Genomic DNA, 60,948 nt, shown 5'->3' on the forward strand with positions numbered 1-60,948 from the left:
AGGTTATTAGAACAAAGTGTTCTTGTGTTTAGTGAGGCCTTGAGTAGAGGCCAAAAGTCCATCTGCTATCTTCATACTTAACATATAAATATCTGTACATTGACCGATATCCATTTAATTATGAATTAATATATTTACATATATACATGTCTATAGCTATACCTCTATAAATACATTTTGCCTCCTACTTCTTTCCCCTATTTCCTTTCACCTTCCTCCTGTCCCACTGTCATGCTCACCCTCCATTTGGCTCTCAGGAATTCCTCTCAGATCACTGCACTTGATCAAACCCCACCAGGCATTATATGCCCTCTTCGCCATCAATTTTACATTTCATGTTGTTCCTTTATCCCTGAGTTTGTTGACTCCCTGCTCCCCCTCCCCACAACCATGTGTCCCTGGGACCGGCGGTCCATTGTTTTCTACTCAGGATTGTTTGTCCTGCCTATCTTATATAGATGGACAGATAGGGAAAGAAAAGGATTAAAAAAAAAAAAAGATAGTTCCAGGTCTGTCTGCTGACCTTTATGAGTGCTTTCCATTCAGGTCTGATGAGGTGCCAAGCCCTGTGCCCCCAGTCAGAAGTCTATTTTCAGGATTCCTCGGGGACTTGGTTTCTTTGCCTCCCTTGCTGCTCTGTTGCACTCCCTTCGGCCGGGCACACTTTCCACACGGTGTCTCCAGTGCTGTCCTCCGAGGTCCCATGGGTCAGTGAGGGAATGTTGTGTCTTGTGGTGGGGCCTGTCTTATGGTCCTTTTTGTGTATTGGCTGCTTCCAGCAGGGATGTCATCCCCAGGGCTTGGTGGGCCATGATGAAGTCCTCTCTCTTTCTCTCTCTTTCCCTCTTAGTTTGCACCAGTGTGGTCTGTACAGACCCACCACTCTCTCCAGGCTACATCATCAGTTCTGTCCTCTGTATTACATTCTTTTGGAGATGGGGTCAACATAGCTTGGCTTGGGCCCAGCCCTGTCATACTCTCTGTGAGGTCACTACTCCATGCTGATATGGTGCCCTCAAGGTGTGGCGCTCCAGGATGGGGTCTGGTCCCTTTCTCCAGAAAGGGCAGTTTTAAAAATTCAACATGGATTCTAGACTCATGTCAAGACTCTACTATTATTTTTTTGAGACATGATTCCTCTACTTAATTTTTTAAACAATTTTTATTGGGAATCTGTATTCAACAGTTAAAGCTACGTATGAACCCCCACAACAACTTACCCTAGCCCCCTTAACTGGTTTCTCTTCTCTCTCTTCTACATGCCTATCTTCCCCTTCACTGTCAGCTATTGGTTCATTTCCCCCTCCCTCCCCTCCTTAGTAACTCCCCTGTTCCCTTTCATTTGAAAGACTTTATCTTGTTTGTTTGGGGTTGTTTTCTTTATAAAAGTCTTCTCAAATATGATTCGTCCTTGTGTGCTTGACTAATTTCCCTCAGCATAATCTTCTCTGGGTCCATCCATGCCACCATGATGACGTGCTTTGGGGTTTCATCATTGTTTTTTAGCAATGCATAGTACTCCATTGTGTGTGTGTACCAAGGTTTCTTTATCCATTCTACCGATGGACATTTAGGTTGTTTCCATCTTCTTGCTATTGTGAATAGTCCTGCAGTGAACACGAGCACACACATATCTGTTTACACTATGGCTCTGACTTCTCTAGAGTATACGCCCGGCAGAGGGCTTGACTGCTGAGTCACATGGAGTATCTATCCCCAGTTGCTTGAGGCAGCACCATATCACTTTCCATAGTACATGTTTGTAGTCTCACAGGCAGTGTAGGAGGGGTCTCATCTCTCCACATCCTCTGCTGCATTGTGGTTTTCTATTTTTGTTTTTCAATTTTGGCTGTCATTGTCATTGTTGTTTTGATGTGCATCTCTTAGATGGCTAGAGAACGTGAGCATGTTTGACCATTTGGTTGTCATCTTTAGTGGACTGTCTGTTCATGTCCTTTGCTCATTTTTGAATTGGTTTATCCATCTTTCTTTTTAATGAGGTGTTGCCGTTTGCTAGAGATTTTAGTCTTAAGATTAGTCTCTTGTCCATTTTCCACCCCCACTTCATGTATTCCTTTTTCAGTCTTTGATGAAATCTTTTGGTACTTCTTTTTAGTGCCTACTGAATGACCCGCCTTAGGAGCCCCAGTTGTAGTGGTTCTGCGTTGTGCTGTGACCGGCAGGGTCGGCAGTTCGAAACCCCCAGCAGCTCTGTAGGAGAAAGACTGGACTTTCTACTCCTATAAACAGTTACAGCCTTGGAAAGGTCGCTGTGAGTCAGCATGGACATGATGGCAGTGAGTTTGGTTTGGGGGTTTAAATAACCTACACAGTCATCTATTTTGTCAATAAAACAATACCATTCACAACAACTACACAAAAGATTAAATATATAAGAATAAACCTAGCCCGAGAAACAAAAGACTTGTACAAGAAAACTAAGCACCATACTACAAGAAACCAAAGAGACCCATAATAAATGAAAGAATAATCCCTGTTAATACATAGGAAGTCCTTAATATTTACTGAATATTGTAAAACTGCCAATACTCTCCAAAGAAATTTGTAAGTGCAACACAATTCTGATCCAGAGTCCAACTTCATTTTTTAAAGAAATGGAAAAATGAATTACTAACTTTACATGGAGAGGGAGGAGGCCCAGCATAAGCAAAGAACTAAAAAATACCAGGCCTCTGACTTCCTAACCTCAACACGTATTACACAGCCACAGTAGTGAAAACAGCCTGCTATTAATATAATGATAGATACCTAGACAAAGGACACAGAGTAGAGGATCTAGAAATAAAATCTATCCACCTATGGATCACAGGTCTTTGTAAAATGGCCAAAAGCATTCAATGGGAAAAAGCTAGTGTCTTCAACAAATGGTGCTGGCGAAATTCAGTCTCCATCTGCAGAAGAATGAAACAGGATCCATTGCTCACCCCACAGACAAAAGCAAACTCAAGACGCCTAAAACACCGAGATGTAAATCCTAGTGCTACAAACACTATCAATGAGAAAATAGGGACAAACTTAAGCACCCTGTTGTAGGGCATATTATCAAATATAATTTGATAATTGTATTTCCCTGTCAAATATAATTAAGGAAACGTACATAGTAAGAGACAAACTAGATGACAGGTCCTCATGTCAAGACTTTCAAATGGAGTTAATGGTCCACTTTCAGACTGCTCTACTTACACATGTGAGGTAGTTAGTTTATTGTGCCAACCTGGCCGATAAACACATGTGGGGTTAATTGAAGGGTGGAGAGATAAATGGCTCAGTGAGCCTCGCCTTTCTAGTTCTCAGGTCTCTTGCTTTCTGATGGTCAGACCAGGGTGCAGCTGCCTTAGCCAGTTCCCTGCTTTAGCTGGCAAGGCTCACTTTCTGCAAGACATCCTCAAGGAGAAGCCAGATAGACCTACCCCGATGCAGCCCTGGGTGCTGGAGCAGCCATGTGGAGAGACCCCTGCCAGTGCTGAGATGTTTACACATTCACTGACTTAGCTTTCCTCCGGCAGTCGGCATCATAGTGTGTGTTTTATGAGATGGAGGAGGACTTTGTGCATTGTTGTCAGACATATGGACCAATGTTGGACTTGTGAGCTTGGGCAGCACTGGGTTGGAATGTTTTCTTGATGCGCACTTAACCTTTATGTAAAACTCTCTCTTATACATGAGTTTCTGTGGAACTGTTTCTGTAAAGTACCCAGATTAGCACAACATGCCAAATGATGCTGCTTTTAAGCTGCCCACAAACACATACCCCTAAGTATAATGCTTATTTTATCAGAAATTTTGTTAAACAGTATTGTTTCCATTTGCTTTGGTTGGCACCAAGCAACAGGGAAAATAACGGAAACTAAGAAGAAATTATTGGAAAATTGGGAGCAGCTCATGGAATTAAAGGAAAAACTGAGAAACCATAGTGGAGTTCTTCCTTTCTAGAGCTTGTGACCAAGTAAGAGGTGTGTAATTTATAAAGATGGAGATTAAAAAATTACCCTAATTACGTATATAAGCTGACTGAACTCAGGGGGACACTTGCACAATGCCTGGATTCCCCTTTGAAAGGTAAGCTCTTTTCTATATGACAGAGAGCAATCAGGAAACACTCCTTCTTAAGCAGTCAAGAAGACCAAGGGACTGACCTAGACAAGTTATACTTCTACTGATGGCAAGGATCAAGTGCCTCCCTCCTGTCGAGGGAGGAGTCAGAGATGCAAAGAGCTCCAGAGTTCATGGAAGGTCCTCTACATGGAAGCCTGAGGCCAAGGAATGAAAGTCCGTCATATTCAATTGTAAGACTTGTGCGATGCCTAGCACGTCCTGCCCTAGGTGTGCACCTGTATGCCTCTAAGGCTAGGCTCACACAGGTCCTCACCCTGAGGAGCCTTTCTGCACCCCTGCCGCCTTAGGAGAGTGCTGACTTTGATGACTCAGGTGCTGCCCCTGCACCCGCCACCAAAGAGGGGTCTCTTAGCATCAGAACTGTGGTTTCAAATGCTCTTAAAAAATATGCAGACTTGAGAGTTAAAAAGAAAAGGTGGAAAGATAAGCAGTCCAGATGCAAGAGCATGAGGAAAAATCCAGAGGAGGTGAACGTATACTGAGAAAGCATTAACGGAGCAGGTAGAAGAATGGGGATATTCTAAAAATGTCGGAACAATGTTTAAAATTAAAGAGAAAACTTCAGTGCTTTGAGATTCTTTTTAACCTTGATTTTTGAACTGTGTTCTTTTGCCCACGACACACTGGCCTGTGTCAGTGTGTTGTATTGTGGTAGCTTGTGTGTTGCTGAAATGCTGATAGCGACGTTACCAGCAGGGGCACCCTAGGTAAACGGATTTCAGGAGAGTTTCTCGTCTAAGAGCGGACTGTGAATAAGGAATAGGTTATCCCCTTCTGAGGGACCAGGCTCAGAAAACTTATGAGTGTCAGCGAAACATTGTCAGGTATAGAGCTGGAAGATGAGCCCCGCCCTTGCCCCGCCCCTGGGTGGAAGGCACTCAAAATGCAACAGAGAAGAGCTGCATCCTCAAAGTGGAGTTGACCATAATGATGTGGATGGAGTGAAGATTTCAAGACTTGAGCTGATGGAGCACTACTTTTAATGTGCTGTAAATATCCACTAATCATACTGTAGAATGTACGAACCTAGGAAAGTTGGAAGTCATAAAAAATGAAATGGAATGCATAAAGATCCATCTCCTAGGCATTTGTGAGCTGAACTGGACTGGATTGGCTATTTTGAATCAGACAATGATACGGTGTCTATGGCAGGAGTAACAAATTCAAGAGAACGACATCATATTCATTCAGGATCTATCTTGAAGTGCTGTGCTGTTTGTGATAGGATAATACCTATATGCTAACAAGGAAGTCTGATTAAAAGAAATTTATTAAAATGTATGCACCAACCTCTCAAGCTAATGATGAAGACATTAAAAAATTCTACCAAGTTCTTCAGGCTGAAATTGATCAAATATACAATCGAGATGCATTGATAATTATTGATGATTGGAAATTGGAAGTTGGAAAGAAAGAAGAAGAGACCAGATTTGGAAATTTTGGCTGAGGTGATAGAAATAAATTTGGAGATCACATGACTTCTTCACTGCAAATAGCTTTTTTCAGCAATATAAACAGTGACTGTGCACATGGACACTGCTAGATGGAATACACAGGAATCAAATTCACTACATCTGCTGGAAGAGACCATAGAGAAGCTTAATATTTGTAGCTAAAAAGAAGCTGACTGTGAAACAGGTCATCAATTGCTCATATGTACATTGAAATTGAAGAAAATTAAAATAAGTCCACCAGAACCAAAGTTCAACTTTGAGCATATCCCACCTTAATTTTGAGAACATCTCAAGATCAGCTTTGACACATTGAACACTAATGACAGAAGGCCTGCTGAAATATAGGATGACATCAAGAACAACATAAATCAAAGTGGGTACCAGAGATTCTGGATGTTGCACTTGAATATAGAGTAGTAAAGCAATTGGAAGAAATGATGAAGTAAAAGCTGAATAAAAAATTTCAAAGGACATATATAGGAAACAAAGTATTATAATGGAAAGGGAAAGGACCTGGAGTTAAGAACATTCCCAGCATATCTCAGGTTGAAGGAACGGAAGGAAAAAACAATCAAGCCTCAAGTTGCTGTATTGAAAGAGTCCATCTTTGGCAAAATATTGAATGAAGCAAGAAACACTAAAAGCAGACAAAAGGTAAACACAGAGTCACTGTGCCCAAAATAACTGATTGCTATTCAAACATTTCAAGATGTAGTATATGATCAAGGACCTGTGATCCTAAAGGACGACATTCAAGCTGCACTGAAAGCACTGGCCAAAAACAAGGCTCCAGGAATTGATGGAATGCCACTTGAAATGTTTCAAAAAAGCTGATGAAGCATTGAAAGCCCTCACTTCTCCATGCCAAGAACTTTGGAAGTCAGTTACCTGGGCAACTAACTGCAAGAGATCCACATTTCTTTCCATTCCAAAGAAAGGTGACCCAACAGAATGCTCAAGTTGTAGAATAAGATCATTAATATCATATGCAAGTAAAATTTCACTGCAGGTCATCGACAGTGATTGCTGTAGTATATCAACAGGGAGCGGCCAGAGATGCAACCTGAATTCAGAAGAGGACGTGGCAAGAGGACTACCATTGCTGATGTCACATGGGTCTGGGCTGAAACAGAAAGATATTTGTTTCATTGGCTGCACAAAGGCATCTGACTGTATGCATCATAGCAAACTATGGATAACACTGAGGAAAATTGGAATTCTAGAACACTTTGTCATATGCACTACATGCACATCTGGTACATGGACCGAGAGGCAGTTGTGCAAACAGAACAAGGGAATACTGAGTGGATTCAATTCGGGAAAGGTGTACATTAGAGTTTTTTCCCCTTTACCCAACTTATTTTACGTACATGCTTAGCAAATAATTTCCAAGAACCTGGGTTGTATAAGAACGATCATGACATCAAGATTGGAAAAAGGCTTATTAATGTGATATGCAGATGACACAACTTTGCTCTCTGAAAGCAAGGAAGATTGAAACACCGGCTGATGAAGATCAAAGATGTCAGCCTTCAGTATGGATCATAGCTCAAGGTAAAAAAAAAACCCACATCCTCACAGCTGGTCCCAAAGGCAACATCATAAGAAATGGAGACAAGATTGACATTGTGAAGTATTCCATTTTGCTTGGATCCACGGTCAATGCTCATGGAAGCGGTAGTCAATGGGGCAATCTCCTGCACAAGACTACATTAAGGTGTTGAAGAGCAAGGAGGCCACTTTGAAGACTAAGGTGTGCCTGACCCAAGCCATGGCATTTTCAATTGCCTCATATGCAGGTGACAATTGGACAATGAATCATCAAGACTGAAGAAGAACCGATGCACTTGAATTGTGGTGTTGTTAAATAATATTAAAAGTAATGTGAACTGCCAGAAGAACAATCAAATCTGTCTTGGAAAAAGTGCAGTCAGAATGTTCGCCAGAAGCAAGGATGGCGAGACTTCATCTGCAGTATGTTGGACCACTTAAAACATGGTCTAAGGGTCATGTACTGGAGGTTCTATCAGATTCTATTAAACCAATAAGTATGTGATCTTTTATGATTGTGAATTTCGTTCAACATTTTTCTCCTACTTTGTCGAAGACATTGTAATATATGACCTTGATCAGAGCACTTTGTCATGGTAACCAGGCACCGGCTGGTTCTTCTCATGTTAGGGGAGGCTGTGGTTAGTGTGGGGTCCACTGGACCTTCCTACTGAGTGTCTAAGTCTTTGATTTGCCTCACTCTGCTCTGCTCCTGATGGGAAGAGACGAATAGTTTTATCTTACAGGACTACTCCCGAGGTTTTAAGGCTCCAGTCTCTGCTCTCCAAAGGAGGATGTAGAACATAGTCTTTGTAGACTATGTTATGCCAAGTGACCTTGATGCTGCTTAGACTCTGGTCCTAAGTTCCCAAGCACAATGACTCATTCCTTCAAGGTGTTTATGGCTAAGAAGTTTTTATATCTTTGCCCATGTATGCTCTTATCCATGTGCAAATGCATACGTAAATGTATTTGTACATCTGTATCTGCCAAACATAGATATGTTTATGTGTGTGTGTGTGTAATGTATGTAAATATATGTATTCCTGGGTATTCTCTCACAGCCTTAGTTTAGGCTAAGAAAAGGTTGGAAGATTTTTTTCAGTGACTTAAAAGTTGTAGCCCATAAAGGTGATTGTGATGAAGAATTTGTTTCGGATTGGGAAAGGTTGTTTCCATTGTTTCAAAAAGAGGGAAAATTCAGAGAAATTAAAAGGCAAGTAGGAATTGTCCCAAAGTGAAAAAGTAACTAAATAAAAGATGCAAAAGATCACATACTATATAATTCCTTTTACATGCAAATGCAAAAAGAACTCAAGCCCTAAGGTGGTTGCCAGGGGCTGTGGGCGGAGGGAATGGGGACAGACTTCAGGAGCACAGGCTCCTGTGTGAAAGTGCTTTGGAAGCAGGCAGAGGGGTGGTTGCAGATTGTTAATGCACAGACTGCAGTCAGATTGGACACTTTTAAATAGTTTATTTTATGTGACTTTTACCTCAATTAGAAAAAGAAATCATTGCTGGCGGGGCACAATTTAAAGTAACACATGTGGTGTTTTTCGTTTTTAAACAATACTTTGAACTCAGCAACTGCCTCCTTGACAGAATTTCCAGTTACAAATCCAATCAGATTAGAACCGTCCAATAAAATTTAAACTGTTTTTAATCCATTTGAATTCAGTTCACATTTTTCCTAACTTAGAATAGGAAACATCAGAATTCAAATCCCCTTTTTACTCACAAACCCACTAAACTTTCTTTATGTGTCTTTATTGATCTGAATACAGACACCTATATGGAAGTAATGTTTCACTGATGCACTTATTCTGTGTTTAGATGTTTGCACGTATTTTATGGATATGGACGTGAAGAAATTAGTTTCAGTTTGTGAAACTCATGTTTTGATTTGTTGAAAGGTCTTCGTATGGAATCGGTAGATCGTATATCCTTTAGCATCCAGGCTGTATATGATTCACCTCGGGGTGGTGGGGGGGTGGAAACATGCAACGGAAGTGCTCAGGTCGCCAGTAAATGCAATTGGAAGAGTATTTAAAGCACAGTTTCCCCACTTTGGGTGACCATCGGAACTACTGACGGGTAGTAAGAGGGAGGTTTCCTAGTGGCTTGCCTGCTGGGATAGTGACTCAAACTGGTGAAACCAGAAGCTCAAGTCATCATGGGAGGAGAGACCAAGTGTTAAAGCCATCATAGAGGAACACCTATATCCTTCCTACATAGTGGCTTTGAGGAACAGCGAGTATGGAAAGTCATAAAAATTGCATGAGGTGATCAAATGTTGTGAAAGGCTATTCACATGCGTCTAGAAGAGAGTTGAAATGACTGAACAAAATGTAAGTTGCTCGCTTGGGTCTCCTCACTCAACCTAGTCCCCCTGTAACACTATTTTGGGTATTTAAGGAACATACAACTCAAAGTGGGGAGAGTTAGCGGATTTCTGTGCTATGGTTCAAATTCAAGGTCCAGTCACATCTATGAGAGCTGGAACTTGATGGATTGATGCTTTTGCTGGTCTTGCCACGTTTCCAGCTTTGAAAGGTCCAGTCTTAGCACTTTTCTATGAAAAAATTAACCTGTTTTCCTTCTTTGACAGGTTTCTGTCTTATGAAGGTTCTAGGTCTTGCAGGCTTTTCTGTATTCGTCTAGCTAGCTCCCTGGGGAATTCTCAATGGCAGGTATTTGTGCTGAAGGATAAAAATCCAAAAACCAAAATAAAGTGGCAGGGGAATGACGGGGGACAGGCAGGGAGTTAATAGCGATGAGTACAAGACTCAAGAAAGTGTTTTCCAAACTAATTGTGGTGATGATTGTACAACTTAAAAAAAATCATTTTGTTGGGGGCTCATACAACTCTTACCACAATCCATCCATCCATCCATTGTGTCAAGCACATTTGTACATATGTTGCCAACATCATTCTCAAAACATTTGCTTTCTACTTGAGCCCTTGGTATCAGCTCCTCATGTTTCCCCTCCCTCCCCACACTCCCCTCCCCATGAATCCTTGATAATTTATAAATTATTATTATTTTGTCATATCTTACACCATCCGACATCTCCCTTTACCCACGTCTCTGATGTCCGTCTCCCAGGGAGGAGGTTATATGTAGATCCTTATAATCTGTTCCCTCTTTCTCCCTCACCTTCCCTCTACCCTCCTGATATCGCCACTCTCACTGCTGGTTCTGAGGGGATCATCTGTCCTGGACTCCTTTTGTTTCCAGTTCCTATCTGTGCCAGTGTACATCCTCTGGTTCAGCCCGATTTGTAAGGTAGAATTGGGATCATGGTAGTGGGGGGAGGAAGTATTCAAGAACTAGAGGAATATTGTATATTTCATCATTACTACACTGCACCCTGACTGGCTCATCTCCTACCCGCAGTCCTTCTGCAAGGGGATGTCCAATATCCAACGGATGGGCCTGGGTTCCCATTCTGCACTTCCCCTCATTCACAATGCTAGGATTTTTTTTTGGGGGGGGTGTCTTTGATGCCTGATGCCTGATACCTGACGCCTTGTGATCTCACAGGCTGGTGTGCTTCTTCCATGTGGGCTTTGTTGTTTCTCAGTTAGATGGCCCCTTGTTTATCTTCCAGCCTATAGGGCCCCAGATTCTATTAACAGCCACGCACCATCAGCTTTCTTCACTGCATTTGCTTATGCACCTGCTTTGTCTTCAGCGATTATGTCGGGGTAGGCTGGTGTGCTTCTGTTTCTTAGCTAGATGGCCGCCTGTTTATCTTCAAGCCTTTAAGACCCCAGGTGCTAGATTTTTTGATAACTGGGCACCATCAGCTTTCTTCACCACTTTTGCTTATGCACCCACTTTGTCCTCAATGATCAAACCAGGACTGGCTGGTGTGCTTCTTCCATGTGGTTTTTTGTTGTTTCTCAGCTAGATGATCACTTGTTCATCTTCAGGCCTTTAAGACTTCAATGCTACATCGTTTGGTAGCTGGGCACCATCAGCTTTCTTCATCACATTTGCTTGTGCACCTATTGTCTTCAGTGATTGTGCCAGGAAGGTGAGCATCTCAGACTGCTGAATTGTTAGAACAAAGTGTTCTTGTGTTGAGGGAGTACTTGAGCAGGGGCCCACTGTCCATCTGTTTCCTTAGTACTAAACCTATAAATATATGTACATAGATCTATTTCCCCCTTGTCATTTATAAATATATTTATATCTGCTTATGCCTGTATTTAAATCTCTATGACTACCCTTTGCCTCCTAGTTCTTTCCTCTATTTCTTTGTGATTGTACAACTTTTCTTAATGTGACTAAAGTATTGAATTGCGTGATATGTGAACTATATGCCAATAAAACTGTTGGAAAAACCAAACCAAACCCAAACAGCCAAACTCATTGTCAATGAGTGGATGCCAATCCATCCTGATCCTATAGGACAGAGTAGAACTGCCCCTGTGGATTGCCAAGGCTGTAAATCTTTATGGAAGAAGACATCTTCATCTGTCTCCAAGTGGCTGGTGGGTTCCAACTGCTGACTTTCCAGTTGGCAGCCCCACCTGTGACCCTCGACATAAAGTCTTCATATAACAGAGCAGGGCTCAAGTGCAGGGTGAAGTAAGTAAAATCCTTAGGGTTTCGTTCTTATTAAAATAACACCAAAAAAAGCAAAGAGCCAAATTCCAGCAGGAATGATGCCACACAGCAGTGATTCTCAACAAAATGTTTTAAAGTTAGAAATCTTTGTTCAAAGTTAGACTGTAACTGTAAACGGTGAGAACAACAAATTAAATGACTCCGGATGGGTTGGTGTAGGAGGCATGAGTGGGTGAGATTAGCGGCGGCATCTTCCCCCTTGGCTCAAAGGAGGCAAGGAGGCACTCCCAGAAGTCTGCTTTCCTGATTCTGTTAACAACACCATGATCCTTCCTCCTCTCGGGGCTCAAAGCCTGTGAGGGAACCCCAACTGGCCCCACCGTGTCTCTTTGGTTGTGTTCTGGAAATAAAGCCCGTGACACTCTAAACTAAGTTCTTATTCCAAGACATCAAGCCCTGCCTTGAATTTTTGACTCCCAACCCTCCTAGCCCCTGGTTAACGGTGCAAATAGTTAATGAACTCTGCTCACTGGAAGGCTGGAGGTTCAAGTCCACCTGGGGTCTTGGAGAGAAAAAGACCTAGCAATCTACTTCTGGAAAAAAAAAAACAACCATTGATGTCCTTGGGTGGTACCGTTCACTTTTATTACGTGGGGTTGCCGTGGACCTGCGTCTCCGGGATCACAGCTGGTTTTGCTTGGTGAGTAGAGATGGCCAAACAGTAGCCCCCTACTCTCACTCTCTCCAAATTAGCTTCTAAATGTCTTCTCTTCAAGTAATCTCTTAGAAGGTCCAATCCTACAAATCGGCAGATATTTTTAGTTCTTCGATACTCTTTCTGAAGCCTCTGTCCAAGCCCTACTCTCTAGTCTCTTGGCTTTTTCCTTGTATTGGCTCCCTGTGCCCCAGTGCTTGGAGGAGTCCAATGAGAGCGATGGAACTTTGTCCCCCACAGGAGACAGGCACACCAGAAATGAAGTAAACTTGATAAATGATACCCCCACCTCCTCTTTTTTTATTCTAAAGGGGAAGGGTAGTTATCTTTTTGGTGAAAAGACAATTCCTTGGAAACATAATGGGCTTCAGTCCCAACTCCATGTCTTTGGTATGTAAATAAAATCTCTCCAGGAGCCAGAGAGGCCCTAATCTCTTAGTTTTGACAGCCTAAAAATGTCTCCAAGTTCCTGGGCCACATTCTTTCTTGAGCTAGAAACACCTAGGGAGATGAACACTTTTGCCAGCACCTTTGGAGTTAACCTCAGCCTCCTTGGTGCTGTCAGGGAGATGAGAGAAGTTTTATGATCCCTGGGGGTTCATAAATGCCTGCAGACTATAGACAAATGCCTGCAGACTATAGACAAATGACTGCAGATTCCATGATCATGGTATGCACAGAATCTCAAAAAAGCGAGGGTCTTTACAGGAAAACGGAGACATCCAGAGACATTTGCTCTCTCCACACTGCCACTTTGGGAGAAAGAGGAAGTGTCAGGTGCCATTGTAGAACTGCTTTCTATATGGATCTCTCCAATCAGTCTTATGCCTTGATGGAGCTCTCTGTGTTGTGACTACGCCACCCCCCCCCCCCACACACCAGAAAAGCCTTAACTCATAAAAGCCCACCATTAAGTGTTTCAGAAAACAAAGGAGCAGCTCCCATTTCAAATGCTCACAAAACTCAGATGCCTGCCACCCACCCACCCACTGCCTTCTAGTCTATTTGGACTCCTCATAACTGCCCTGCAGGACTGAGTAGACAGACGCTTTAAGGTTTCTGAGACTATAAATCTTTATGGAGCACACAACCTGATCCTGCTACGGTAGAGCACCTGGTGGGTTGAACCCACCACCCTGTGGTTAGCACTCAGTGCTTTATTCACTGTGCCTGGGTAAGCTGAGCTAAAAAGAACACTTGTAATTGGTTCCTTAGTAAATTGGCAGTGCATTCAACGTGCCCTGACTCGAGTTCAGAGTGTGTTGCTTACAGGGTCTGCAAGAACAACATTCATCCCGACAGGGTGGTAGAGGTTGGGACGGCTATCTACATCCTTCTTTCCTTTAACCATCTGAGAGAAGGACACAGGAGGAAGATAAGTTTCACTGATACAGAATCAGTTTTATCAACGGACCAGACACGTTCCAATGTTCCTCGTGATGATAGGACTTCAGGCACCATGTGTTGGGTTAAGCCCAAGTGAAGCTTTAAACAAAAGAAACCAAGAAAACACCCAACAACCCCACTGCTATCGAGTCAGTTCCAAGGCCGCACAGAGGGTTTCGGAGGCTGTGCGTCTTTCCAGGAGCAAACAGCCTCTCCCTGCTCCCATGAGCAGTGATGGGTATAAACCTGGTATTAGCAGCCGAATGCCCGCTTACCAGCATCTTATAGACTTAGGCTCATCTGAGGAGCCACTTTGGTTTCAGAACAAATCCTAAGTATACTTAGCCAGTCGTCTTAGGGGGGGTCCAGGTCTACCTCTTACAAGGCCCAGAGAGACAGGTGAACTGCACTCCTTTTTCCTTTCAGAAGACTCCAGTTAGCCATCAGCCTTGCCCCACTGCATCCATCAAATTAGACACTTCTTTACTGGGGGAAAGTAGCCCCGATGAAGTAGTGGTTACATGTTGTCGGCTACCTGCAAAGTCAGCAGTTCCAAACCACCAGTTGCTCTGCGGGAGAAAGGTGGGGCTTTCTGTTTCCATAAAGTGTTACAGTGTCACAAACCTACAGAGGTAGTTCTCCTCTGTCCTACAGATTTGGTCACTATGCATCAGCATTGACACAACGCAGAGAGACTCCGGGGGTGGGGGCAGGGGTGTGTGTGTGTGGGGAAGGTATGGCTTGTGGAGAGAGAGAAGCTACAGAAATGATTTCAATGTTCAAGAATGTGGAGCAGAAACGAAGTTCACTTATTTCTGTGCAACTTGGTTTGGGATGAGGAGCAGGCAGGCATCGAAGAAGAACTGAATCCCCTCTCTAATCATCTGCAGCCTTTGGCTGTCTTAATTTGAGCCTAGGGGTGAGGCTGTAAGCCATGGTGGGGTACCAGTAGCATGTCAGAGGAGGCCTGCTGCCATCTCCTGGAAGCTTCTTTCCTAATTGTCTCTAGCATGCGTCTCTTGTGCCTCAGTACTATGTAGCAGTTATGCCCCAAACTGCACTGTAGCAGAACCTCTCTTCTATTTCTTATCTCAAAAATTGCCCAGTCATGTCCAATATAATTTGGACAGGATTTACAAAGACCCCCATTTTTATTCTTCGGCATCTTGCTTTTCAAGCCCATTCTTGGGGTCATTGGGGCACTGATTCACAAATTGCATCGGCTAGACCGCATCAGCTCTACTTTCTTAGACATGGTGTCCCACTGTATTTTCAATTATTAAATGATGCTAATTTATTGATTTATCACAGTAGTGTTAGATTCGAGCCGCCGATCAGTGGTCAGTAGTTTGACCTCCCCAATCATACGGTACCCTTGAAAAGATGTAAAGATTTGGAGACCCAAAGGGATGTTCTTCTCTGTCCTGTAGGGTGGCTATGAGTTAGAATCGACGAGATGGCAGCGGGGGTTTCTCAATGGCATGGGAGGCTGGGCAGCAGACACGGAGACTCCGAAGCCAGAACCCAGCTCGAGATGAGAGGGGAAGAAAGAGAAAATGGGAAGGCACACCTATGGGAGGGGCAAGGGCAATTCAGAGTGTCAAAACTGTCAGGCGGTATAGCAGTTGTCCTCAATATTTTTCAGACCGAACTTTTCCTTCTTCAAATTGTGCATTCAGCACTTCGGAACACACAGTGGAGAATTCCTGTTAAATATTTCTGAGGTGAGGCTGACACCGAGCTGCTTTCTAAGAAAAATGCTAACTTTTCAAGAGTTTCTTTGGAGAAGCGGTGCCATTTTATATCAAGAAGGGAACATTTTGCCTTATGCTTTTCAATAGTTGTATTGACATTGAGTTCACATAGCATGCAGTTCACGTGCATTAAGATTTGCAGTGACCACCACAGCTCCCCGTTGCCTTACCACCTTCCCTTACCATGTCCCTCATGATTCCATTAACCCACTGACTGTCTCTACACAAATAACAACAATAACAGAGCAAAACAGAGGGAAACCTCACTTGAAAAGAAAGCAGAAAATATTGAAAAAACTAGAACAAATTTCAAATGAGTCAAAGGGCGATCCGATGCTAACGCCTTACATTTGAACCTGACTGCATCTGCGATCATCCGCTTTCCAGTGCGCTGCCTGAGAGCAGGCCTCTTCTCCCCCGTGCTCTGTACTCACAGGGGGTTCACTGCAGGCTGAATGCAAATGCTTTCCCTTCACTTTTTTTTTTTTTTTGGAAACTGAAACAACTTTAAAATGAGTTACAGGGAATATTTTAATTTTAATGAAAGAGTTTGAATCTGACAGACCTATTTTGGGCTTTGGAACATTGGCATCTCTATTTGTCGTCAGTTAGTCACGATTCATAGTCACCCTATGGGACAGAGCAGACCTTCTGTGGGTTTCAGAAACTGTGAATTTTTATGGGAGCCAACCATCTTATCTTTCTTTTGGAGAGTGGTGTGTGGGCTCGAAGAGCTGACCTTGTGGTTAGCAACCAAATTCATAACCTACTACACCCTCAGGGCTCCTTATTTAGAGTATAAGAACTCTGATTTCTGGCACTTTCTAAGAGAGCAAATTGGAATGACCTGCTATTCAGTTCTTAATAAGAGTGAAACGATCACTGGGGGAAATTCCAATTCTTGTAATTCACACTGTTCAAATATATCTTTGTATCAAAGGTCATCAAGTGCAGTATAACTTGCCCTACATATTTAGGACAACACAACTACTTTAAATAAAATTAGTGTGCAGTCCCTCTATCTCAGGCTAGCTAAGGTTACATTAAAATACTCTGATTTTTTGATGGGCGGGCAGAGTGAAGCGTGGTATATGGCTTGTGCTCTATCTCAAAAGTGAGAGCGGATTGGGGGAAACTGGTGCCATTTTGGAATCAGCAAGTCACATATACCCAGGAACAAGGTCACCATTTGAGGCACCAAACTGTGCGTTGGCCTGTGTTGTCGATTAATCCTAATGTTATAGGCCAACCACATAAAGATATACAGTCAACCTCATAAAGATTACAGTCAACCACATAAAAATGCCTCAATTTTAATATGAACTTCCCTCCAGGACTAAATTTCCAGAAAGGAATTTCGACAAGCAAATAAGAAAAAGCAAAATGTAATTTCAAATAAAAGTTCAAAACTATTCCCTTCCTATTTTTTTACATAACAGGAACGTCTTTTTCCTTAAGGACATTGTGAGTGCTTGTCCGATCTCTGTTCTGCCCTTCTCCTGATGTCTAGCAGTCAGAGGGGCGGGTGGAACCAATCATTTCCAGCGAAGAGATCTGACTGGTTTAACGGGGCTCAAGAAGCCCCCTTCCTTGCTACCAGGACAGAGATGAGAGATCAACTTTGGGATAACAAAGAGACTCCTTTGATTGTGATTAAAAATAATTAATTAATTCCATTTAAACTCACTTCAGCAAGAAAGAAATGAAGTGGGTCAAAGATAATATGTTTAAACTACCAACTAGCACCTGCACTAGTACTACAGCACTTGACCACATTCTGGGGATCACAACTCTATCCTGATCCATGGAGGTAGAGAAATCAACTCCACTTCCTCATGGGGAGGTGGCAAAAATCACATTCCAGAAGAACGTAAAGTATTGATGATATGTCCATGGTCAACTCTGGAAATACTAAGTGGCATAACCACCACCCAACACCTATCTGGAATATGACATGATGACAGCTAAATCTGAGTTGTCTTCATCCACTGGAAATGAAGGTTCTGTCTAGCACACATCAGGTTGCATCGACTGAGGCTGTCTGCAGGATTCCTGGTAAAGTCTTTTCTCTTCTCACCCCTAGTAAGGAAGCTGCACCTCATCTTTCAAACGAGGATACCAGAATTTCAAATCATCGTAGGTGCAGGGAGGAAGGCATCTACAGTGTCCACTCGCAGGGCCATTAGACGCACCACATTCTAGCTGCCAGCTTGTAGGTCTGGCTTGAGTTTCATTAGGAAATAATTCCAGGACAGGCAGTGGCGTCAAACAAACAGAACAGCTCACCTCCAGAAATGGGGTCATGTCAGGTTAAGCACTTAATTCAAATGCTAAATTCTATCTGCACACTCTAGAATATTACTTCACATTCCAAGGTGTCTTCTCCCCGTTTCAAGGAAAGCAAACACTCAGACGCATTTCACCTGTTGCCTTAGTGATAGAGCGTTTTCAAGAGATGCTTGTAGCCCTTTCAGGGCTTAATGGAACCACCAAGGTATGCTTTGATGTGGGACCCAGTCCAGTCATTTGCGAAGTAATTACCCAAAGAGCCTTCAAAACAGTTGTCATCCAAATGGAATAAAAGATAATGGATTTTTTTCCCACAGACTTTTTGTAATCCCCTTGGATATTGACTCAGGGTGGTGGTGGTAGTTGGTACGTGGTTTGTTTCCAACTTATTGTGATCCAGGAGACTAGAATTGTGCTCCGTGGGGCTTTAGGGATCTTTTGGAAGCACATTGGCAGGCTTTTCCTCTGCTGTGCCTCCGTGTGGGTTGGAACTGTGAACCTTGTGGCAAGTGGTGGAATGCTTAAGTATTGATGCCACCCGAGGACTTCCATGGTTAAAGTGCAGTTTTGCTATTCTACCTGCCCAGAGTCTTGCTGCTGTTTAAGTGCCTAAAAGCATGGCACACCGATTGATCGTGTTCTCTAGTTGGTGTGATCTTCAATACAAATCATTCTTGAATGTCCCACACATCACACAGTCATGAGGACCCAACCATTCTCAGCAACTTGTACAACTCTTTCTGGGTCTTGATGATAAGTTTGACTATAGACACTATTTTTTTTCTGAATGTATCTAGCCTATTTTTTTAATCAACCAGCTATGTTCTCTGGGTTGATATAACATTTTATAATTTTTGAATTAGAGCCTCTTGGCGTTTATCACTACTTCTTGGCCTTTTGCAGGGTCCAAGAAGCCTAGGTTGATAGGCATGTGACTTGCTCAGTCACACAGGAATCTGTCTTAGAAGGAATCTGGGCTTGGTTTAATGCTCTGCTTTTGCCATCTGATATCATCCATACTATTTGACCCATGTTACTATTGATAAGGGTATGATTCATCTGAATGAAATCTAAGAATAGCCATAGTTGATATCCACTGATAGTTGGAGATATTGATTGCAGCCAAACTCCACAACAATATATATTCACAAACTCCAAAACAATATATCTCTGGAGGCTATTATATTCTGTTGATTCATTCCACAAACAATTACGGAGTACTCTCTGACAACTAGAGACACATACCTTCACAGAGAAACTTGCTGGAGACCAGAGTTGTGAATGGTGGGGAGGGTGTTGGTAGGTGAGTTTCCAGAGAGGTAGGCAAAAGCCTGGCCAGGGATGGGAATTCAGATAGCTTTCTCTGTATCTATTTTGGTGTTTGAGTTTGTTGAGAGTGGGGTACAGTTGGACTTCCAACTGCAAGGTTGGAAGTTCAAAACCACTAGCTGCTCTGTGGGAGCAAGATGAGGCATTCTGTTATTGGAAAGGTTTACAGTATAAGTGGAAAGGGCAGTTGTTGGACCTTGGGTGGGACCCCTGGCTTAGTGGGTGTCCAATGACAGGTGACCCTGAATCACCATGTATTTGGTGCCTCAATGCTCCCCTTGCATTAATATGACAGGTTTGAGTCTGAGAGGCAAGGGTCTGCTCTTGTACGAGATGATGCAGGAAATTTCCCCCTAGCATCTATCAACATTCTCAATGTAAGCAAAGCTCAGTCTATTAAGAAATCGATCAGTACAAAGCAACATCTCATGGATATTAGCTCTCAGTTGGACTATACTAGCATTCCTCATATCAATAGTACCTTAAATTCTGTCATTGGAAAAATTATTGATGCTATCAATGCAATCACCTTATCCCCTAAGAGGATGATTGGCAATGTTTTTCTTTAATTGGGAGGGTGGCATTTATTTTTTTTTAAATGTTGATCTTTTGGGTTCTGGTTTTGTTTATTCTTTTTGTCATAATATGACTGCCAATGTGTTAGTCTGGGTAGACTAGAGAAACAAATTCATGGACATTAATGTGTAACAGAAGGAGCTTTATATAAAAGAGCAAGTCTATTGAGAAACATCCCAGCCCAGTCCAGATCAAGTCCATAGTCCAATGTGAGCCCATATGTCCAATACTAGTCCGTAAATTCCTCTTTAGACTCACGCAGCCATGCAATGATGCTGAATGCAGGAAGATCATCTAAGGTGACCAGACAGTCCTGATTTTTAAGAATTTGTCCCGTGTCCCGCGGTGTTTTAAAAAAAGTCCCAATTTTTGGAAAGAATGCACGACAAGCTCGGGAATGGCGGGAGAATGGGAAGAGAATAGACGGTTTTCGGCTATCATGTAGCTATTTCGCCAGGTTATGAGTTTTATATTATTTTTGTGAATTTTATAATGTTAAACTTTAATAATAACAAATAATTGTTGAGAACTGATTATCGAGAACTACTTATCAAAGTTCTCATTGTTGTTCAGTTGTTAGAATTCGACCACCATTGTTTGGACTTAATGAACAATGGCATTTTTTGGCATTGGCAACGACGAAAACATCTTGTAACTGTCTCTCAGACGATGCACATCCTACTGTGTGCTAGTGCTAGTTAAACAAGCGATGTCACCAAATCAGCTATTCAGATAATGTAGGTAAGTAATTTATTTATTGCATAAATACATACGTTTTCTTGAATTTAGCAGACAGTACTTGTATTATTTATATTTTATAATGGCGGCAAAAAGTCTAGCACCAGCCTTGAAAGTAACACGACTTACGTTACGGCAAATTCAGAGAAAAAATAATACAAGTTAGTATTGTTATTATTTAGAAAGAAATATAGGATTCAAATAAAATAATTTAAAATATATATAGTTGCTTTATATAAATCAAATTAATTTAATTTATAAACTAACAATAAAATATGTTCATGTAATTATGTACCTACTTGCTGTGTTTTTAAGCAATATGTATATAATAATTTATAATATAATTTTAAATTATTTTTTTAGATTTTTAACATAATGAGTAAGAAAAGAGGATGCAAAGTCAACGATGATCTAAGAAGTGAATTTCCTTTTATTAAAAACCAAAAGCATTACATGGTAAAATGTGAGAAATGTAATGGTGAATTTTCTATTTCGCACGGTGGGAAGAATGATATTTCAAAGCACTTGGAGACACAGAAACATAAAAGATCGTTAAATACTGCTGCGTCTTCCTCCAAAATACAGGAATTTTTCAGAAAACAACTTATGGAGATGAAGAAAAGAAAAATTAGCATTAGCAAAAGGACTTATGTCTTTTCATGCTATTAATCACAATTATTCCTTCAGGTCTATGGACTGTACACCACAAGTCATCAGAAAGTCAATCAACCAAAAATTTGCCTGTGCTAGAACAAAATCCGAGGCAATTGTGTGTAGGTGCTTTCCTCATATGCATTTTCAGAATTAAACAAAAATGTAGAAAAAAATTAATTTTATACCCACATATTCTGATGCATCTAATCATAAGGATATAAAGTTATTTCCAACCATTCTTAGATTTTTTGATTTGGAAACTAATAAAAAGTAGAATTTTAGATTTCATTTCTGTGCCCGGTGAAATTTCTGAAATAGTTTTCAGTTCCATTATTAATATTTTAGAAAAAAAACCAATTTAAAACATAAAATGATTGCATATTGTGCAGACAACATGAACGCAAATTTTGGAGGAAAAATGAGAAGAGGTACAAATAATATTTTGTATAAATTAAACAAAAACCTTAATCAAAACATTATTGGTGTTGGTTGTGCAGCACACATAATCCATAACGCCATTCAAACAGCTGCTGATTTGTTGCCTGTAGATGTGAAAAATGTTTTTATTAAAATATATTCTTATTCCTATATATACACTGTGCATGTTGAAATGCTTAAAGAATTTTGTGAAACTGCGGAAGTCAAATATCAGAAAATACTTGTATACAGTAAAACGCGCTGGTTAGTTCTTTTGCGGGCTGTCGACAGAATTTTGAAAATATATGATCCTTTGAAGTCCTACTTTCGATCACAGGATAAATGTCCTAGAATTTTAGAAGAGTTTCTTTGAAAAAAAATCTTCAAAAATTTGCCTAGAGTTTGTACACAATCAGGCAGCTCTTTTTCAAAATGCTATAAAACTTATTGAAGGTGACAAAATTTAGGTAATCGAAGTAGCAAATGAAGTTAATAATTTAAAATTTCAGTGTCAAGAGCGGTTAGAAAATAATTTTCTTCCGTTAACTATCCGTAATAGTATAAGCCAGCTAGAAGAACAAAGTGCAATAAATCGTGCAAATATCAGGAATCACGTTAAAAAGCTCTATAGTAACTGCATAGATTATTTAGAAGAGTGGACCGTACATTACAATGATATTAAACATTTTCATTGGGTTACATTAAAACAAGAACTTAATTGGAATGATGTGCAAAAATCATTCAATCATATTACTCAAAATTTCCCATATAGTAATATTTCTGAAAATGATCTTTTTAATGAGGTATCATTATTAAAAATATATATATTGATAAGGAAAAAGTTAACTCTTGGGCATCAGCAAGAATCACAATAGAGAACAAATGGTTAGAAATATTTCATCATTTTGAAACAAACCATGTTCCATACAATAATGCACTAAAAATTGTGGAATAAGCAGTACCTTTACCAGGAATTAATGCTGCGACTGAACGTGTTTTTTCTATGGTAAATAAAGTGTGGACATCAGAAAAATCGCAATTAAGTGTTGAGACTTTGAAAGTCATTTTATGTGTGAAATATAATTTAACAAATTCTTGTGAAAATCTCATGACCTTTTAAACAATGACAGCAATCTACTAAAAAAATTTCACTCAAATGAGAAATATGCCAAAGAATAAAATAATACAATACATATTTTAATGTATTATATTTGTAAATTGTACTTATGTTGAAATTTAAAAAATATTACAATACTATTTTTGCGTTCTATGAAACTTTTTGTTGCTCCACATAGACCAAAATTTTAATCAAGAACCAACCCCTCCCCGCCCCGTCAATGGTGTCCTGCTTTACCAATGTTAAAATCTGGCCACCTTATCATAGGCCAGTGGGTGGAAAGTCTTGTAGATCCACTGGTGGTGGTGGAAGCATCTCAGTGCTGGCAGGGGTTTCCACCTGGCTCCTTCAGCTCCAGGGCTCTGGCTGTCATCAGTGTGGCTGTATGTGGCTTGTCAGCAGGAATATCAAGCAGAGAGGGTGTGTTATCTGGCCTCCAGGGAGCTATTTATCTCTGTGGCGCCCCCAAATGAGGTCATCAAGTTGTGACCGGATTGAAACGCTAGACTCCACCCCTTCATTCTTAGTAGTCTCAAGTTGGCACCAGACTACGTAACTACCCAGTCATTCATAACCCAGGAACAACCAGATGGATTCTGAGCTCCCCTGTAATTCTAGCCTGCCCTGAATTCAAGAGCAGTTAGTTCCTAAAACGTACCCCTGTTCTCACCTTTACTAAGAGATCCCTGGAGATAAGGGTGCTCCCACAAGTGTGGTGAGAAAGCAAATCATGCCAGGCTAACAACTGGAATAGTGCCTGGGGTCTCAAAGGCTTGTATTCAAACAAACAGCCATCTAAGTGAGGTGTGAACTAAGTACACACTGAACAAGCACACTACCAGCCTGTGTGATCCAAAGATGACAATAACAAAATCCAAATATGATGAAGATGAAGCATCAGAGCTTCAACTGTGAACGCCCACTCTGCAGAAGGCTATGGAGGATGGGGGGATCCCAAAGCCATCTGCAGGGGGTCTGGTTGGTTTAGTCACAGACGAGAGACTCGACAGCTTTTCTATCAGATGGAGGTTATGGTAAACTTGATCATGGTGGATCTAACCATGGTATAATAGGATACTCGGTCGGTTGACCTCTCTCCTGATCCAGCCTGGATTTGCTCTATGCTGAAATCTTTCTCCATTATTTCACGACAGACATTTCTTCTTTGCCTCGTTAAATGTTGATTTTTCTTTCTCTTTATTTTTCTTTATATTTTTATTATTTTCTTCTTTCTGTTCCATTTTGTTTTTGTTTGTTATTGTTTCAGTCAGATGTTGCAGCTTAGGAAGTACTGGAGTGGACGCACAGAGAGAATAACTGACACACTGGCTTATTGGGAAAGGGAGAAGGGGAATCAGGGAGCAATAGTGGATACAGGAGCAGGGAGCGGGCATTAGAACGGATTGTGAAAATAACTGTGTATATATATATATATATATATATATATATATATATATATATATATATATATATATATATATATACAGTTAATTTTTAGTAGTGGTTTAACTATGGAGTGTATGATTTGTGAATATTATATCAAGGACAGTAAGACATAAAAAAGATTTATAGTCTCAGAAACTCACAGGGTCAGTTGGGCTATAGATTTGCTGTGAGTCAGAATCAACTGGATGTGGTAGTGAGTTTGGTTTGTTGAGGATAAAAGGATAGAGCAGAAGTTATTTTCCTTCCCTCCCCCAGAGAAAGTTTCTAATTTATGGAAAAAATGTTTACCGTTTAGGGATGATAAAGGACATGGGGAACAGCACTATCACTGCGTTACCCAAAACCAAATGCACTGCCTTCACACAATTGCAACTCATAATGACCAGGTTTTTAAAATCTTTCCTGCACTGCAGCAGATAGCCTTATTCCTCCCCCCCATGGTGGTTGTTGGGTTTGAACCACTGACCTTAGCAGTCCAACAGCTCCAGCAGGGCTCCTTTTTACTGCATTTCTGACGTGCATTAGTCACCTTCTTAGACTCAGTGCACAGTTTTTGGCTGTCCTACTGGATACTCATGAAGGTGATGAACCTGCTGTAATCAAATTCTGACTTTCTTTTCTCTATATAAAACAGACAGTTTTTACAAGGATTAATAAATACAGAAGCTCTTGGACTGTAACACAGAAGGAGTATGTTTTGTTCAAAACTTTACAGAGTGTTAGACACAATTTGGAAAATCTCAACTACCTTGTCTCAACTACTATGATCCTTTCTTACCTATACAATTCATCTACTTGTCAGTAATAAAACAAACGGAAGCACATGCCCTACACCTGTATGTACAGGGATCCCACGATAGATGCTAGTATCTGATCTCTTCACCTGTATTTTGTAATTAAGCATTGTATTGGTTATAAACGACCTGATTTCCTCTTTATATTAAATTTGTCACGTGGTCACGTATATGGATTTTAAAAAACTATGTTTAAGGAGATGCCGTTACTATTTCAGCTCAGGCTAGTTACAATTAGATCTCAGGATATTTTTTTCCTAAAGCAGGTCTGATACAATTGAGAACACAGAATTATGGTTCATTGCTAAGATTGGCATCAACCCATGGATAAAGTCCAAAGCTTGAAAAGGCCTTTTAATTTCTCTATAATTCTATTATATATAATACATTATATATATTATATATATAATACATTATATTATATATATATATAATACACACACATAAATTTATATTTGGGGGGGGGCACAAAAAGCGCTGGCTAAGCGTTCCTAGTCATTCTCCGGACTCCGTGCTATCGACTGGGCCCCTGCAGGCGCCCGGGACGGTCACGGTCGGGGTGCAGACCGGAACCTGGGCGCGGGGACACCCGTTTCCGGCGGGCCCGTTTGAGCGCCGGACAGTCTTCCGGCCGGAGGACCATGAGAGGGCCGGAGCCAGGGCTCGCGCCTGCGATGGAGTGGGACGTGCTGGACACTCTGGAGGCGCTGGGGTGAGTGTCCCGGGCGCGTCTCCCCCTCCCACCAACGGAGGTCCGCTCTCCGCGTGGTCGCGGCCGCCTGCTCCCTGCGGCGCTCGCCGGGGCCCGGTCGGCGCAGGACGGGCCTGCTTCCGGCGCCGACGGGGTTAAGCGGGAGGCGGGCGAGCAAACGGCCTGGGGGGTGGAGCGGGACCGGAGAGTTGGGGCGCGTGCCCCCCTCTGCTCCACTCCCTGCCGGGAGCTGCAGCCGGGTTCCCGGATCGGCGCCGAGCGGCGGGGCTCCGGCCCGGCTAGTTCCCCGAGACGGGGCTGCGGGCCTGGCCGCGGCGGTTACCCCCCGACGGGGACTACCTGTGGCTGTTTGGGGGCCTGGGAACGATGATTTCCTGCTTCCTAGACCCGCCGAAGGGTCTCAGTTCAGTCCTGAGCCATGCCTTCCAGCCTTCCACCCGTTCGTTAAGGGCAGCGGTACTCGGAGTTACTCAATTCATCGATGCATGTTTATGCATCGGAAAAATTTATGCATATTTATGCAGGGAACAAAGCCACTTTCAGATGACCATAGTTTACGTAATGGTGGGGGCTACCGAGAGCCCAATGGAAGTGATAATGCCGAGTGCTAAGTGCGGAGGGGCTGAGGAGAACCAGTGCAGGCAAAGGGACCAATGGATGCCTCGCAGGCTCCCGCTCAGCCTCATCCTGTTTTTCTTTACAGCCCTTGCTCTATCCCCAAATTATCTTGCCTTTTTTAATTTCTCGAACCCTCGTTCCCCTCCCGTCCCCGGCCTCCTGCACCCATCTCCTCTAAAGTAAGCCCTAGGCCAACGGGTCCCCTGCTAGTGCCGCTATTTCCAGCACCACCTAGAGCGGAGTCTGGCTGAATAGTGGTTGAATAAATGAAAAGTCCAGAGGAGAGCGTGCGCGGAGGGAAACGCAGGGCCAAAGCTGACCAAGTTTAAACATTCACGGAAATGGAGAGCTTGGGGGAATGTCGACAGGATGGTGTTGCTTGACTGGGGGATGCTGTACTGTCTCCGCGTTATAGTGAAGCTTGAAAAGATCCCATCTCTTTATATTTACCCCCCTGAGACTGCACTTGCTCCGCTATCAACTGCCCTGTTAGTCCATACTACTTTGAATGATCCAGTGTTAGAGTCTTGCGTCCAGTAAGCACACACGAAGTTCATCGCCTTTGTGTCAATTTTGACTCACTTATCAAGTGAAAGAACTGTGCTTTCATTTCTTTAGGGGATAGTTTGTACTTCCGAGATGGCTGGGGATTTTCATCTTACTTTGTTAAGGACGTAACCAAAAGGGAAGGTTAAAATACTTAGTACAAGAGGGGCTTACAAAGTTCATGGAAAAATGGGATTAAGAGAGAAGGTAATTTTCCCGTGAACAATTTGAAGCTCTCATTGAGTTTTGGACTCAGTTTGAGCTCTCAAGGACAGTAGAACCCCAGACCTTGACACGAATCCATTCCAGAAGGAGATGTGATGCACTCGCGTTCTGGATCAGTTTTTCCCATAAGAAATAACTGAAAACTGATTAATTTGTTCTCAAAAACCAAGTTTTTACCCTAACATTGCCTTTTTTTACAAAACATTACACAGAGGTTTCAAAGTAAATAAGTTCAGAGTTCAATAATATAATATAAATAAAAAACAACATTTAAAAAGTTTTTTTTTTAACAATTACAGTGTGGATCTGTGGACACGGATGTAGAGAGGAGGTATGGAGAGTCACTGTTTGGAAGGAGAATCCCCTTCCATCAAATTAACTGGTATCTGCCTTTCAGTTTTTTCACTAGGACCTGGCTGGCTTTCTCTTAAAAAAAAAAAAAAAAATCTGTCTAATGTGGTCTGCTGTTGGCAGTTTCCTTACCTGTTTTCTAAAAGGATTTACTAAATTATCATCAACAATACTGATCAGTTCCTGATTTATTATGATTCTTTTAAAAAAACTCTTAGGACCCATGTTTTTTATTTAAAAACAGTATTAGAAGCCACAAAAGCTAAGAAAATTACTATATAGCGAACACAGCCGCAGAAGATATATAAACAATGCGTACTAACCTAATGCCGAGCAACTGAAACACAAACTGCTTTTGTTTACAAAAATCAGACGTGCGGGTCAGATTCTGATGTTTTGCTCAAGCTCCGATGCAAATTTCTTGACCTTTCACGTGGAAATCCGATGATGTACTGATGCGGTTGAGCGCTGGGGTTCTGCTGTCCTCCAGATAAGAATGGTGGGAGTTGGCAATACTTTATGGAATAAGGAATGAGAGAACCTTTTCCTTCCTTTTTTTTCTTTGAGTATGGAAAGTGAAAAACTTTTGACAATTTAGACACAAGTTTGAATTCTCTTGTAATGATAATGATTTCGTAATGATAAAAGGAGTAGTTGTTATTTACAATACAAGCATATTGAATGCAGTTTTTAAGTACCGATAGTTGTTAAGTAATACTTTTTTTTGTTGTGATTACAACATTTAGGATATCAGCGAAGGTGTCTTAGTTTGTGAAGAAAAGAATAGGAAACCAAAGGGAGGAATTAAAAGAAGAAAGATAAAAAAAATTTAAAAAAAGAAGAAATATACAGGAAAGAACAATGTAGGAATATAGCATAAATGTAAAGCAGTACAAGAATAACCTCAGTTTTCTTATCTGTGGAAGGAGCAGGCCATATCAAAGTCAGAAGTTTCTTTTATTTTGACAGTCCCTTACCCTTGGTTGTGCATCGGAATCAAGTAGAGTGCTGGTGGAAATGTGGGAGGCTAGCAAACAGCCAGACAGACTGAGTCCTAATGTCTAGGAGCAGAGTATACCTAAGCGCAGTGCTTAAAAACGTCACAGCTTAGGTTGAGAAATACTTATGAAAGGAAGTTGATTTTGAATATTTTTGAGCATCCATATTTGTTGGACAAGCAGGTTTGGTGGTGCAGTGCTTAAGCTTCTGTTGGTAACGGAAAGGTAAGCATTTCACACTCACAAACCCACCTGTGGTGGAGTAAAATTTCTCAGAATGGCTCTTCTCTCCACGTCTCTCTAACTTCCATCAAAATGTTAACACAGAGGCGATTGGTCCATGTTAGTTGCCACTCCCCTGGCTAGAAGGACACGCTGTTTGGGCAGGAAGAGACCAATCCTCAGACCATCGGAAACGGGGCACTTTTGAGGTCTCTGTCAGCAGTGGCAGAGTCTGTAAGTAAGGATGACAACGCACTGGAGAATGAGTTATAGTAGTATAGGAAAGAAGTGTTGGTTACTTAATGGCAAAATAAGGGCAAATAATTCTTTAAAACATACTTAAAAAAAAACAATTTATTAGGGGCTCATACAACTCTTATCACAGTCCATACATATACATACATCAATTGTATAAAGCACATCCATACATTCCCTGCCCCAATCATTCTCAAACCATTTGCTCTCCACTTAAGCCCCTTGCATCAGGTCCTCTTTTTTTCCCCCTCCCTCCCCGCTCCCCCCTCCCTCATGTGCCCTTGGTAATTTATACATCGTTATTTTGTCATGTCTTGCCCTATCCGGAGTCTGCCTTCACCCCCCTTCTCTGCCTTCCCTCTCCCAGGGAGGAGGTCACATGTGGATCCTTGTAATCAGTTTCCCCTTTCCAACCCACTTACCCTCCACTCTCCCAGCATCGCCCCTCACACCCTTGGTCCTGAAGGTATCATCCACCCTGGATTCCCTGTGCCTCCAGCCCTCATATGTACCAGTGTACAGCCTCTGTCCTATCCAGCCCTGCAAGGTAGAATTCGGATCATGGTAGTTGGGGGGAGGAAGCATCCAGGATCTGGGGGAAAGCTGTGTTCTTCATCGATACTACCTCGCACCCTAATTAACCCATCTCCTCTCCTAAACCCCTCTATGAGGGGATCTCCATTGGCTGACACTTGGGCCTTGGGTCTCCACTCTGCACTTCCCCCTTCATTCAATATGGCATATATATACATATATATATACACATACACACACATATATATACATACACACATATATCTTTTTTTTTTTTTGCATGATGCCTTATACCTGGTCCCTTTGGCACCTCGTGATCGCACTGGCCGGTGTGCTTCTTCCATGAGGGCTTTTTTTGCTTTTGAGCTACATGGCCGCGTGTTCACCTTCAAGCCTTTATACCCCAGACACTATCTCTTTTGATAGCTGGGCACCATCAACTTTCTTCACCACATTTGCTTATGCACCCATAAGGAAAACAAAAGGGTGAATATAAGGAAGAAAAGGGGAGTGGGGTCATGGGGCACTAATCCACCCAAGGGGAGGGTATTGTTTATATCTCCACAGGGAAAGTGGGACCAGACTTCAACCCAGTGCCGCAAGGTGTGAATGCAATATCCCGGCGTGGAGTAGGGAACCAGTGGAGAGGTCTGGGAGGCTGGCCCCAGCACCATAAATTAAGTGGATTCCTGCCCCTCCCCCGAAAAGAATTTGTTCCAAAGGACGACATTGACTCTGCAGCTCCGGGAGATGGACGTATCTGATCAGAGCACACGGGAGCAGATGAAGGGGCAGGAGGAGACAGTGGAACACAGCCTGGCCCATCAGGCCGTGAGGATGATGTTCCTGAGTAGAGCAGCCAGTCCACAGAGAGAACAACATGGCTGGCCCCACTATGAGAAATGATGCCCCTCAGTGACTAAGGGCGATACAGGGGACAGCACCGGAGACACAGTGTGGGAATTGCACCTGACCTGATCCCACCACACCGAGGCAAAGCACTGGGGGAGTGCAGCGGGACATCAAGAGAATGCTGAAAGTGGACTTTGGGGCCACGGCGTGGTGCCTCAACAGACTGGACTGGAAAACGCTCCTAAGAGCCAGCAAACGATCCCTGAACTAACTACAAGCTTTTATCTTGTGAAGTGTTTTGTTTTGTTCTTTGTCAGTGGTTTGTTTTTGTTGTCTGGTTGTATACTGTTGCTTTGTTTTCCTCTGTCTTGTTTTCGTGCATGTTAGTGTCTCCACAAGTCTGTCTGAATAGGACAGGCTGGATGAACTATCTGCAGGAAAAACAACAGGACCGACAGTTCCGGGGGGACTTGGGATAGGGGGAGGTGGGGGGGGTAAGGAAGTGGTGTTAACAAACACAGGGACAAGGGAACAACATGGGACCCAAAATGGTAGAGAGGCAGGAGTGGCCTAGTGGGGAATGATCAAGGGTAAGGTTGCGTAGAGAACCCAGGTGGTGACGAAGCATGGTAGTAGGGCAGGAGGAAAGTCAAGGGAGATGGAGGAAAGAGCTAGGAGTCAAAGGGCATTTATGGAGGTCTAGACAAAGACATGTACATGCAAATATATATAGGAGGATGGGGAAATAGATCTATGTGTCTATATTTATAGGTTAAGTATTAAGGTGGCGGAAGTACCTTGGGCCTCTACTCAAACACTCCCTCAATGCATGAATACTTTCTTTTATTAAATTGGAACTCTATGATGCTCACTCTCCCTACACAACTGCTGAAGCCAAAGTGGGTGAACAAGTAAATGTGAAGAAAGCTGATGGTGCCAGGCTATCAAAAGAGATAGTGACTGGGGTCTTAAAGGCTTGAAGATAAACAAGCGGCCATCTAGCTCAGAAGCAACAAAGTCCACATGGAAGAACACACCAGCCTGTGTGATAGAGTGGTCCTGAAGGGATGTTATCAGGCATCAAAGAACAAAAAATCATATCATGGGCTGCACACCTCCATGATAGGATCGCTGAAGACAAAAAATACTTTTATTGGGGACTTTTACATCTCATCATAATCCATACATTCATCCAACATGTCAGGCACATTTGCACATACGCCACCATCATCATTTCGAAGCATTCTCTTCCCACTTGAGCCCCTGATGTCAGCTCCCCATTTCTTCCCGTCTGCTCTCCCTCACGAACTCTTGATAAGTTATAGATTATCATTTCCATATCTTATATCATCCTCTGTCTCCCCTCACCCACTTTTCCATTACTCATTCCCCTGGGAGGGGCTTCTAGATTTATCCTTGTGATTGATTCCCCCTTTATCCCCCACCATCCCCTAATCCTCCTGGTATCTCTACTCTCCTTGTTGGCCTTGAGGGGTTTATCTATTCTGGATTCTCTGTGTTGGGGGCTCTTATCTGTAGCAGTGCGCATGTTCTGGTCAAATCCAATTTGTATTTTTGAGGTAGAATTGAGGTTATGATAGTGGTGGAAGGAAGCACCAAAGAACTAGAGGAAAGTTGTGTGTATCATCGGTGCTATACTGCACCGTGACTGGCTCATCTCTTCCCTGTGCCCCTCTGTGAGGCGATGTCCTCAATTGTCTACAAGTGGACATTGGGTCGCCAATCCATACCCCCTCCCCACCCATTTACCTCAGGTATGATTTTGTTCTGGATCTTAGATGCCTGATACCTGATCCCATCGACACATCGTGATCACACAGGCTGTTGTGCTTCTGCCATGTGGATTTTGTTGCTTCTGAGCTTGATGGCCGCTTGTTTATCTTCAAGCTTTTAATACTCCAGATGCTATATCTTTTGATAGACAGGTACCATCAGCTTTCTTCACCACATTTGCTTATGCACCCATTTTGTCTTCAGCGATAGTGTCGGGAAGGTGAGCATCACAGAATGCTAGATGGTTAGAACAAAGTTTTCTTGTGTTAAGGGAGTACTTGAGTCAGGCCCAGTGTCCATCCGCAACCTTAATTTTTAACCTATAGATGTGAGTACATAGTTCTATTCCCCTTTTGTTATATATGATTTTACATATGTCCACGTCTGTATTTAGGCCTCCATAAATGTCCTTTGCCACCTGCTTCTTTCCTCTCTTTCCTTTTACTTTTGTCTCACTATCATGTTCAGCCTCCATTTTGATTTAGTAATTCCTTGCTGCTACATTGAAGGGCAAATAATTCTTAAAAGGCTTTGAAACTGATGGGAAATTAGGGTTGAAGTAGACAAAGGGTAGACATCAAGGCTTAGTTTTGGAAATAGCTACTCGGTGAACAAAATGCAATGCTAGCCGAGCCCGGGTGGAGGAGTGAGCTGCGCCCTACTCTGCTTACCCCAAGACCTGCGGTTATGCCATCAGAGAGAAGCTGCTTTCTGCCTTTGCAAGGATGTAGAGCCTGCGAAGCCCACAGGGCCGGTAGTGTACTGTCTGAATACACGCGATGGAAGGGAGTGAGTTAGGAACAGCCATTGCATATGGAAGAAATTGAAGACAGCATAGATTGAATAACTATATGCAGGGCAGAGGAAACAATGGCCTAGAAATATTGATGAATTCAGAGGTGAGTGCTCGGGAAGTCAGGTGGAAGAGCGGTTGAGAGTGACGTGTGTGAATTAGCAGCATTGAAGGAGGAGGAGTTGCAGGTGCAGAGCACGGTTGACTGAGGCATCGTGAGAGACTTTGGAAAAGAAGAATTAGGGAAATGAACACCAGGACACGGAACTCCCTGTCTCTGAGCTTATGCCGACTCTTAGTGGCCCTATAAGCCCGGGTACAACTGCTCCTGTGGGTTTCTGAACTGGGACTTGGGAGCCCTGACTTTGTCCTGAGGGGCAGCTGGTGGCTTTGTGTGGGATCCAGCCCCGTAGTGGAATGGGTCCTTAGGAGTGGCATGTGCAGTTAAGGAAGAAAAAGATAATAGACTGCAGAGCACAGGGTTTATTCAACAACAGGGTTTCTTCATAATGTGGTGTGCAAGCCTCTTGTTAGTACATACAATAAATGGGCCATGTGCTAAAGCTGAATATTGTGAGCCTTCAAGGGGAACACTTCAAAGGAAGTGCCTGGCAGTAAACAGTGGTGTTAAATGCGCCTTAAGAGTGGTAAACATTGCAAGTCTAAAGGTGTAACAGGGTAGGGAGTGGGGGTGGACTCTGGACCACTCCATCCCTGCCTGTACGAAGAGCAATGGGGACTTGTAGGAGGCACGCCTCTTGGTCGCGCATGCTGAGGACCAGAAGGGTTCTGGGATACGGAACCCTGAGAAATCAGGACTGGACTGATGCTTTACAACATGTCCTCCTTGCAACTTAGCAGATACTCGTCTACACTGGGTCAGGATAACACTGGGGCTTGGAGCTCTATGCTTGGTCTTTTCTTTTTTTCCCTTTAAGATAGGCAGGATAAGAACCCCAAGAAGACAGGTCAGCAATGCACCGAAGTTTTGGGGGTGGAGGTGGGCAAAGGAGGGGAGGAGGCAGGGGGAGGGGAGCAGTGAGTCCTTAATGACAGGGACAGAAGAATAGCAAGGGTTCTAAAAATGAGCTGGTTGTGTTTGATCAATTGAAATGTGTCCAAGAGGAATTCCCGAGAGGTGAATGATGGGTAAATATGATAGTGGGGCAGAAGGAAAGAAAAACGAAAAAGGGGAAAGAAGAAGAAAGTAAAAAAAAAAACAGGGATAAGTATGGATATGTATATATAAATGTTTAAAGATATATATGTGTTTATGTAAATATATAAAGATAGGTATACACATATACAACTAGGAAGCAGATGGACTTTGGGCCTCTACTTAAATATTACCTCAGTACAAGAACAGTTTGTTCTAATATTGTGGCACTGTATGATACTTTCCCTACGTGATTATTCAAGACAAAATGGGTGTATAAGCAAATGTGAAGAAAGCTGATGGTGCCCAACTATTGAAAGTTATAGTCTGGGGTCTTAAAGATAAACAAGCGGCCACTTAGCTGGGAAGCAACAAAGCCCACATGGAAGAAGCACACCAGCCTGTGTGATCATGAGGTGTTGATGGGAATCGGTATCAGAAGCTTAGAAACTAGCAAATTGACATGAAAGAGCATGGACAAAGTGGAGACCCAAAGACCACCTGTAGGATAATTGACTGTATAACTACACTTGAGGGGGATGAATAACAGAATTTTAGGTGAACGGATACATTGGATGGTATAAGATAAGGCAAAAAAAAAAAAAAAAGGAGTTCCTAGGGGTGGGGTCTGAGGGAGTGGATAAAGGGGAGCTGATATCAAACTGTTCAAGAAGAAAATGTGTTGAAACTGATGGTGGCAGCAATTGTATAATTATACTTGATCTAATTGAATTATGAATTGTTATAATATCTGTAAGAACTCCCAATAAAATGATTTTTAACTAAGTGGTAAACAAATGCAGTGACTGTGAATGCACCTATTAATCGTGTGTGTGAGAAACCAGGCTTCTGCAGGAGGCAACTTGACATTTTATAGACAGTATTTGTGAAGAACCTGTTTTCGGCAGAAATCTGTGTGTCTGGCGCTGATCAGTCATCTCATGGAGGTCTTCGTCCTCACTCTAGCGCTGAGGTGGTTTTCCCAGCTCTAGTGATGAGAGAGGAGAGAATAGACCATTTACACCTTCCCCGTCCTCAGTTCCCACAGTTTGAACTGAAGACCTTTAGATCCGCAGCCCAGCACGTAACTACTACGCTGCCAGGGCTCCCAGGCAGTGATGGCTCGAGTGTCAGTCCGACTGTCCGTGTGGTCAGGGAGCCCTGGTGGTGCAATGCTGACTCGTTAGGCTGCCAATGAAGGGTTGGTCATTCGTGCCCACTCCACAGCTCTGTGGGCACAAAGACCTGGCAATCTGATTTCGTAGAGATGACAGCTCTGAAAGCCTGTGGGCCAGTTTTACTCTGCTCTATGGGTTCACTGTGCGTCGCAGTGGCTGTGATTCAGACTCAGCTCACCGTCACTCCGGTAAAAACAATAATGCAGATGGACTCTCGAGACTCAGCCTAATGGCAAGAAAAGCAGAGGACTGAGGAAAAGGCACAGCACAGAGGAACCCTCAACTGGCCTGAGCCTCAAGAGAGCAGGAGGTATTTCTGAGATACTGGACGAGCTTATCACCCCTGAGTATGCCTTAGTAAATGTAGGACTTGATTTTTGCAGAAAGGAAAGCAAAGAGAAGGCAGTAAGAAGTTTATTACTGAAGCTCAGTGAGAGGCCGTTTAAGACATGGAGACAAGTCATGTCCGCAGGGAGCTGACCTCTTCTACCTCTGCCATTTCTTGGTTCATCTCCTGGGCCGTGCTGTTCACTTTCCTTATGGTTGAGGGCAGAGTTTTGAGAATTCATGTCGAGCATTTGAAGTCAAATTTGAATTTGAATCTTGGTGCTATGGCTTTGTTACGTAGCCCCAGCTGACAGTACTGAGGTCAGACTAACTTCCTAGAGTGCTGTGTGGATTAAACGGAGTGTAAGGATACATACGCCTAGTACTATGCCTGGCCTGCTACTTAAGGTCAGTATCCCAACTGAGACTTAGCCTTCAATAAGTCTTCATTTGGTTACCTGCAAAATGAACATTTGAAAATAACAGTTCTTTACGAGAGCATTCAGAAAACACATGGAAAGATAGGCATCAAAGTTTGATGACTGGTGAGGAAATATATATTCTCACATGGAGGTCGTACCAGCCCCTCTGAACCCAAACCAAACTCATTGCCTGTGGGTTTCTGAGACTGTAAATGTTTACAGGAGTAGAAAACTTCATCTGTATCCTATGGATAGTTTGCGATTTGAAACTGCCGGCCTGTAGTTTAACAATGGCAAACGAAATTTTGTACATATCTCCTCTTTGACTCCGTGGTACTGCTGTAAAAATGGTGGAGTGGTGTCTGCAAATACGGATTCCTCAGATGTTTTGCTAACACCCCTCGCCCCGTCTGTTGCAGGTACAAGGGACCGCTGTCAGAAGAGCAAGCCCTTGTCAAAGCAGCTGAGAGTGGGCTGTCTTCGCCTGAGTTTTCAGAGCTTTGTATCTGGCTCGGCACTCAGATAAAATCACTATGCAACTTGGAAGAAAGTATCACTTCAGCTGGTATTGTCACTGATTTCATTTACTTTTTTGTGTGATTGTGAAATGAAATGATAGCTTATGATTCATAGCTAAATAGCAATGTCAAGATAGATTATTAATATTATAAAGAGCTTCAGTGTGTGGTATTAAAAGTCTTTGGATTAAATTTTAGTAAGTCCAAAGTTGGTGCTTAAATTTGCTGTGTAATTATAAGTTAATGTTTATCAATTATATTAACCTTAGTATTCTGTTGGAATGGGTCTGAATTTGTTACTTAATAGTTAATAATTTTTGAACATTGCTTCTTTAGAATGAGTTAATTAAAAAATGAGTATTTCCCTAATTTAAGTTGTAGTCCAAAGCCTGCAACTCCGCGTGCCTGGGTTCCCTTAGAGACACTTGAAAGAGTCCTGCAACAGCCCAGGCACGCTTGTTTAAGTTACTGCTAGTGTGGGACTGGAGGCTTTGGAGCACCTTTGGCTGGTACAGTGTCAGCTAACATAATAAAGTAAAAATTGCCAGTGGGCATTGGGATATAGGTCAGAGTAACCCTTCTAAAGTTTCCCTTACATTTAAAAATTTTTTTCCTTGTCAAATCCAGCAGAATTCAATTGATGAAAAGTAAAATAAACCCAATGCTTACAGCCAACATATGTCATTAGTTGCTATGTAATTTATTATGAAATAAAGATAATGTGGCATAGAATTTAAATTTATTATTTGAATACCAAGAAACATAATAGAAATGGAGCCTTCACTCTAAACTCGGTAATTGTAGCCATAATAGTACTTTTAATATTTCAGTTGCATGTTTGTAGAAAGTCTACCAAATGGCACACATCAGGAATTTAAATACAAAGTATTTTTCAAACTTAGATTCTTAAAATTGAAATCTTCCACTCTTAAGTGGAAAGTTGTGGTCTTCAGTTGAAATTCCTCTTTCTATAGGTAGGAGCTGTTCACTTACCTTTACCCAGGCTTTGGGGTCAGTGTGAAGCGGAAAAGAAAAATAATACTTTTACTTAGGATTTTATGTAAAATTGATGTCAACTCGTGGTAGAGCTTACACTGTGAGATAGTGTGGTACATGTTCAGTGCATGGTTGTTGATTTCTTTCTTTCTCTTTAAGGGAGAGATGATCTTGAAAGCTTCCAGCTCGAGATAAGCGGGTTTTTAAAAGAAATGGCATGTCCATATTCTGCACTCGTATCAGGGGATGTTAATGACCGTTTAAAAAAGAAGGATGACTGTTTGAAACTTCTGTGTAAGTTGTCTTTCTTTGAGCATTTAAAAGTAGAGACTTGATCTGGTTTATGTTATTTCTCAGTCAAGATTTATGATATTTTATTAGTAAGACACTAAGTGTTTTGAATATTAAAAATGTTTAATATTTGATTTAAAAAGTGAAACTATCTCGGATATTTAAATAAATGTAATGTGAATTCTATATTATATCCCTTAAAATTTCTAATACTTGTTAACATATTTGGCCATCATTAAATGTTCTATTATTGTGATTATTACATAGTACTGTAATCATTTTTCCCTTTAATTGATTTCTTGACATTGATCACTAGATTGCTGAAAACGATGATTTCTGCATTCAATTTAATTTTTTTAGTCCTGTTTTATTTTAAAATCAAAACTAGGCTGCTTAGTAGTACAAGAAAGAACTTTATGTATAAGATCAGTTGAATATTGAGAAAATATCCCAGCCCGGTGCAGATCAAGCCCATAAGTTTGATATTAGCCCATGTGTCCGATCCGAATCTGTAAACTCCTCTTCAGACTCACACAGCACATGCAAGGACGCCGAATGCATGAAGATCACAGGCCAGGGGGTGGGAAGTCTTATGGATCCAGTGGCGGTGTAAGCCTCTCAGCGCTGCCCAGGGTGTCCACGTGGCTCTGTCAGCTCAGGACACTAGTGCAGTTCTTTGTGTCCTTGAGCAGTGATGTCTCCCAGGGAGTGAGCCTGCGTCCTCTCTGCAGCGAGCTGTTTATCTCCTTAGTGCTTCCAAATGAGGTCATGAAGCTGCGACCTGATTGACAGGCTACACACCCCTTCACTCTTAATCCTCTCAAATTGAGAACAGATTATGTAGCTCTCACAACCCTATACTCATTAAACTACCTTAAATAATAGATCCATTTCTGTGTATTGAGTCCCTTCAAAATTTTCTGCTTGAAATTAGCTTAATTTTATATGATTTTAATGCTATTCTTTTTAAAATGGCTATTTGAAAGCATTTTTCTAATATCGAAGAGTTCTGTTAGATAATACTTTTAGTAGAAAGATCTATTTGGCATTTTTCTACTTTTAGCAATGTTCGTTTAAATATATCGCAACAATCAGGAAGCTAGAAGCTCAGGGCTAGAGGAATTAGCATGCTCTAGTTAGAACTATGTAATCTATCATTTTTTACTTTTTGCCTTAGCTTTCAATAATGATGATACTATAGATCTCTGGGATAAGTAAAAATATAGAGGTTTAATAAAAAAAGTTTTCTGACTGTAAAATTATGGTTACAGAAACCTTAGAAGCAGATAAAATATAGAGAAGAAAATCATTCATAATCTCATTACCTAGAGAGAACCATGAATAATCTTTTGGCATATTTCCTTTTTCTCTTTTCTCATATATAAGCTCTGGTGGCATAGTGGGTAATGCATTGGGCTGCTAACCACAAGATCAGCAGTTCAAACTCACCAGCTGTTCCTAGGGAGAAAGACCAGGCAATCTGTTTCTATAAAGATTTATAGTCTCAGAAACCCAAAGGGGCAGTTCTTTTCTGTTCTGTAGGGTTGTGATGGGTTGGGATCTACTCAATGGTAGTGGGTTTGGTTTTTGGTTTGGTGGCACTATAGGCTAGGCATTCGGCTGCTAACTGCAAGGTCTAAATGTATCTGCAACTGTGATGGAAAGAGATTAGCCTTCTGCCGCTGTAAAGATTACAGTCTTCTCAGAAACCTTACATAAACTTGTTACGGTTTGTGTTGGCTCGGGGGGGGGGGGCGTGTTGGAGTTTTTTTGGTACAAGCACACCCACTTAAGAAAGACTACAATCTTGTAACAGAAGCAGCTTCTTCTGTCATACCCTTCTTCATATACTTGTATTTTCTAATTGCATGGCAGCTAACGATAGCAACAACATTGTGTTGTGGGAAGTGCAGGTCTGACTAGATGGTCTCTCCTTAATTGAGCACTCTGCATATGTGAGAATGTTTGATCACAGATTTGCACAATCTTTTACAGTTTCAACTTGACTGACTTGTAGGTTCCTTCTTTTGGGCTGTGTGTAGGTCCTGTGCTGTGTTTTGTCCTCATTGTCCACCTAGTGCCTGACTCAGAATAATTAAAGCTACTCACTGCCATCGAGTTGATTTTTGCTTGTACCAACTGAATAGGGCAGAGGAGAAGTACCCCTGTGAGTGTCCAAAACTGCAGATCTTATGGGAGCAGACAGCCTCCTCTTCCTCGCATGGAGCAGCTGGTGGATTTGAACTGCCAATGTAGTAGTCCAATGCTTGAAATCATTGTGCTACTTGGGCCCTTTTGGCTCAGAATAGGCCTTTGGTAAATGTATGCTTATTGAAATAGTAATGTAGATCATTTAATATATTGATTAAAGCAGGCTAGTTTGTGTGAAATCAGGAAGATTAAAATTGAGACTAAAGTAAGTTATTTCATGTTTCCCTGATGATATTAAGTAAATCAAATCTTGGATTTAAAAAAAATTATAGGACCCTTTTGGTGTCCATTCATATGTTTCAAAGTCTTAGGCCAAACCTCTGTTATTGGTAAAGTAGATGCAGTGTAGCTCTTGAGACTGGGCTTGGCTCTTTGTCTTCTCTGCTCCAGTGGGGGTTGCTTTAGCTCTTCCAATGTGAAAGACAACTAACCGGTATGAATATTGACCGAGGAGCCCTGGTGGCTCAGTGCATTGTGAGTGGGGCTGCTTACCATAGGTCGGCAGTTTGAAACCACCAGCCACACCTTGGGAGAAAGATGAGTGTATCTGCTGCCTGCAAGGCTTACAGCCTTGGAAACCCACAGGGGCGATTCTGCTCTGTCCCAGGAGTTGGAATCAACTCATGTGTTTTGGCGTATCAACATTGACTGGAGTGTCTACTGCATACTGCTTTGGCTTCTTTTCTCATTGCACGTTTCCAGCGCTCTACTACTCAGTATTGCTCCTGGGTTTTCTGTAAGTTGCGAATGGTTATTGGTCTTGTTGACATCTGTTTTAAGTAGATATTTTTAGTAAAATATTTTAAGAAATTTCTGCACTTTTGTTAACACTCTTAAAATTTGTTTTATTACAGTATTTTTAAGTACAGAGCTTCAAGCTTTACAGATATTACAGAACAAGACACTTAAAAGTTCTCAACTAGATAAAAAAAGTGAAATTTATCAAGAAGTTCAAGCAATCTGTGATACCCTTGCTGTACCCAAGTCAACAACTTCTGACGTTCCACTTATGCTAAGCCAAGTGGAAGCAAAGGTAGTCCATTTGTTGTATTTGTTCATTTTCACAGGAATTCACCTGAATGCTAACATTTAAATACTATATTAAAAATGAGGTTATTTCCTGTATGCATAAGGTATATACAGTCCATGTCAATAGAAGTTTTATCTTAAATTAATTTGGGGTTTTGACTTCATGTGCATGTGACCTGATTTGCTTTTAACTAAAATCCAAGAATCAGATCTTAATAATCAGGTACCCTTTCCTTCTGCTGGAGTTTGCCAGGTTAGATGTCATTTTGCAAATTTAAAGTTCACTTTCCTAAACAAAGTTGTGATACAGTAGTGTAAAGAGTCGAATTAGTCGATAAGTGAACAAAAGGCAAGCTAAACATTTTCTAGTGTAGTGGTCATTAATAGATTTGCAATGTAGTCTTGGGCAGTTCATCGTGAGGTACAGCCCCACATCTGGACGGGTCCTAAGGGACAGTGGTGCAGTTGAGGGGCAAATTAAAGAGCCAGGAAACAAGGACTCACCTCTTCCATGGCGACACGAACCAGAATGAGGCGGTAATGTATTCTCTCACTAGTTTATATAATCTTGCATATAAGCCATGGTAAGCACATATATGAAACAGGAAGGGGTTGTATTAGAAGCATACACGTAACGTGAGGGGGACAAGCTAGGGGTATACATGCAATAGGAAGGGAGGTACTAGAGGTATATATGTGACAGGAAGGTATATATGTAACAAGCTGGACAGGTTCTAGAGTTAGGATGGTGGCTTAAACTTGTCTCTGAGCTGACTTGACCTTAGGTTTCCCTGAGCTCTTCTCCAGGAGAACAGTCGATGATCTTTTTCAGAAGGGATTGGGCTGTACTTAGGGTTAGATGATATGACTGCTTTGGGCGGCAGATCACCTTTAGGCAGATAGGCTTTAAGCAGATGACCTTCAGGCGTATATAGTAGCAACCGTGTGGTTGGAAGCAGCACCTTAAAAGTGACATTATTATGGGGACATCACGGGGAATAACTTTTACTTCAGAGAATGTGACTGGAACGCGTCTCCAACCTACGAATGTGAAGGGCTCCTCCCACCCCACCCCATGGGAACCCCAGACCAGATGACTTAATGTATGAACGTAGAGAATTTGTCCTCTCTTCTCCCCACATGTGAACAAGCACATTTTATGGTGGATAAGTATTGTTTGGTTGGTACATGAGTACCTCCTGGAATAGCTAAAAATAACAACAAATTATGTGCCTCTTTGATTTGGGATGGAAATAAACCCTTCCCCCATTATTACAAGCCTTGCTCACAAGTCAGCCATGTTTTAGAATTCCACTCAAGTTGTGACCTGGTTTTTAGATTTTTGTCAGTTCGATAGCATGTCATCTTAAGGAATAGTACAGCATTCCTTTTATTTTAAAAATTGTTAATTTTATTTTTTAGCTTTCCTTTTAAAATAAAAATTAGTAATACTTATGAAAAGATAGATATTAAAATCCATTTTTAAGTCACATGACCTTAATCTAAAGTCCTGTTCAATAAAGATATCTTTTTCAGTGTTATTAAATTAAGATTTGCTTTAACGATAACAAGAGAATTTTAGTATCATTAAGATGAAAACAGTATCAATTTTTTTTAAAGAAAGATGAAAACAGCATTAAAGAGAAAAATTCATATGACTTCAGACCAGCAAATAAAGCTGTGACGCTTGCTCAGAACTTTTCCTCTCAAAGCTTGCTTGTAAGTTCTGGGATGAATTGAAATTTACAGAGTTCTGGACTATTCCTAATCTTCCAGTTCTTCTATGTTTTTATCTCTCAAAGGCTTTTTCACTTAATGGTTTTTGATTAGTAGTAACAGCTCCGGACCCCTTTTTTTTCCTTCTTGAAGTAGGATACAATGTCTATATTCAAATGCTGGCAGATTCATTAATAAGGTAGTTGTTAAATACCCTTCCCTTTATTGCTAAATTTGTACTTCGAAGGATTTTTATTTACTCCATTTAGTTCCTATCAAAAGTTTAAAAATTCACATTTTCTTTCTACTCTTTTTTAAAGGCAATTTAATCATAGGGGGAAAAAAGAAAATATTCTCGGATCGATTATGGTAATGATTGTACAATTCTTGATTCGATTGAACTATTGAATTGTGGGATGTGTGGATTAAGTGCCAATAAAATTGTTTAAAAACAACTAGTATATAATGTTGAAATCCTAAGAGTTTAGCTGAACATGTATGAAATTATAAGTCTGCATTCAGAATCTCACTGAGTAAGTGACTGAGGAGTTATATAATGACAACTTTATTAACAAAATGACATGATCAAAAATGGGATTTTTTCTAGTTTTTGGTGAATCTATAGAATGGCATATTTTAAGTAACTAAACCCCTTATGATTGATAAGAATTATGTCTAGTTTTATCATTGTTATGAAGCATAATTTTGCCAGATAGATTTTTACCTTGATAGTGGAGCTATTGTATACTGTGATGAAGTTGACATATAACAAGTGTGTAGTTCAATGAACTTTAGTATATTTACAGTGTGTAATCATCACAGACATCTAATTTTCATTGATTTCGTTTACTCTTCCTGCCCTCCCCTCCCCCAAACACCTTGCTTATGTTTACATTCATTTTCCATTTCACTCCAAGACTGCCATGTTTTTCTGCAACAAATGTGGCAGACGGTTTGTAACCTCTGACTTTTGGTTAACAACCATGTGCTTTACCACTGCACCAGCTGGCGCTCCCCTGTGGGCTGTTCTTGTCTGTCTTGTGTGGTCCCTGTGAGACAGGAACAACTTGACAGCAGTGAGTTTGATGTGGAGTTTGGTAGTTGTCTATGTACTTTATTCCTTCTTGAAAAGATGGTGTTCTACAATTTGAATGAATATAATTAGTGTTTCCTTGAAAAATGTATGTGTTTTAGTGATTTTTAGTATGTAAAATGTATTTTAATTTACTTAGAGATTTTATTTATTTTCTAGCTTTCCGAGCAATACTTCAACCCAGAATATGATCGGTTCAAATTGTTGCTGTCCTAGTTAGTTGTTCAGTGCCGGCAAGTTGGTTCCGACTCGGAGCATCCCTTTGTACAGTGATCAGGGTGGCTCCTGACCAGGTCCGGTGCCACCCATACGTCATTGGTTTGCCGAGCCCGTTGCTCTGCCCACTTGACGTCAGTCAGTCTCATCGAGGGTCTTCCTCTACTTGTCTTAAACGACAGGCAGTTTCATCAAAGGTGCTTTCTTTTATATGTACTTTCAGGTGAAGGATATTCTTGCAAAAGTCCAGAAAAATCATGTGGGGAAACCACTGTTGAAAATTGATTTAAGTCAGGAAAAGGCGGTAAGTCTTTTTTTCATTAGTTTGGTGTAATTGAATTTAGTGAGTATCACATAAATGGACATCTTCATTTTACAATATGTGTGTACGTATATAATTTTGGAGAGTTAAAAATGAAACTCTTGAGAGTAATAGATCAACTTTTCTTCAAGCTATTAATATTAAAAATACCTGGCCAAAAATATTACAGTGCTCAGTAACTTAGCACAGTTCAGGTGATTTGAGAAGCAGTGGCCCAAAGCCAGCAAGAAGAGAAGTTACTGAGACTTCCTGTTATTGGCTGACTTCGCAAGATGTTTTACCTAAATTTATATATTTATTTGAAAATAAGATAGACTCCAATTTAATTATTATATTTAATGTACTTAGAATATTCTGAATGTTCTATCAAATAGTCTTTATTATTTAAATTTATCATAAACTCAGGGAATCAGAAAACATTCATGAGGTAAAGCCTCTTAAATCGAATGCACGTTTTGTGCATAGTGAAAGTCAACACTTACGATTTGTTTCTACTTTCTTTAGGAACAGCTGGAAAAAATCAACGATGCGCTTTGTTGTGAATATGAATGCCGAAGGCGCATGCTCGTGAAGCGTTTAGACGTGACAGTGCAGTCCTTTGGGTGGTCTGATAGAGCAAAGGTAAGCATGGTTTCCTGTTTGTGTCCTGTAGGTGGTAGCCTGTGACACGCTTCAGGCTCTCGTCACATTGCCATTGAACCCTTCTGTCCCGGCCAGCTGCCCATTGTATGGAATAGTCCTGGTCTAGTACAGATCGTTGCTCGCAAGTACTTCAGTCTTAGTTTCTCTGCAGATCTTTCCCATGTACTTGTGGTTAGGTAAGGACATACAGCATGTGAGACACTGAGGTCGCGTGAGATCAAGACAGTAGAGCATAAGATTATAGTACAGGTAGCATTGCTACCCGAACTACCGATGCCACAGGAACAGGTATGGGCATATTGCCACTTGAGTAGGTCTTCCTAAAAGTGCCTTGAAGCTGCATAAGTATGGCGCATATTCCAGTTGAAGGAAGGACAAAGAGCATTTCCAAATAGGAACTTGTTCAGATAGCTTTCTGGAGGGCTGCTTCCTATTACTCATTTCATGCTATTGGCCTGTGTTCAGCCTTCCCCTGTGTTAGCCCGAGTTCTCTAGACAAGCAAAAGCAGTGGCACTTCAAGAAATGGCTCACACGTACCAAAAGAAAAGAAATGGCTCACAGTTGTAGAACTACCGTTCATTTCGGTTCAACTCCTGGGTCACATGTAAGCTGGGGCTTCTGGCTTGTGTAGCTGAGAGACTGATGAACGGAAAGCAGGAGGGGAAGTAGGAAGATCACAGGCTGAATGAACTCAGGGTTGGCCATCCGCTGATGGTGCTGAGATTGGCAAGCGATATCACGGGGCCGACGAGCCAGATATGTGGTCCAACTCTAGCAGTGGAGATGAACTAGCGTCCTCAGTGTCAGTCTGTATCGAGAGTAGGCCACTCCTTGAATGAAACCCCTCAAATGTATCAAAGTTGTGACCAGATTAAGGAGGTAGTACCCTACCCTGTTCTCTTGTTTTTTTAACCCTATTCTTTCCACAACTGCTTAGCTGCTTCACGGAAGATCCCAAGATGGAGTTGACCACGCTATGTTAGAATATCTCAGAGCAAATTCTGGCCCACTCAAGTTGACATAAGACCTAGCTATCACATCCTGGATAGCCCCCTTCCCTGCAGGACAGCCTAGAGACTCCAGACAATAAACTGGGACAGTAACTGAGTTCACCCCATTTGCTTCCCTCGCATGGGTCGTTATCCTGTGATTCCTGATGTCCGTTCTCTACAAGTCAGTTGTGCACCTACTTTGTCCATTGTTTTAGTGGTTTCTAGGGTGCACGTAAAAGGCCGGGCATCATTATGATTGGTTGGCTGGGCAGCTGGGGTCACTCATTCACCTGGTTGCTAGGCTGGAACATGGCTAGGGTGTGATGTCCCTGAGGTCTCCTTGGTTCTTGGAGCCTGCTGGCATGCTGTGGTTTCTGTCTGGGCTCTCATGTGGTTTCTGACTCCACATGTTGTCTTAATATTTATGTCCTGTCACTCTTGTAGCCCATTACCAAAGACTAAATAGTTTAAATAAATAGATTTATTCTGTAGTCCTAGAAGTCAGAAGTCCTAACAGGAAGATGTTGGAGGTCTGGGTCCTTGTGAATATTCTAAAGAGATGCCTTTTCTAGCTTTTAGAGGCATCTGCATTCCTGGTTCACGGTCAGTGGTGTAGCATGGGCTACATTTTCTCTTAGTTGGCACCTGCTTCTATCCTTATTTCTTCTCTGATCGCTTACAAGGAACTGTGTTTATGTTGGGCCTGCCCACATAATGCACAATAATTGCCTCCTCTCCAGATTCTTAACGTGATTTCATCTGTAAAGTCTCTAATCATGTGAGGCAACATAGTCACAGCTGCTGGAATTAGGATGTGGCCATCAATCCATTTACAACGTGCCTCTTCTTCTTTCTAAGTGAATTTCATTTATTCAGGCACTTCTCCATCAGAAGTGCTCTCTTTTTTTCATTTTCAATATCCTTTAAAACTCCTATTCTGATGAGTTCTTTGTTTTCTCTGTATGCTTCTCTCAGAAGCCCCTATTGAAATCTGGGCTGTTCATGTGGCTGTTCTTTGCAGCCCTGCTCTTTCCTGGAACCCGTGACCTCTTCCTTTACTGCTTGTCCTCACTTTCTGTTACAGTAAATCCTCAGGTAACTTCCTAACAAAGGGTACTGAAGAGGCGATTATTTTTTTCTGAGAACTTGAGTTCTGAAAACTACCAAGGTTGGGCATTTATAAAATTATATATTGGTGTAGAATTCTGCATTGGTGAAGCTGAGGGTCAGTAAGAATGAGGAGGACCTTCAGTGAGATGGGTTGACAACAGCTGCAACAGTGGGCTCAACCAGCAGTGATTGTGAGGATGAGGCCGGAACTGGCAGTTTGGTTCTCAATAGCGTATATACAGCCTTGCTACGAATCGCAGCTGGCTTGGTGACAGCTCACAGTGAGAGGTTGAAGTGTTCTTTCTCTACAAGTATTGCGCACGTTGCTTCTTTGTTTCTAATATTTGGTACTTGCTGTAGCGATTAGATCTTGGTGCACTTTTATTTTTCTCAGGAACCCCTCAGGCTTTTTCTGTGTCCTTGGAATTCTGAAATTTCACAGTGATCTGCACTGGTGAGGGCATTCTTTCATTTTCACCATCGATAGGCCTTTCAGCCTGCAATTCCTCTATTCTAGTTTCTATGTTTTTCTTTTTGCTTATTTTCTTGGTTCTCTCTTTCTAAAACTCGTTACCTCGTTACTGGGCATTCTGGATTGAACTTCTTGGGTGTTTTTTTCCTCTCTCTCACTTTCTATCTCTTGCCCTTTTTTATTTACCTTTTTGAAAATGTCCTCAATTTTCTTTTCTTTTTTGTTTTATTTTTATCTAGCTATCTTATCTATACAGTTTTATTGGTACTTCATACATAAATCATTTAATTCAATCATATTAATTTTATTTTCTACTTGGTAAAATTTTGGGTCTGCCATCATTTTTTTATTCCCATGAATTCTTCGTAACTGATGATATTTTTTCCTGTTTTCCATAATTTTTTTCTTGTTTTACCTTCAGTGAGTATGCAAACATTTTTTGTTGTTGTTCACATTGTCCTCTTTCTGTCATCCCTTTTCTTTTTTTTCTTTAAACTAAAAAATCCTTTTATTGGGGACTCAATTCTTTTTTTTTTTTTAATCATTTTATTAGGGGCTCATACAACTCTTATCACAACCCATACATATACATACATCAATTGTATAAAGCACAGCCGTACATTCTTTGCCCTAATCATTTTCTATTTGTTTTTTAAATTTTATTAGGGGCTCATACAACTCTTATCACAATCCATATAGACATCAGTTGTGTGAAGCACATTTTTACATTCATTGCCCTCATCATTCTCAAAACATCAGCTATTCAACCAAGCCCCTGGCATCAGCTCCTCATTTTTCCACTCCCCACTCCCTCATGAACCCTTGATAACTTACAAGTTATTATTTTGTCATATCTTGCACTGTCTTGACGTCTCCCATCACCCACTTTTCTGTTGTCCACCCCCCACGGAGGAGGTCACATATAGATCCTTATAATAGGTTCTCCCTTTCCAACCCACCCTCCCTTCACCCTCCCAGTATCTATTGCCACTCACATCACTGGCCCTGAAGGTATCATCCGCTCTGGATTCCCTGTGTTTCCAGTTCCTATCGGTAACAGTGAACATCCTCTGGCCTAGCCAGATTTGTAAGGTGGAATTGAGATCATGATAGTTGGGGAGGGGTGTGGCGAAGGGGGAGGAAGCAATTAGGACCTAGTGAAAAATTGTATGTTTCTTTATTGCTACATCGCACCCTGACTGGCCCATCTTCTCCCCGAGACCCTTCTGTAAGGGGATGTCCAGTGGCCTACAGATGGGCTTTGGGTCTCCACTCCGCACTCCCCTGCCCATTCATAGTGATATGATTTTTTGTTCTGATGATGCCTGATACCTGATCCCTTTGACACCTCGTGATCGCACAGGCTGGTGCGCTGTTTCCACGTGGGCTTTGTTGCTTCTGAGCTAGATAACAGCTTGTTTACCTTGAAGCCTTTAAGACCCCAGATGCTATATTTTTTGATAGTCGGGCACCATCAGCTTCCTTCACCACATTTGCTTATACACCTGCTTTGTCTTCAGTGATTGTGTCGGGAAGGTGAGTATTATGGAATGCCAGTTTAGTAGAACAAAATATTCTTGCATTGAGGAAATACTTGAGTGGAAGCCCAATGTCCATCTGCTACCTTAATGCTAAACCTATACATATATGCACACAGATCTATTTCCCCATCCTCATATATAAGTATATTTACATATGTACATGCCTTTTTTTAGACCTCTATAAATGCCCGGGGCTCTTAACTCTTATAACAATCCATATATCAATTGTAGCACACGTATTTGTACATATGTTGCCATCATTCTTTTCTAGGCACTTACTTTTTATTGAGCCCCTGGTATCAGCTCCTCATTTTTCCATCCCTCTACCCACCCTACCCTTGTGACCCCTTGATAGAGTATAAATTATTATTATTTTCATATTTCACACTGACCTCTGTCTCCCTTCCCCATGGTTTCTGTTGTTCTTCCCCCTGGAGGGGGTGTGTGGTTATCTGTCCATCATTGTGATGTGCCCCTCCCCTTCTCCCTACCCTTCTGGTATCGCTATTCCCATTTCTGTTACTAGATTACATGAGTTATCCCTGTTCTTTTAGGACCACTTGTTGTTTACGTGTTTGTTTTCCTGGATTCTCTCATGATGGCTTTCCTCAAATATGTGGCCTTCCTTGGTGATTTTTACTTAAGGATGCGACAGTGGGATCTGTAGTCATTGATCGAGATTCTTGACTTCAGACCTGGGAGTTCACTGGTATTCTCCTCTAATTTCCATCAACAAATAGAAGGCTTTTCTCTGAAGTTGCTCAGTTTTTCAAGAAGCGAACTTGGTTTTACCTCTCTCCCCCTTTGGCCATGAGAGGAAGAGTGGTAGGATGACACCAGGGATTCAAATAGTCTTTAAATTAGCCCCACTTTCAGCTTCATGTTTCACTTTCTGAGATTTCTGTAGACCAGTTTATTCCTTTCTCATCTGTATTCTTGTTTCCTCTTTTGGGTATTGTTATACGGGGGCAAGTTAAAAAGTATTGCTTAGAAATCATAGAGACCTGTATTATGCAAAAAAAAATTTAAGATACAAAGTGACTGTTTCTGTATGTATTCTTTATCTAGGTCTGTACATTTTTAAAGGTAGTGTTTCATTTCTTTGGTCCTTCCCAGAATCCTCTACTCTTCAGTTTATACCATGCCAAAACAGCAGTTTGGGCACCTTTTAAGGACTCAAGTTGCGTTTCTTTGAAAGGTTTTTGAGAGTGGGAACACGAAGAAGTGTGTGGGTTTGTGAAGTAAATGGGGTAATGTTTCCCAGTGACATGCCTATAGAAGGCAGTCCCTGCTGCCCGGGAAGAATGAACAGGTGCATTGTTGTGATGGAAAAGTTTCTTGTCTTTTCCTCACCTGTGCAGTTTTCATTTTTCTGAAAATTTCTTTATAATAAACTGTGATTATTCTCTGCCCTTTGAGAGAATCTCTCAAAATTATCCCTTTGAGATTCCTCCAAGTCAGTTGCCATAGTCTGAGATAATTGAAATGTTTCAGCAAGCCCACGAAGCATTAGAAGCACTTAACTTCCTATGCTAGGAAATTTGGAAGATTGCTACTTGGCCAACTGACTGGAATAAGTCCATATTTGTGCCCATTCCAAAGAAAAGCGACCCAACTGAATGCTCAACTTGTACAACAATATCATTAATATCACATGCAAGTAAAATTTTGCTGAAGATCCTGGGAGCGGTTCAGAAGAGGACTTGACATCTTTACTGATGCCAGGTGGAACTTGGCTGAAAGAGAACACTTGAAGGATGTTGACTTGTGCTTATTGACTGTGCCAAGGCATTCTACTCTGTGGATCCTAACCCACTGTGGGTAGCCTTGAGGAGAATGGGAGCAGCAGAACCGTTCTTAGAACCTATACACAGCTTAAGAGGCAGTTGTGCAAGCAGAAGGAAGGCGCACTGCATGGTTTAAAATCAGGAAAGGCATGCCTCAGGGTTGTGCCCTCTCACCTTATTCATCTGTGTGCTGAGTGCATAATCAGACGCTGGATTTTATGATGAAGAATGTGGCATCAGAATTTGAGGAAGGCTTATTAACACCATGCAATGTGACACACAACTTTGCTTGTTGAAGTGAAACCTTGCTTGCAGATGAAGATCAGGGATCGCAGCCTTCAGTGTGGATTAGAACCCATGCTAAAGAAAACAAAGGCCCACCGCTACACCAGCAGGTAGCAGGATAACTGAAGACAAGATGGACGTGGTCAAGGAGCTCATCTTGCGTGGATCCACAATCCCTGCTCACGGGAGCAGCAGCCAGGAGACCAAGCTCTATGTAAATCTTCGGCTTTAAGGTGCTGAAAAGCAAGGATGTTGTTATTTTGAGGAATAATAAGCTCCTGAGACTCAAGCCATGGCAGTTTTTCATCCTTCGCATGCATGTGAACGTTGGACATTGTCACAGTTACAGGTGGGACATGTACTCTCCCTGCGAGACATCGCTGTGACATAATTAAGGGAGAAGGACTCTGGCTTTTTAAATTTTGAACTAGTGGTTTGTGATTGAGGCTGGATTGAGGTTTGTGATGGAGCCGTGGAAGGAACTCTGTGCTCTAGGACTGAACGTTACAGGGAGCCTGTGGGCAGGTTGAAATGCTTGCTAGGGGACCACCTGGATCTGCTTGTTGAGTGGAAGTGAGAGAAACACAGTAGTAAAGAGACAGATTGAGCCTGGCCACTGAAGCCCATGGACCTGATTCACAGGTCTAGAGGAGAAAGCGAGAGTGCGTTGACTGGTCTGAAGGTCATGACCTTGCACAAGGGGGCTGGGGTTGTTGAGAATCTGTGATGGGGCCCATGGTCGAAGCGCAAGGCAGCCAATGGGCACCCTGGTGAGGCTAAGTGAGGCAGCCCACACTGAGTTGACAAGAAGCCAAGCGGATGAAGAGAAGATTGTTGAGCCTGTGAACTGGTGCATATTGTTGCTGACTTCACTGACAGCCTGTCCTGATTTGACTTTGCTTATGGATGCAGACCCACAATGTTCCAACGGGAATGAAGATTCTTCACATCAGAAAACATGTTCATCTCCTCAGAGAACTGGCTTTGATGAAGTGGGCAGTGTAGAAATTGGATACCCAAAATGGGAGGAGAAAGGCATGAAGTGGTTGGCTTACAGACTTTCCTAGGTGGGGGGACGTATATTCATGGGATTATAGGATTAGGGTATAGGTGTTCACTTAACTGCAGTTGTTAAGCATAGAATATTGTTTTGTTCACTTATAGAATATGTTTTAATGAGGTTGACACATATGCTCTTTAGTTTTATCCTGTTAGGTACAGATAGGATTTTGTTGTTGTTTTGTTAAAAATTATGTGTGGCTAGAAGAGCTGCGTTAAGAGTGTCCAGTGGACAAGGAGTGGTCTGTGGCAGGTACAAAATCTGTCAACGTGTGAGGGGATGGAGTAGCCTGTGAGTCAAGTCAGCCATTGGTGCCTCAGTGTGGGCATGACCTTTTTCTGAGGATTCTGGGAACTTCTGTTTTCCTCCCTGGAGGCGGGACACACTCTGTCCTTGTGAGACATTCCTGTTGACAAGACACATGGAGCTACACTGATGGAGCCAGTGCCCTGGAGCTGGAGGAGCCATGTGGAGCCTCATGCCAGCACAGAGATGCTTCTACCACCACTGGATCCACAAGACTGTCTACCCACTGGTCTGTGATCTTCCTATATTCAGCATTCATTATTGCATGGCTATATAAGTCTGAAGAGGAATTTATGGACTGGTATCAGACATATGAGCTAATAATGGACTTATGGATGTGATCTGGGCTGGGATGTTATTTCAATATACAATTGCTCTCTTATATAAAGATCTCTCGTGTACACATATGCGTGTCTGAATTTGTTTCTTGTGTCAACCCAGACTAATAGACATTGAATAAGGAAGCCGGAAGAAATATCGATACATTGTAATTATGGTGCAGAATAGTGAAAGTACCACAGACTGCCAAAAGAACAAACACATCTGTCTTGGATGAAGTATAACCAGAAAGCTTCTTGGAGGCAAGTGTGGTGACATTTCGTCATAAGCACTTTGGGCACATCAGGAGAGACTAGTCTCTCTGAGAAGGACACTGGGGTTGGTAGAGCAAAAGGACAGGTCGCTAGGAGTTGCAGCGGCCTTGACAGCACCTAGCCGCGCAGCGGCAACATGTCGTGTATACTCCGCTGTTGTTCTATACACTCACTCCTTACGAAACGCCATGGGGACCACACGTGACCTCGGAATGCTACACCAGCCCACAGGTTCTTATGAGATGGGGGTCAGGCGTCCTTCCACCTTTGCCAGTTCTGACACCTGCTGTCCCTCCCACGACCCTGTGCTTCTCATCTGGGCTTAATAGTTCATTTCAGTGGCCACACAGAACTCACACACATGCTCATGCTTGTGGCATTCATGACGGTGGATTCTCCAAAGGAAAGTGGCTATGTCAAAAACTAACTCCTGGTGTTTGTCATGACCAGATTGTTTTCTAGAATGTTTGCATAAATTTAAACTGCTGTTGGTAGAGGAAAAGAAAATGTATGATACTTTATCTTCTTTAATGTTTAGAATACTACCTGTTCTATTGCTAATTGATGACTTGAGAAGTCTAGCTTGTTGAAATGTGTATAGTTTTATTTCTGGTAGAGCGAAACATTGATGATAAGCTTATTAGTCATTGAATGTCTTCCTTTTGGAAATTCCTATTTGCACTTACCATTTTTCCTCACTTGGAGTCTTCCTATTTTTCTTTTCATTGAATCTTTTATGTGCTAAGAAAGTTAACCTGTTGTCTTATTTATTTGAGACCGTTGTTATCTTTTGATTTCATGGCAATTTTAATGTTTGTTGTAAAGAAGCGCTCATCGTTGTTTGGCAGTTAATTTTTTTTAATGTGGAACCTTAAACAATTCTTTATTCGGGTTGGCATTTCCTTTGTTACATGGTGCCTTATTAGTAGTATTATGTTTTTACAGACCATTTAAAAATAAAAACCAACCATTCAAAAGGATGTTTTGAAGAATAAAGAAATACCAGTTCGTCAGGGGCTGCATGTGCCCCATCTGATAAGTGATCAGCTAATGTTGGCTGTGAAGATGATGATGGGTTTTTATTATGTATTACTCTGTGGCAGGGCTCTGTTTTCCTCAGATTAAAAAAATCATTCTTACATATTTAGTTTTTACATCAACTTTTAATTGTAGACTTACTGTATTATCATTGTTAATCATTTTTTATCTATACAAAAACCATTCCCACAGGATTGCATAATGTGTGTAAGTGAATTTTTTGGGGAAAACGAGACAATAATATTCACTATTTCCATCCAGAAATTTGGTACTTTTCCCTGCTTACACAGTTTTCATTTTGAAAGTGTTTTTTTTCCTTACAGGTCTAAACACTTTTGTTGGTAAAGCTATTTTTAGGTATTCTTGATTTTGTTGCTAAGAATAGACTGTCAATATTGTTTAGTAAACCATTGCTGTGAAAGTCTTATTTTTCAGCATCTATTGGCCTGTATATCTATTGAATGTCCATAGAAGTGCTCGCATAGTGCAGTGCTTCTGTTCTTTTTCATGTTGCTTCTTGTATATTCTCTCCCTTTCTACTTTCTGAAAGTTACAATTAGTTGCTCTTCAGCTGAAATTCACTTAGGTTTCTTTCTCCCGCACTTTTGTCTCTTAGGTTAAAACAGACGACATCGCAAGAATTTACCAGCCTAAGCGGTATGCGTTGTCCCCCAGGACAACTGTCACATTGGCCCATTTGCTCGCTGCTCGTGAAGATCTCTCCAAGATCATCAGGACAAGTAGTGGCGCCAGTCGGGAGAAAACGGCGTGTGCCATCAATAAGGTGGGTTTTCTCTGCGCTCCGTGGAGGCTGAGTTTATAATATTCTCATTTGATGTGTTCATAGGTTTGATTTTCGTCTTGTTTTCCTTCTAAGTCCATTTGCGCTCCTCGAAAAGGCTGGGAAGGACTTTCGATTCACCCAAATGTACTGATGTTTCGTGTTTAGTTTGAATTTCTGTGTTCATTCATCAAGCTGGAGTTTTAATGAAAAGAATTAAGGAATCGCTTTAGAAGAATGATTTGCCTTCTTCCTGAGAGCCTCGTCTTTCATTTTGGTGAAGGTGAATGTGTTTGTAGGAATTGTGGGTACTGGCAGTCTTCTGATGGAAGGGGGGAGAGCCCATGCTTTTAAGTCGTGCAGATCTAGGTGTGCAACCCAGCTCTCCCGTTCACTGAGGGGCTTGACCTTGGCAAAGTACTGAGCTTGTTTGAACTTGTTTCCTCAGTAAGAGCCCACATCCAAATCTTTGAGAGTGGTCTTAAGTTAAACAAGTCAAGAGTTCTGTTGATGTGCAATCGCAGCAACCACAGAAGGCTTGGTCCAGTTGATGATAGTGGGCGCTCTCCATTTACTTTACTCCATTTACAGGAAGCAAGGTACTTCCTGGCAAACCTAATTATACTCGGTAGATAAGTGAACCCATTTTCAGAAGTAAGGAATTTGTTAAAGGCCTTGTTTTAAAACCTTGTTTTTCACGTTGTATGGTTTCTGATAAGAGAGATATCCCTTGCCAGGAAATTGATAGATTTTAAAGTGAATTTGATAATTATTTTTAAGTTAGGTCTCAACAGGGTTTACCTCTGTGATGTTCCTTTTTCTGTTCTTTCATTTTGGATCAGTATCCTCTATCTTTTGAAAGATAATGCTCTTTAAAAATATATTATTTAATACCTTATATCAGGTTATAGTCTAGCTCTACTGACTCAAAGTTGTTTTCTATTTTAAGAGACACTGCCCATTCTCTGTTCTGAGTTTACGATTTATAGTGTGATCGTTTGAAGATAATCTTATTATCACTTCTTGGCACGATATCCGAGTATACCTACCAAAAATATACCATGGAAAGGAGCCGAGGTGACATAGTTGGGCTGGTAATCGCAAGGTTAGCATTTCGAACCCACCAGCTACACTGCAGGAGAGAGATGAGAGTTGGCTCCTATAAAGAGTGAGTTATAGTTTCTGAAAGCCACAGGGCCATTGTACTCTGCCCTAGAGGGTCCTTTTGAGCCGGATGGCAGTGAGTGTGATGAATAGGTTATGTCGAGTGGAACAGGTCAGGGAGAGTAGCAACCAAGGGAAAAGCTAGTTATTTTTTGGATTTGGTGATTCAGGCATCACTGGTGTTTGCACACTTGGAAGCATGCCTCCCAGTGATGCTGAACTTTTGTCTTTCATTGGAGACAGAAATTGCTAAATCGTGGGCTTGATTAGATAGCTGGGAGACCACCCCCTGCCTCCCCTGATGACTCGCAGGTCATGTAGGTTGAGGCAGTACTGCGTGGCCGTCTTTCCTAAGAGAGGCAGTAGCAGGGAGCTGTTCTTCCCTGCGTTGTGGGGGGTGGGTAGCACTTTGTTCACCGATTCTGTCATTCCCTCCGCTGCCAGGCCTGTAAAGCAGCCTTTCTTAATAAGTTCTGACATCTTTAAATCAAACTCGTCCTTGGCTTGCCCTTCAAAGTATGAAAAGCATGATTAAGGAAATAACATCAACACCGTATTTTCTTTGTAATAATACAGTAACAAATAGCATTGTTTGAAAGTTAATGAGCTTAAGTTTGAGGAGTAATTGAGAATTCGTGTTTGAACATTCTTTGCGATTCCTTGGATTACAGTGGTTCTGTTTACTTTTTGACTTCGTTACGTCTTCATGTACAGTTTTTTATTAGGTAGCTCAGTAAAACCAATGGCAGTGGGAAGTCCAGAGTTGTTAGATAAATGGATATGAAATTAATGTGTATGTTTCATGTCAATTGAAAATGTAGTGGTGAAAATTTTCTGTATGTTCTGACTACTACATTTGTGGTAGGAATTTTCTAAAGAAATTGAAATGAGAAAAAATTAACAAGTCCATGTTTCAGAACACCCCCTCTCCCCCCGGGTTGTTTAAAAATATTTTGTCTTGAAGACTGTCATTCATTATCCTTAGGTTTTTCAATACTAATGTGTGCTGCCATGTTCAATGGTCTTGTTTTCTAAAGTATTTCATTTGGTAGCCATTTATTTATTAGAAACAGTAGCTTTAATTTCATGTGACTCTTTTATGGAAATTCAACATGTAAAGTATTTTATTACAAACTGAAAGAAAACATTTCTTTACACAGGTGCTGATGGGAAGAGTACCTGACCGTGGAGGAAGGCCGAATGAAATTGAACCCCCTCCCCCTGAAATGCCCCCTTGGCAAAAGAGACAAGACGGCGGTGGAAGGGGTGGTTGGGGTGGTGGAGGAGGTGGTGGAAGAGGAGGTGGAAGGGGTGGCCGGGGAGGTGGTGGAGGAGGAGGAGGAGGTTGGGGAGGTGGTGGGGGAGGAGGAGGAGGAGGAGGAGGAGGGTGGGGAGGAGGTGGAGGCCGAGGAGGGGGTTTCCAAGGTAGGGGAGATTTTGGTGGGAGAGGGGGCTATGGTGGGAGAGGTTATGGAGGTCATCCTTATGGGGGAGGTGGCGGTGGTGGATATAGAAGATACTGAAAATGATAGGCATTAGGCAGCAGTGCTTACTTCTGATAGATACGTTAGCGTAGTGTTTTAAATGACATACGAATATCATCGGTGAAGTAAACCTAGTGGACACGGATACCGTTCTTGAAGCGGGTCGATGGGTCAGCATTGTTTTATACTACCATTTGATCTCTTGCACCAAGTGATGTTCCCCTCATGTTCTATGTACCCTGCGCATGCGGTATCTTTCTAGAAAACAAAAAATGAACAAAAATAATTTTTAAAAATGTAAATATTTAATACCATCAAACTTGGAAAAATGGAAAGTATTTTATTGTCTTGATTGAATTTAGATTGTTAACCTGTATTTTATTTAGGTTTGAGACCAAAATGACCCCATCTGTAATGGAAAGAAATATAGATGATTGTCTTACTCGCATTGCTGTGGGTGTGTTTTTGTGTGTTAATTCTGCTTCACAAGGTAGGGGAGGGCCCGATGCTTGTGATCAGCAGGCGGTTGGTTTGATTTGGTGTCTTCTTTTATGGGAGGATACTCCTCTGGCAAGGCTTTTGTTAAAGTTCCACTCATTGTTCTCCTTTGTGCCGTGTACGTATATTTTCCAATTGGACTTAGACGCCTGTGTGAGTTTTGTTTGACAAAGCAGAGCTCAAGATTGTGGTCCGGATTGCGCTACTGAAGCACTCACAGGGACCGCTTACACCCGACGGTGTGAACAACCCCCCTGTGTGTATGCCTTTCTTCTCGAGTTGTGCCCTCACGGTAGGCCTCCGAGCAGAAGGAAGGCCGGGGTTGCACTGGACCAAGGCGGCAGTCCCCATTGTCATCACCGCTAGATTGGGAGGCACGGGGGTCCAGGGACCAGCAGGGGTTGTGACCTCAGATCCTGGAGTGGCCGTAAGATGTGAGGGTAAAGTGACCTCCAGCTCAGAAGGTTCTGTTTGTCGTGATTTGTCAAAGAGCAGTAAGACACTTGCCTGCCCCTCTCCGATGGTTTCATGAACACCCAAGCGTGTGTGCGAGGTTTGAAAACCAGAAGAGGCCCTGGCATGAATGCTTTAGGGCTGGGCCAAAGAATGCCCTCTGACTTGTGGAGAGCCCGAGGGGAAAGAGCTCATCACACCGTTTTCCCCTCCACTCTGTATGCGTTCTGGTCAGCCCCTGTGAGTTGACAACTTACTGTGATCTAGTCTATTTGGTAGATAAAAATTGTTATCAGTGGTCAAATGGTATTTAATATTCTTGGAATTTTTTTTTGTTTTGTTTTACAGTAAACCCTGTGGTGAAATAGAAAATAATGTTACCATTTTAAAAGCAACTATTTGTATGTACTGCCATCTTGGGTGTGTGTTTCTAAAACCTAACCCTTCAAAGAAATGTGTTTAGGATAGGAAAACATAGACATAGTTGATTATTTATAATGTGCTTTTAGGTATGTGGAGACTTAATTTCGTGTTGAAGAAAAAGGTTTTTCATAGTTGAAAAAACACTGTCATTATTAATGATGAGCATTGAAAAATATTTTTAAGGGTTATTAGTTGAAAGGAAAAAAAATCCACTTAAAAGTTTTACATTTCTGCTGTATGTCTTTCCGGGAGTTTTAGTGATGGTATACAATGAGGGTTTATAATTTCTTACAACTTATTTATCCCTAAAAAGTTTTATGGTACATGTGGTGGGCACACTATTGGATCCATGGCTGTGAAGATTCCCCTGCACTCCCTGAGTGCTGTTCCTGAAGGTCAGCACTGGCCCTGACATCGTGTTGAAGCCAGAACCACTCCTGTCTACACATTCCTAGTGTTGTATTATTTTCTTGAAGGAGGGCTTTTTATTTCTATCCAGTGAAAGTTTCGTTTTCAGGAGGGTCTGTTGAGTGGCGTGTAGGGAGCAGTAAAAGAGAGGCAGATTTGGAGCCTCACTGTTAAAGCCATAATGCAAAACGGTTTGATAAATTGACGCAGTGCAAATGCAGACCGAAGGAGGCACACTCCACTGCTTCCCAAAACACATCACTCTTTTGATAGCTCTCTTTCATTCTTCTTTGCTTGATGCTCAGTTTCATTTTTTTCCTATTACTTCATTTTTCCTCCCCTTGCCCCTAGCTTTTGTCTCCCCTGAGGAGCCTTGGTGACCTCCTGGTCATAAGAATTGGGCGGCTAAGCTCAGTGTCAGCCGTTTGAAACAGCAGCTCTCCAGAGACGAGAGATGAGGCTGTCTGCTCTAGTAGTCAGTCCATCTCCGAAACCGGCTGGGCAGTTCTCCGGTGTCCCAGAGGGTCTCTCTGAGTCAGAATGGACTTGATGGCGATAGGTTTTTTTGTTCTGTTGTGCTCTGACCGGGGCATTTGATAGAACCCATAGACAATCCTGCCTGATAAAGAAATAACTGACCTTTCTTCAAGACCATACATTGGCAAACGTAATTAGTACACCTTACACATATACGGAAACAGGGATGCTTCCTCTGCACTTTTCCATGTGTTTCGCAGATGAGGGAAATCTGGTTTCACTAAACAAGCAAAACCCAAGAGAAAAACGTACAGTTAGCTTTCATTTGGACCAAAGATTGACCACCTTAGGAGGAAGATTTGTGGCCAGTGAGCGTTCAGAGCCCTGATGCTCTCGGGAGCACGGCAGACAGCTGGGATGGCCACTGAGGGCGGAGCAGGGAAACCGCACACCCTTTCCTGTGTCGTCAACTATCTGCGCATTCATCATATCGTATGGAGTATTAAGAATCGCCCAAATAAGAAATCCACCCACATCCAGATGTACCAGAGTGCACGTTACATTGGCATTTGATTGGTTCCCTCTCTCACTCGGCGGTTGAGACACACCTGGGCTGCAGACTAAGGGCACATCCTGCCTTTCTCCAGTCACTTTAAGTGATCATGGCCACAAATGAATAGTCCTGGGTCTGAGCCTGCCTTTCAGTTTCATTCACACTTCACAGTGGTTTTTTACCTGCTAGTTTGGGCCAGTGAAACTGAAATTAAGTTGAAAGCCACAGAGAAATGACAAAACTTCAAGTTTGTCTCCCGTTATGTTGTTTTTATGACAACTTGACTATTTGGAGATGACGGTAAGTCTTGAAATAAGGCGGAGAGGATGAATAATTCTCTGCCGTTCGTCTCTGCTTTATAAAGGTTTAGAAGGACTCAAATGGAATGATGCCGGAGCTTTGCTTATTTTTCCAGGAGAACTTGGTTTGGTACTAGAACAGGGGAGTGGCATCAGCTCTGGATTATAGAAATTCAGGGGAAGCTTCTAAATACTCATGATCTGAGGCGGAAAACAAATCAAGATAAAACGACATCTACTTATGTTCTAGGGATCCTAATGTTTTTTATCAT

General features: G+C 41.8%; 1 protein-coding gene across 1 annotated transcript; it reads left to right on the plus strand.

Annotated features, from left to right (window-relative positions):
* The first annotated feature begins 25,543 nt into the window (after positions 1 to 25,543).
* On the plus strand, positions 25,544 to 58,013 carry FAM98B (family with sequence similarity 98 member B). Its single transcript, XM_075531420.1, has 8 exons — positions 25,544 to 25,646; positions 36,337 to 36,482; positions 37,591 to 37,725; positions 40,788 to 40,966; positions 44,211 to 44,291; positions 44,814 to 44,930; positions 54,753 to 54,920; positions 57,242 to 58,013. The coding sequence occupies exons 1-8, from the start codon at positions 25,576 to 25,578 to the stop codon at positions 57,602 to 57,604; spliced, it is 1,260 nt and encodes a 419-aa protein (XP_075387535.1). The 5' UTR covers positions 25,544 to 25,575; the 3' UTR covers positions 57,605 to 58,013.
* Positions 58,014 to 60,948: the final 2,935 nt, after the last annotated feature.

The sequence above is a fragment of the Tenrec ecaudatus genome, chromosome 14 (genome assembly GCF_050624435.1).
Source record: "Tenrec ecaudatus isolate mTenEca1 chromosome 14, mTenEca1.hap1, whole genome shotgun sequence".
Taxonomy (NCBI): Eukaryota; Metazoa; Chordata; class Mammalia; order Afrosoricida; family Tenrecidae; genus Tenrec; species Tenrec ecaudatus.

Coding starts and splice junctions, on each gene's coding strand:
- FAM98B (XM_075531420.1), top strand. CDS start 25,576: ATGAGAGGGCCGGAGCCAGGGCTCGCGCCTGCGATGGAGTGGGACGTG. Junction 25,647..36,336: donor GACACTCTGGAGGCGCTGGG/GTGAGTGTCCCG, acceptor CGTCTGTTGCAG/GTACAAGGGACCGCTGTCAG. Junction 44,292..44,813: donor ATTTAAGTCAGGAAAAGGCG/GTAAGTCTTTTT, acceptor TACTTTCTTTAG/GAACAGCTGGAAAAAATCAA.